The 72,089-nt window shown below is 34.6% G+C and overlaps 3 protein-coding genes across 3 annotated transcripts; 1 reads left to right on the top strand and 2 right to left on the bottom strand.

Annotated features, from left to right (window-relative positions):
• Positions 1-34,419: 34,419 nt before the first annotated feature.
• Positions 34,420-37,570, bottom strand: LOC149968700 (speckle-type POZ protein-like). The gene is made up of 2 exons (XM_090173256.1): positions 37,460-37,570; positions 34,420-35,470 (listed from the first exon to the last, which is right to left on the bottom strand). The coding sequence occupies exon 2, from the start codon at positions 35,439-35,441 to the stop codon at positions 34,452-34,454; it is 990 nt and encodes a 329-aa protein (XP_090029382.1). The 5' UTR covers positions 35,442-35,470; positions 37,460-37,570; the 3' UTR covers positions 34,420-34,451.
• Positions 37,571-40,956: 3,386 nt separating this feature from the next.
• Positions 40,957-41,952, top strand: LOC149968699 (speckle-type POZ protein-like). Its single transcript, XM_090168634.1, has one exon. It carries the CDS (start codon positions 40,957-40,959, stop codon positions 41,950-41,952), a length of 996 nt encoding a protein of 331 aa, XP_090024760.1.
• A 17,876-nt stretch (positions 41,953-59,828) lies between these two features.
• Positions 59,829-62,986, bottom strand: LOC149968698 (uncharacterized). The gene is made up of 2 exons (XM_090154973.1): positions 62,780-62,986; positions 59,829-60,230 (listed from the first exon to the last, which is right to left on the bottom strand). Exons 1-2 carry the CDS (start codon positions 62,897-62,899, stop codon positions 60,033-60,035), a joined length of 318 nt encoding a protein of 105 aa, XP_090011099.1. The 5' UTR covers positions 62,900-62,986; the 3' UTR covers positions 59,829-60,032.
• Between the last annotated feature and the right edge of the window lie 9,103 nt (positions 62,987-72,089).

Genomic DNA, 72,089 nt, shown 5'->3' with positions numbered 1-72,089 from the left:
AAGGCCGTAGATTTTTAACTTGGTCATAAAAAGGGGATGGGACACCCGGTCACACGCTTTGGAGAGATCTAGAGAGACGACGTCAACCTGACCTCTGGATAAGATAGTAGGCAGGACATCGTTGAGAAACGAGATGTGGTTTGTCTCAACTGAGCGCACTTTCCGGAATCCGTGTTGGTGCTCAGTGAAATTGGGTTTAAACCAATTGTAGAGGACTTCGTGCATTACCGAATCGAATATCTTCGCAAAGCAGCAGATTAGAGAGATCGGACGGTAGTTTTTAACGTCACCAGAAAACCCGGATTTAAAAATCGGGGAAATGATAACTGTCTTCCAGAGTGTGGGAAATACGCCTGAGGTAAGAGATAGGTTGAAGACATGGTGTAGGAGCGGTGCTAAAATATCAAGGCAACCTTTTATAATGAAAATTGGTATGTTATCAATGCCCGTAGAGCTGGTGAGTTTTGATTTTTTGATAGCGATGCGAATGACGGCTTCATTTAGAGTTACATGAGCAAGCGTGGTGGCTGCCGGTACCTGTCCGGGCTAGGTGGACGCTGGCGTAGGGCACTATGATGATAGGCCTCCGGTGGTATGGTCTTTGTTACTAGGTACACCGGGCTATAAATTCTGACACACTGTAGCTGGCGGTCAGTAGATAATAGAGTTTTTACCTCCTTCCGTAAAGAGTCGTAGGTCGCTTTGTCCAGAGCATGACCGCTGCGCTTGAATTTGCGATGGTAATAGGTTTTTCGTTTCAGAGCTAAGATTAGCGCACCAGAGTACCAAGGGGGAAAGTTAGAGTGACGCTTGGGCTAGGCTGTGGGGATGTTATCTTTCATTGCTCTCTGAACATTGGCTGTAAGGATGTCGACGCATTCGTAAACATCCCGTGAGCGGTATATAGGTGCCCAGTCCATAGAGGATAGATCTTGGTAGAGTTTAAGGTAATATCACCCCGCTTGTATCGGAAAGTTTCCGCTGATTGAGCCAGTGAGCGATTTGCAATTTCACCATGGTAGGTTATTAACAGCGGCGGGTGATAACTGTCTATAGCCACTAGTGGCACCGGTGCTTCCTCAGAGGTAACAAGAGTGGTAGTGGTTAAGATGAGGTCTAAAATATTGCCGTAAGGATTTCGGATATTATTAAGTTGAGCTAGATTACAGTCCGTACACAAATCTAATACGGCTTGCGCTTTGCTACGAACGTTAGGGTTGCAGCTTATAGTAGAGTGGGTGGACCAGTGAACACCCGGAACATTAAAGTCACCCAGAAAGATTACGTCGTCTTCAATAGTGGAGAGTTTTGAAGAGAGCGATGCGAGATTGCTGAGAGTTAATTTAACCTTCTTTCCCCAACACTTCCTGGGTTTGGGGGGGATACCCCGACGCTATTCTGACTACCCAGATGCCTACACCTCATGAAATATTATATCTTCACTTGGTTCCACCCTGTCCATAATTGCTATAATTTATTTAATTTTTATCATTTGAGAAAGTATAGTAGCCCAACGAATTATAGTCTTCTCTTCCCATATACCAACTTCTGTAGAATGGGCCCATCAACACCCCCCAATAAGTCATACTAACACCCAATTAAATTTAGTATTCAATTATGGCAACTTGAAATAAAATTCTCTTCCCAGACGCAGCTTCACCTATTATGGAACAAATAATCTTCTTCCATGACCATACTTTAATTATTTTAATCTTAATCACTATCTTAGTTTCATATATAATAATTAATTCATTAATTAATAAATTCTCAAATCGACTCTTACTAGAAGGTCAAGAAATTGAAACTTTCTGAACAATCATCCCCGCCTTCATACTTATTTTTATTGCTTTCCCATCGCTACAACTACTTTATATAATGGATGAAACAAACCACCCAAACATAACTATTAAGACTATGGGGCACCAATGATATTGGTCATACGAATATACAGATTTTAAAGACATTATTTTTGACTCTTATATAATCCAAACAAATGACCTTTTAAAAGATAATTTCCGACTACTAGAAGTAGATAATCGAATAGTGGTCCCAACTAACATTAATATTCGCCTTTTAATCTCAGCCACAGACGTAATCCATTCATGAGCAATGCCTTCAATAGGAATTAAAGCAGATGCTATCCCAGGGCGAATCAACCAGCTCCCTCTTTTATCCCTACGAAATGGAGTATTCTACGGCCAATGCTCAGAAATTTGTGGAGCAGAACACAGTTTCATGCCCATCATTCTAGAAAGTATCCCTACACAAAATTATATCAACTGAATTAATATAGGGGGATGGGCAGATACATAAATAATATCATTAAGTGGCTGAAAGTATAAGCATTGGTCTCTTAAACCATCCTATGGGTCCCCCCCTTAATGCAAAGGGTAGTTAACAAATAACAGTATTTTGTCAAAATACAATCGCAGTCGCCCCTTTTATTGCCACAAATAGCCCCCATAATATGAACTAGTCTTTTCTTTTACCCTCTTATTTTAATAAGATTAACTTTAATTATGCTAAGTTTTTACAAAAAATTCAATCCTAGAGCTATAAACAACCACCCAATCCAACAGAACAAAAACCTAAACTGACAGTGATAACTAATTTATTCTCCACTTTTGACCCATCTACTTCACAAAATTTCTCAATAAACTGAATTAGAGCCTTTAGCCCTATTTTCATTATACCCTTCTGATTTTGGCTATTACCAACGCGGAGTAATATTTTAATAAGTAAGGCTATAAGCTCCTTAACTAAGGAGCTTACAGCCCTACTTGGGAGAACTGCGACACAAGGGATACCCCTAATTATTATCGCACTAATATGGATAATTCTAATTAATAATTTAATAGGGCTATTTCCATTTATTTTCACCGCTACTAGTCACATAGTAATTACACTAAGCTTAGCCCTTCCAATCTGAGTCACATTTATACTATTCGGATGACTAAATAACACAAATAGGATATTTGCACATTTACTCCCCAACAACACCCCAATTGCTTTAATAACTTTCATAATTCTAATTGAAACAATTAGAAATACAATTCGACCTATTACTCTTGCTATCCGACTATCTGCTAATATAATTGCAGGGCACCTGCTTCTAACACTCCTTGGTAACCAGGGAGCAATTAGTTCTTTAACTAAAAGAAGACTTATTATTTCGACACAATTCTTACTCTTAACCCTAGAATGGGCAGTGGCTATAATCCAAGCTTACGTTTTTATCGTTTTAATCTCTTTATACTCAACAGAAATCCATTATGAAAAACTTTCACCCCTATCATATTGTGGATCAAAGCCCATGACCCTTAATAACGTCACTTAGTATCCTATTTATAACTTCAGGTATTATCAGATGAATCTACCTAAAAGTTAACTTTTTGCTATTAATTAGACTAATGATGTTATCTCTATCAGCCTACCAATGATGACGCGATATTACTCGAGAAGCAACATTCCAAGGTATACACTCCAATAAAGTTATAAAAGGACTCCAATGGGGTATAATCCTCTTTATTATTTCAGAAGTATTTTTCTTTATCTCATTCTTTTGAGCTTTTTTACATAGAAGATTAGCCCCTAATATCGAAGTAGGAATAATCTGGCCACCTCAAAGAATTCAACCTTTTAACCCACTCCAAATCCCATTACTTAACACAACAATCCTACTATCTTCGGGCATCTCAATTACATGAGCACACCATAGACTCCTACATAATAATTTTTCACAAGCTAAATCAGCCTTAGCAATTACTCTAGCCTTAGGAGTGTACTTCACACTTTTACAAGCGTGAGAGTACCTCGAAGCCCCTTTTACCATCGCAGATTCAATTTATGGCACCACATTTTTTGTCTCAACAGGATTTCATGGCTTACATGTAATTGTAGGCTCTACCCTTTTAATAGTCTCCTTTCTACGCCATAACAACTTTCATTTTTCAAGTCTTCATCATTTTGGGTTTGAAGCCTCAGCTTGATTATTGACATTTCGTAGACGTTGTCTGATTACTTCTATACTCAATAATCTACTGATGAGGTAGCTATCTACTTAGTATAATCAAAGTACAATTAGCTTCCAACTAAAAAGTTTAAATAAATTAGATAATCATTATTACACTAATTTTAATCACCCTAATAATTAGAATCTCATTTATATTACTCACCTCTAATTTAGCTTTTACCCCCCACACCGTCTTAGAGAAAATCTCTCCATTTGAGTGCGGATTCAACCCCTTATATAAAAACCGAATCCCGTTTTCCCTCCAATTCTTTTTGATTGCACTAATCTTCATCGTATTCGACATCGAAATTGTAATTATAATCCCCATCCCTATTAGAGACTTTATCTCAATAACAATAGTAACATCCGTTATTATTCTAATACTTATTTTGATACTAGGGCTATTACACGAATGACACCAAGGGGCACTTAATTGAGCTTAAGGTTAGTATTTAAAAAATAAAGTTTAATTTGCAATTAAAAATTGTGACCTTACCTAGCCTTACTCCCTTAATAGTAGTATAATATTACATTCAGTTTCGGCCTGAAAGAAGGAAAACCCTATTAATCTTAATAGAAACCAAATAGAGGTATCTTATTGTTAATAAGAAAATTGGGGATACTCCTATTAAAGAGACTAAATAAATAAAGCCGCTAACTTTAAAGATGTTAATTGATAACATAGTCTTTATTTTTATGGTGTAAAAAACACGTGGGATTTTCAGACCCAAACTACCTTTGGTTAAAAATACTTATAAAATTCTTACCCTAGTTGCTTCAAAACTATATTCTAATTAAACTATACAAGTAGTAAAAAAGACAACAAACTGTAATTAGTAAAATAAAACCTAACTGTGAGCCTAAAAAATTATACTGATAACTTTGCATTTTTACTCTTATCTTACCTAAAACTTTATAAACACCTACACCTCCTATTAGTTCATTTCAACCTAAGTCCCCTAGGACTATCATCCTGCCAATTTTATCCCCTAAAAGTATCCCAGGGTAAGAACTAACCCAACTTAAAAATCATATTCCCAATAAAAAATTTATTATCACATTAACAAATTTTACCAAAAAACTTCTATAAAAGACATTTAAGGCTACTAAAAATAACACCAAAAGAACACAAGTAAAAGTAAAAACTTTCCCCCAAAAAGATAAATAAACACCAGAGACATAATCCAAAGTAAGCCATTGAACTACCCCACCAAAAATTACACCTAAAAGTCTTATACCCCCAATAGAAAAATTTATAGTACTATCCTCCTTGTAAGCTAGTAAATATCTCCCCTGGTAAGCTCTTATACATAAATAGTAAACTAAACGAAATCTATAAATTACCGTCATAAAAATACCAAAAAAAAAGCCAAAAACAATAAAGAAATTTTTAGACCCTATAAGATATAACTCAATAATTAAATCTTTGGAGTAAAACCCACAGGAAAAAGGAACCCCACACAATCTTAAAAAACTTACTAGGAGCCCCAAGCCTACAAGAGGGGAACTCTGTATTAATCCTCCCAAACCCCGAATATCCTGATAACCAAATATACTATGAATAACAAAACCAGCGCATAAAAATAATAAGGCCTTAAAAATAGCATGAGTCAAAAGATGAAAATAGGCTATTTTTCAGAGGCCTAAAGAAAATGTAAACACTATCAATCCTAATTGACTCAAAGTAGATAAAGCAATAACTTTCCTAAAATCTATTTCCACACAAGCACCTATACCACCCATAATGAGAGTTAATAAAGAAATAACCATTAAAACCCCCTTTAACTCTAAACCTAAAAGACCCTCAGAACGAAAAAGTAAAAATACTCCTGCAGTCACTAGAGTAGAAGAATGCACTAAAGCAGAAACAGGAGTAGGAGCTGCTATAGCAGCTGGCAACCAACAAGAGAAAGGTAACTGTGCTCTCCTAGTTATAGCCCCTAAAATAATTAAAGCTCCAACTATACTTAAATTTCTACCCAAATCCTCTAGAGAAAACCAAATAAAATTTCATCTTCCTCTCGAGGCCAAAAAAGAAATACCTAATAAAATACCCACATCCCCAATACGATTCATTAAAACAGTGATTATACCAGAGTTATAAGCCTTAATATTGGGATAAAAAATTACTAAACAGTAAGAAATTAAACCAAGACCATCCCACCCTAGTAACAAAGATACTAAATTAGGACTTAAAACAAATAGACCCATACTCAAAACGAATAAAACGACCAAATAAGAAAATCGCCTAAAATTTAAGTCAGTCCCTATATAGCTTCTTCTATAAAAAAGTACAAATCTTCTAATAATCAACACCACAGAAAAAAAAATAAGCCTAGTCAATCAAACAAAAGTATAAAACTCATTCTAACACCCCCTTCATAAAGAGAATACTCTAAAACAAAACTTTGGCCTTTTATTAATAAATTCAGCCCAAAAAACAATACCCCTACGAAACATATTCTTAATAGTATAAATCAAAATTTAAAAATATTCACTACCTAAAAATTGTATATTATCTCCAACACCACAAATTGATATTTTTCTTAAACTATTTAAGGCTAAAAAAAATCTAACTTCAAAACAAAGAATAAAAGGGGGATAATATGTGCTAGAATGATAAAACTTTCTCGCAAATTAAAACAACTATAAAATCTATAACTACACAATAAAGGCCCATGTTGAACTAAAGAAAAAAAATATAAGGAGTATGCAGCACCTAAAAAAAATATTAGCCCTAAAGGAACTGCGTATAATCTTTCAACACCCAAAATCCCAAAAGATAAAATTAATTCCCCTACCAGATTCAAAAAGGGGGGAGCAGCCATATTTCTTGCACTTAAAAGGAACCAAAATAACCCCATAAAAGGGTTTACTAACAATATCCCACGAATTAATATAAGACTACGAGAATGGAGACGCTCATAAACCATATTAATTAAACTAAATAACCCAGAAGATGTAAACCCATGGGCAATCATCATAATAACCCCCCCATTATAGCCATATACTCTTATACTAAAAACACCACCTAAAAATATTATTATATGCCCGACAGAAGAATATGCTACAAGGGACTTTAAGTCCCCCTGTGATAAACAAATAACTCTAGACAAAACACCACCCACAACAGAAAAACTTACTACTAAATCTAATCAACTTTTACGACTATTCACAAAAAAAGGTAAAAATCGAATAAGTCCATAACCCCCTAATTTCAATATTACACCAGCTAATACTATAGAACCAAAAACAGGTGCTTCCACATGAGCTTTAGGAAGCCACAAATGCACCATATATACAGGCAACTTAACCAAAAAAGCAAAGAAAATTAGAGGGAACATAATTAAATCAAAGTCACAATTAATGTAGTACAAATAGCTATAGTCTAAACTCCCCACATCTAACCCAATTAATAAAATCCCAACTAACAACGGTAGAGAGCCAAAAATAGTATAAAATAGCATATAAAGACCAGCACCGACCCTCTCAGGTTGTGCACCATACCCAACAACAATAACTAAAAGAGGGACCAAAGACACTTCAAAAAAAATGTAAAAGAGCATTAAATTATTCACACTAAATCTTAAAAATAAAAAATTTATAAGAACAAAACTTAGGGAAAGAAACACACCGCTACCACCCCTTAACAATAAAGAATAAGAGCTCAATAAACTTACTACTATAACCGAAACCGTTAAAAACAAAAGAGCATACCCTAAACTATCTAAACCAAAAAATCTTCTAAAAGAACCCCATTCCCCCGAAGGGTACACAGAAACTATACACACCATTAAAAATAAAAGATAAGCTACAATAAGAGGAAACTCTAACAAACCCAGAAAGAAGGTCAAAAACAGGCTATATAAAAAAATCCTTAACACTGTAACAAATTCATTATACTAAATATCTCCCCCCCAAACCCTTTTACAAGGCTAATCAAAATACCCAAACCCAAACAGCCTTCACAAACAACAACAAAAAGATACAAAAAAAGGACTAAACTATCTAACAGTATGTAACCAACTCTATTAACGACTAGAAGATAACCACTTAATATTAGAAACTCTAATCTTAAAATTATGGATAACAGGTGGGAGCGGCTTAAAACTAAACTTATAAAACCCCCCAAAAAAACTAAGTAAACAAAAAAATTGAGATTTTCCATAATTCTGCTTTAGTAGTTTATTAAAAACACTGGTATTGTAAACCAAAATAGGAAATTAACCCTTTAGCTAAACTCAGAAAAATCTAAAATTACTTCAATCCCCAAAACTGATATTATGAATTAACTATTTTCTGGTTTTAATTACCCTCCTTATCACCTTTACCCTACTATTAATTACGTTTTCAAACCACCCTATTACACTAATTGTGGCATTAATTCTTATTACCGTAAGTTTAGCAATTAAGGCATTTTTTTTAACTAAAATAAGTCTTATCAGTTACATTATTATCTTAGTACTATTGGGGGGCTTAATTATTTTATTTTTATACATAGCTTCTCTTTCACCAAACGAACCTATCTCAACTACTCAAAACAAAAATCTATTGGTAGGAACACTTCTACTAACCCCCTCTATTTCACTATTCCATAATTCTCTCCCTTTAAATACAATCACAATAATTAAAATCAACTCCCTAATATTACAACTTGCATGAATAACAATTATCATAACATATCTTCTTATCACTCTAATTACAATCGTAAAAATCACAACACAAACAAGTGGCCCACTTCGCTCAATTTTCTAGAAAATCATTAACCATAAACAGAATATTAAAGAGAAGTACCTTAAACTTAAAGGGCTGCTTTGATAAAGCAGACATAATCTAGATTCTTCACTAATTTGAAAGACAGCACCTATACGTAAGACACATCCCATTCTAAAAATTTTAAATTCAGCATTAATCGATTTACCAGCCCCTTCTAACATTTCTTATTGATGAAATTTTGGGTCACTCCTTATCCTTTGTTTAACTATTCAAATAATCACAGGTATTTTCCTTGCCATGCACTACACCCCTGATACTAATATAGCTTTCAACTCCATCTCCCATATCATACGGGATGTTAACTATGGCTGACTTTTCCGTTTTTCTCACGCCAACGGCGCGAGAATATTTTTTGTATGTATTTATATCCATATTGCACGAGGGATTTACTATGCATCTTACAAGAACTTAACTACATGAGTAACAGGAGTTGTAATTCTTCTTCTACTAATAGCAACAGCATTTCTTGGTTATGTCCTACCATGAGGACAAATATCTTTTTGAGGAGCAACAGTTATCACAAACCTATTCTCAGCAATTCCTTATATTGGCCCCAATCTAGTAATCTGAATTTGAGGAGGATTTTCAATTGATAACGCCACACTAACACGATTTTTCACCTTACATTTTTTACTACCTTTTATCCTAACTGCACTAATTTTTATCCATATTGTTTTTCTCCACCAAAAAGGATCCAATAACCCATTAGGGTTAAATAGAAATTTAGATAAAATTCCTTTCCACCCTTATTTTTCAATTAAAGATATTTTAGGCTATACAATCACACTTTCAATTTTTATAATAATTATCCTTATTGACCCAAATTTCTTCAATGACCCTGAGAACTTTAACCAAGCTAATCCTCTTGTAACACCACCTCATATCCAACCTGAATGATATTTCTTATTTGCATATGCTATTTTACGTTCAATCCCAAATAAGTTAGGAGGTGTCCTTGCTCTAATCTCTTCAATCTTAATTTTATTAACGCTACCTCTAAGCAAAAGAAACTTTCAGGGGATTCAATTCTACCCATTTAACCAATTTATATTCTGAAGCTTTATTACCTTAATTATGCTCTTAACATGAATTGGTGCCTCCCCTATCGAGGAACCTTACCTCAATTTAGGACAAGTTTTTACAATCAGATACTTCACCTACTTCTTATTAAGACCACTAGCTATAATGATTCAAGATAATAGACTAAACTAGTCATTTAGCTAAATAAAGCAATTTGCTTTGAAAGCAAAATATAGGTAACCTAATGATTTATTTAATTCAAAACTAGATTTTAGAGCACCTATAAGCAAAAGAGATAAAGGGAGAATTAACATTCTTATTAATACTATTATATTAAGAGTCTATTGCTATACTTAATATTAATATAGATATTAAATTTAACGAATTAACAGATCTATCCTTCCAGTAAAGACTATATAATTATTCTCCATTTGACTTTTTACTATTTTATTTTTAAAGCTCATAAAATAGTAAAAGGTCAAATGGGGGCATTTTAATAATTTTGATAAATAATTATATCATTGATAAGTAAAGGGTCCATTTAAATTGCGCTGCCGCATGACAACACTGCTTAAGGTAGCCCTAAGTTAATATCTAAAGTGGGTACTATCAAACTGAAGTATACACTCTAGATTTCCCGTGGTCTGAATTTATCATAACGTTATATCGTTACTTATTATAATAATTTACTTTTAATTTTTTGAGATAGTATGCTTATGTTAAAATAATTCACAGTTTAATACAAAGAGAGAGGGGGGGGATACACAGTCAATTTTTCATCATATTCAATTTGTATTCTGAAGCTTTATTACCTTAATTATGCTCTTAACATGAATTGGTGCCTCCCCTATCGAGGAACCTTACCTCAATTTAGGACAAGTTTTTACAATCAGATACTTCACCTACTTCTTATTAAGACCACTAGCTATAATGATTCAAGATAATAGACTAAACTAGTCATTTAGCTAAATAAAGCAATTTGCTTTGAAAGCAAAATATAGGTAACCTAATTATTTATTTAATTCAAAACTAGATTTTAGAGCACCTATAAGCAAAAGAGATAAAGGGAGAATTAACATTCTTATTAATACTATTATATTAAGAGTCTATTGCTATACTTAATATTAATATAGATATTAAATTTAACGAATTAACAGATCTATCCTTCCAGTAAAGACTATATAATTATTCTCCATTTGACTTTTTACTATTTTATTTTTAAAGCTCATAAAATAGTAAAAGGTCAAATGGGGGCATTTTAATAATTTTGATAAATAATTATATCATTGATAAGTAAAGGGTCCATTTAAATTGCGCTGCCGCATGACAACACTGCTTAAGGTAGCCCTAAGTTAATTTCTAAAGTGGGTACTATCAAACTGAAGTATACACTCTAGATTTCCCGTGGTCTGAATTTATCATAACGTTATATCGTTACTTATTATAATAATTTACTTTTAATTTTTTGAGATAGTATGCTTATGTTAAAATAATTCACAGTTTAATACAAAGAGAGAGGGGGGGGGATACACAGTCAATTTTTCATCATATTCAATTTGTATTCTGAAGCTTTATTACCTTAATTATGCTCTTAACATGAATTGGTGCCTCCCCTATCGAGGAACCTTACCTCAATTTAGGACAAGTTTTTACAATCAGATACTTCACCTACTTCTTATTAAGACCACTAGCTATAATGATTCAAGATAATAGACTAAACTAGTCATTTAGCTAAATAAAGCAATTTGCTTTGAAAGCAAAATATAGGTAACCTAATGATTTATTTAATTAAAAACTAGATTTTAGAGCACCTATAAGCAAAAGAGATAAAGGGAGAATTAACATTCTTATTAATACTATTATATTAAGAGTCTATTGCTATACTTAATATTAATATAGATATTAAATTTAACGAATTAACAGATCTATCCTTCCAGTAAAGACTATATAATTATTCTCCATTTGACTTTTTACTATTTTATTTTTAAAGCTCATAAAATAGTAAAAGGTCAAATGGGGGCATTTTAATAATTTTGATAAATAATTATATCATTGATAAGTAAAGGGTCCATTTAAATTGCGCTGCCGCATGACAACACTGCTTAAGGTAGCCCTAAGTTAATTTCTAAAGTGGGTACTATCAAACTGAAGTATACACTCTAGATTTCCCGTGGTCTGAATTTATCATAACGTTATATCGTTACTTATTATAATAATTTACTTTTAATTTTTTGAGATAGTATGCTTATGTTAAAATAATTCACAGTTTAATACAAAGAGAGAGGGGGGGATACACAGTCAATTTTTCATCATATTCAATTTGTATTCTGAAGCTTTATTACCTTAATTATGCTCTTAACATGAATTGGTGCCTCCCCTATCGAGGAACCTTACCTCAATTTAGGACAAGTTTTTACAATCAGATACTTCACCTACTTCTTATTAAGACCACTAGCTATAATGATTCAAGATAATAGACTAAACTAGTCATTTAGCTAAATAAAGCAATTTGCTTTGAAAGCAAAATATAGGTAACCTAATGATTTATTTAATTCAAAACTAGATTTTAGAGCACCTATAAGCAAAAGAGATAAAGGGAGAATTAACATTCTTATTAATACTATTACCTGACCTAAGCCCTATTTAAATTCTAAATTTAACTCAATCTATCTGACAAAGTAATTAAAAACTTATACTAAGACTCCGTATAAAAACCCAAAATATCCCAAAACCAAAGGCAAAATACCCCTTCAAGCTAATATTATTAACTTGTCATAACGGTAACGAGGAAAAGAACCTCGCACTCACAAAAAGAAAAATATAACCACAAACAAAACTAAAAAAAAGTCTATATTAAAAAACAAGTAACAACTTAACAAACTTATGAAAATAATATTGCCATACTCTGCAATAAAAATTAAAGCAAAACCCCCAGAACCATATTCCACATTAAACCCTGAAACTAGTTCAGACTCACCCTCAGCAAAATCAAAGGGACTACGGTTAGTCTCAGCAAGACAAGATAAAAACCACACCCCTAATAAAACTAATAAAAGACCCGACTTTACTAAAGAAAAGCTCCAACTCTCCCCCAAATTAAAACTTCCCACCAACTGGACAATACCTAATAAAATTAAAGCCAAACTTACCTCATAAGAGATAGTTTGGGCCACAGCCCGATAACACCCTAACATTCTATAAATAGAATTGGAACTCCAACCAGCCCCCAAAAGGGAATAAACCCCTAAACTTGATAAAACTAAAAAATAAATTAAACCATACTGGTAAAAAAAAACAGTACCCCCTAAATTACATAAAGCTCAATAAGCTAAGGCTAAAAATAAACCTAACACCGGTCTTAAGTAAAAAATCATTTTATTACTATATAAGGGCCAAATCTGCTCTTTAGTTATTAACTTTAGACCATCCGAAAAAGGTTGTAAAAGACCCATATAACCCACCTTGTTAGGCCCCTTACGAATCTGAATATACCCTAGTACCTTACGCTCTAATAAAGTAAAAAAAGCAACACTTACGAGAAGACACACTAATATCAAAGTATAACTTAAAATTAACAAAATTGTTAAAAAAGACACTGTCTTATAAATGAAGCTTAAATTCAACGCACTAATCTGCCATATTAACCAAATAAATTTTCACTAATTAACATTATATAAATAATTCATAGATTCTGGTCCTTTCGTACTAAGAAACTTTTTAAAAACTATAGACAGAAACCAACCTGGCTTAAACCGGTTTGAACTCAAATCATGTAATTTTTTAATAGTCGAACAGACTAACTAGTAAAGCTTCTTCACCTTACAGTTTAATTAATTCAACATCGAGGTAACAAACATACTCTTCGATTAGAACTCCAAAAGTATATTATCCTGTTATCCCTAAAGTAACTTAGTCTTATTTCACCAAAAATGGATCTTCATTAATTTTAACTAAACTAAGTTTATTAGCTACCGCCCCAGTATAATTATCTTAGCTGTAAAACTAGAAAAAAATTTTATAACTAAAAAAATTAAGCTTTATAGGGTCTTATCGTCCCATAGAATAATTCTAGCATTTTTACTAAAAATTTAAATTCAAAATATTTAAAAAGATAGACATACCCTATTTATCCCTTCATACCAGATCCCAATTAAAAACCAAATGATTATGCTACCTTAGCACAGTCAGGCTACTGCGGCCCTTTAGTACAACCAGGGGGCAGAATTTACTTTAAATAACCATTCTTAAAGAAATGTTTTTGATAAACAGTTAAGGTAAATGATTGCCGAGTTCCTCTATTAAACTTAAATCCAAACTAATTCAACTAAAACTTAACCAAAAAATAACCAGCTCTTATCTCTACTAATTAAATCATTATGAACAATTTTTTAAAGCTACAATCTTCTCTTTATAACCCTTCAATTCTTTTCAAAAAAAATGTTATTAAACAACAAGCCACTATTAAACCTTACTAACTACCCCTAACAAAAAATATAAAAATCATATGCTAAGCTTAACCCTAACAAACTTTTTGCTATTCTTTGTAGCTGAATAACACCTACCTTTTTAATTTCTAAAGAAACCAGATAACCTAAAATTCGTATAGCATCTCACTACTAAATACTTATTCTATTAATTTTGTCACAATTAATACTTAAGTACCTAACTCATTCTAATTCGGGAAACTAAAATATATCTAAAATTTTAACCTACCCTGAGACAAAAGGTACAAAAAATTTTACTTTTAACTAAATCTTTCAACACCTTCACAGTTCACACTTATCTAACTTTTTCAAAAAAATTTAATATAGCAAAAAAAATAATTAGCTTATTCAACCAAATTTACTCTAATATCCAAACTAAAACATATTCATAAGAGCACTCCGTTATACAAAGAACTATTTAATGTAAATAAATCGCTTTAAAGCTCTACTCTAACCTCTAGATACAAGTTCCCTTACATCTACTTTGTTACGACTTATCTAATATTAAAATTAGAGTGACGGGCGATATGTGCATGTTCTAGAGCCTGATTCAACTCATCTTATTAATAAAAATTTACTAATAAATCCTTTTTCACATAAAAATTCAATTCACGATCCAAACCTTAAATAAAGTAACACATCTCTGCCCTAGCATAAACTACACCTTGATTTGAAGTGACAAAACCAAACTATCTATAACGAAAACTAACAATTTATTTAGCTAAGTAATCTAACAACAACGGTATATAAACTCAATTACTTAATAAAAACTAAGGTAAGATTTATCGAGGTACATCGATTACAGGACAAGTTCCTCTAGGAGGATAAAACACCGCCAAATTCTTTAATTTTAAAATTATTCCTTAAAACAATATAAGTTAGCATAAAAGGGTATCTAATCCTAGTCTTTACCCTAACTTTTCATCCAACAAACCATAAAATTTATTAAAAGATACTATTTCACTAGTTAACTCAAAATTTTTTTTTTAAATTATAGCCAAAATGTGCATAAACAAACTTTATATAAACCTTACGTATAACCGCAGCGGCTGGCACGCTTTTAGCTGGCTAATTAACTTTAATCTATATATAAAGAAATTAGATAAACATAAATAATATTTCTACCTTAAAAATCTATCAAAAAGCGTATAAAACTTTAAAGCGACTATAAAAGATTTTAGCTTAAATTAATCTATCCAATAACTTGAACAAAACAATAGCCTCTCAAAAGAATACCTAACTGAACCACCTAACAATAATAATAAAGTATAATAAAACCTAATTTTCCTTTTTCTTCTGGGTTTGGGGGTAAAAAGAAAAAGAAAAAATTAAGTTTAATAAAGACAACTTATCTCCTGTACCTTCAAAGAGCACCGTGCAGCAACACCAAAACTTAAAAGTAAGCTAACTAAGCTTTTAGGCCCATAACCTAACGATGAGAATAACTCCTTTTATAATCATAAAACCTGCCAACCTAATTTTCTTAATGATAGTTTTATTAGGGCCAATAATCTCCCTAAGAGCTTCCTCCTGATTCTTAGTCTGATTTGGCCTCGAAATAAACTTGATAGGCCTTATCCCCTTAATCATTAATAAAATAAATATTAGTAGCTCAGAAGCTGCTATAAAATATTTCTTTGTGCAAGGGGTAGCTTCCTCAATACTTATTATCAGATCCGTTCAAATGGAAATAAGTTTTTCATCCTCTTCCCTTACACTCTTAGCATTAATAACAAAAATAGGGGCAGCCCCGATACATTTCTGGGTCCCAACGCTATTAGAGAGCGTCAGCTGACTAAGCACATTTATCATCCTAACATGACAAAAATTAACCCCTTTACTTCTAGTAACTTTAACAATAACTAAAATAAATCTCTTATTTTATATTGTATTATCATTAATTTTTGGGGCCATGGGAGGATTCAACCAAACTTCCCCAAAAAAAATTGTGGGATTTTCGTCTATCTCCCATCTAGCGTGGCTTCTAGTGGCACTAGAGCTTAACTTAAAAGTTTTTATAATTTATTTTCTTGTCTACTCAAGCACCTTAGCTATTTTATCGAATATTTTAAATAAACATCATATTAATTCACTCAACAAAACCATATTTATATCCAAGGGGTCAAAACTACCCCTTTACTTACTGATATTAAGTTTGGGGGGATACTCCCAATAATTGGATTTTTCCCTAAGATCCTAGTCCTAATACTACTATTGGCAAATGCTAGATATCCCCTAATTCTCTTAATATTATTAAGTTCTATAATCAACTTATATTTTTATCTACGAATTACTTATACTGCCTTAGCTATATTTAATCAAAGACCCCCAAATATGCAAAAGAAACAAAACTGATTATCAACTTTATTCCTTTTATTAGGCCCTCTAATCATCCTAAGCTTTTAAAGCTTTAAGTTAAAAAAACTATAAACCTTCAAAGTTTACATTAATCAAAATTAAGTTTTAATAAGCTATATCTTAAAATTTGCAATTTTAAATTTTTTTTTAAACTATAAAACCATAGTAAAAGGAGTAACCCATCAATAAATTTACAATTTACCTCTTATTTTCAGACATTTTACCGCGATGATTATGCTCAACTAACCATAAGGATATTGGAACACTATATATAATTTTTGGGGTTTGAGCCGCTATAGTAGGCTCTGCCCTAAGTATCCTAATTCGAATTGAGTTAGGGAAACCAGGCTCAATAATAGAAAATGAACAAATTTACAACGTAATTGTAACCTCTCACGCTTTTGTTATAATTTTCTTTATAGTTATACCTATTATGATAGGAAGTTTCGGAAACTGGTTAGTCCCCCTAATGCTAGGAGCCCCAGATATAGCATTCCCCCGTTTAAACAATATAAGATTTTGGTTACTCCCTCCTTCTTTTCTCTTACTCTTAAGATCTACTATAGTAGAAAGTGGAGCCGGGACAGGATGGACAGTCTACCCCCCCCCCTATCAAGAAACTTAGCCCATAGAGGGCCTTCTGTTGATCTCACTATTTTTTCTTTGCATTTAGCAGGTGTCTCCTCAATTTTGGGGGCTGTAAATTTTATCACAACTGTTATTAACATACGAACCCCAGGAATAATTTTTGAACGAGTTCCTTTATTCGTCTGATCAATTAAAATTACAGCAATTCTTCTCCTACTTTCGCTACCAGTCCTCGCAGGGGCTATCACAATACTTTTAACAGATCGTAACTTTAATACTTCTTTTTTTGACCCCGCAGGAGGAGGGGACCCAATTTTGTACCAACACCTCTTCTGATTTTTTGGACATCCAGAAGTATATATCTTAATCCTTCCTGGGTTTGGGATAGTTTCCCACATCATTAGACACCAAACAGGGAAAAAAGAACCGTTTGGGACACTGGGGATAATATACGCAATGTTAGCTATTGGAATCTTAGGCTTTGTCGTGTGAGCCCACCACATATTCACTGTCGGGATAGATGTGGACACACGGGCATATTTCACTGCTGCCACAATGATCATTATAGGAAGAAGGGAAAAAGTCTATGGTGAAGTGATTTTCAGTAAGCCACGTTTCAGTTAGGCAGATAATGGGATGGTTATTGAAAATAATATTGCTGAAAAGTTCTAAAGATTTGGTGCGGAGACCCCTAACGTTTTGGAAGAAAAGTTCGTAGTTATGTTGGTTTGTGCTGGTCATTATTGGGGATAGTTGAGGTGGGCGTAGTTGATCCGTAGGGTGGCACTTGAGCGGAGGAATAAGTCAAAGTCTTGACCGCTGTAGTAGTGCCATTCTGCACCTTGTGGTTTTGAGTGCAAATCTCCGATTCATGACGCCTTTCGTCATACAGGTAGCCTATAAATTCGTTAATTAAACAGTCAACCGGCCAGGTGTTGATATCCAGCAGGACATGGTATTTCGACATGTCAGATGACACATAAAAAGAAGAATAGGAAGGAAAGCGGGTTCTCAGGCGAACGCATTCCACCGTCTTGAGGTCATTTTCCTTGATTAAGCATTCCTTAAATTCCTGCGACGTGACTGTTGGGTCGAGTCTGGTAACGTACACCGCTTTGCATTGGAGCCCTAAATTTTTATTTTAAACAATTCATCGGATTTTTTATAGCGAGACGAAGGGTTGCGTTGGCTCTCTCCGCGTGCGGGAGATAGTGGCGCGGCCTGGGATGTCCCGGCCTTGGTTGTTACGCCCCTGTTCGTAGTTGGTGGCTGCCTGGCGCACTCAGTGTAACCCTTGTTAGAGAGTTGGCTTTCTTGAGACGTGGATGCCTTTGTGGCATAGGTTTGACTAGGCTTTGATTTAGATCGGCTCTGTGCCAGGGAGACATAAAGTTGCTTCGGTAAGAGAGCAGTCTCGGTCGAAATTTGAGTATTATCGCGCTTGAGTAAAAGCTCATTTTGACGACAATTTTCGTTTTGGAGACAAGCCATGGCCGATTGCATCATGGATAATGTAGCGAGGATTTTGTAGAGGGTATCCTGCATTGACGCGAATACCGAACCCTCATCTCGAATTAAGCGGTGATTTTGATGGAATTCATTTGGGATATCCGTAGAGTGGATGGATCGACAGACTCAGGCTTGTCGGGTGTTGATGGTATGAAGTCCAGGCCATTAGCGTTGAGTGGAGACTCATTATTAGAGGAGGCGGATGACAGACCATCCCGTTTGCAATCATCGCGCAAGTAGTCAGCCTTGCACTTATGAGCTATATATTGATCGTTATCAATTTTAGTGCACTTAACGTGCACTTTTTTTAGAGCAGGATTTACATTGCAGGTTCTTTTGCTTTCCTATAAATGATTCTCCGCAACGTAGACATTTAACAGCAGAGCCGGCCATTATAGACCAGGCTGCCTAAGCACGAAAACACATGAAAAATATATACACCGACAAAAAAATAACGTTAGTCTAAAAATGTACATCCCAAAATTAATAATACACTACAATCTAGTTTAAAAAAAATATACGTTGTCGGCAGTCCCGCGACAGAATACAAAGTGTAGAATCCCTAGAAGTCGACATAACGTTGAGACGGCAAAAATTGAGAATACATGAATAGCCAATATAAAATGATAACAATAAGTAACGGATGACAATAGAAATACACGTGTTATAACGGAGGGCCGAGTTAAATGAAACACGTAACACACCACAAGAGAAATAAACATAAAAAGTATGGGTCAATCAAAAAAAACAACAACAGACATTATATAAAATAAGTAAAGTGGAACCACCGAGTCTGTGAATTTCTGACGGCGGACCGAACTAATAATAATGCGGTAAACAACCAGACAATTAAACACAGTTTACAATAAAATAAAGATTCATAATATAACGCGCACACAAAACCTAGCTGCACAGCACGTCGACCACACCTGAAATCCCAAAGCGCAAGTGTCAGTGAGAAAAAGCAAGGGCTGGACGGACACATCGTGAAATTAGACGCGTCTCACAAATAACCACGAAAGCAGGCGAGTCGTAAACCGAGAAACCGGTAAGTAAATTAAATGATTAAGCAGCGAATACGCAATGCCAAAGGGTCGACAGGAATATTAAAACAAAGCTGGAAAATTACAGCACCAGAAAAGCACAACCTAATAATTAGTGAAATAAGTAACTAAGCTAGAAAGATGAAGAACAGTCCCGGGAGTAACACGTGTGACTACTGTTGCATGGTTGCCTTATAATAACTAACATATTAAAAAATCGAAATTATCGAAGGTGACGTCATTCTAATTTTTGGGGTCTAGAGAACCCCCTAATATATTCTACAGTAATGATCTAAAACGAATTTCAGAGCAAAATTAAGATACAGGGAATGGTTTTTAATGTTAAAATTATAATTGAAATAAATAAGAGATTGATATTCAAATTAATTTATGATAAATACAAAACATTTAAATTGCACTTTATTAAAAAAGTGACCTCTATATGCAACATTACAAATTAAAAATATTTTTTTTTAAATAAACTAAACTAAGTGTTATACTTAAAATAAAAGTTTCTCATTGTTGATATTTTAAATTTTAGTTACTTGGGTCAGGAGAAATAACATATACAAAAATTAAAAAAATCGAAGGTGACGTCATTTCCGTTTTTGGGGTAAAATGAACCCCCCTAATGTCTTCTACAAAAATGATCGAAAACCAATTTCGATGCCAAATTAAGATACACTGAATGGTTTTTAATGTTCAATTATAATTGAAATAAATAATAGATACATATATAAATTCATTCATGATAAATACCAAGAATGTATTTATTTATACCTAGGGAGAATGTCTATGTCGAGACGGTTTTTAGCTTTTCTCTCAATCCGCCCGTTGGTCCCCCCAGTACGCTCCTCCGCTTAAAATAAAACGAATAGTCCCGGTATTTCATTGGCTGCTTAAAATTTACGTCACCTAACGCGATGGAAATCAAACGCCGGTGACGTTTTGTCTTTCCCCCCGCGCGAGACGGGGGAAAGGCTTTCAACGTGCCCGGCGATTGTCGCAACATAATCATTCTTCCTAATAATAAATAAATACATTCTTGTTAATACAAAACATTTAAATTGCACTGTATTGAAAAAGCGACTTCTATATGTAACATTACAAATTAAAAATATTTTTTTCAAAATAAAATAAACTAAGTGTTATACTTAAAATAAAAGTTTATCGTTTTTGATAATTTAAATATAAGTTACTTAAGTCAGGAGAACTAACATATGAAAAATTGAAAAAAAATCGAAGGTTACGTCATTTCCGATTGTTGGGGGTCAAATGAACCCCCCTAATACCTTAATATCTTCTTCAATAATAATCCGATTTAAATTGCATTGCCAGATTCGGATTGTTTGTCGAATTTGTTATGAAGTGACTAATTTTTATTTTATTGGGCAATTTCACTGCGAGTTATGGTCAAATATTTGAATTTTTGGGGCCGCGAAGCCTTCGCTGTGTGTAAATTTCAATAAATCATAAATCGCCCATTTTTACAGCTAGAGGGCTTAAATTTGGGGAATTGTCATAATTTAAAGCCTACATTTACACAAAAAATTCATGTAAAAATCGGTGAGGTAGTGCCTCCCAACCTCTCGATTTCACATGGAATGACCCTAATGCATCTAAAACTCCAACGATTATTAAAATTCGAACAGTGGACAAGCGTTTTAAAGTATGAAAACGTTGATAAAGCTATGTCTGAATTTCTTAATACTCTTAATTTTTATATTGATTTAGGTAAAATAAAGAATCAAAATATAAACCGTTCTAGAAAAAATAAGCCTGTAAAGCCATGGATTTAAAAAAACCTGATAAACTGTATTAGAACACGTGATCGATTGCGCAAGTGTTTGATTAACGAGCCTTTTAACCCTATATTAAAAAACGAGTATCTTATCTATCGAAATAAATTAGCAACCATTATAGGTGAAGCTAAAAATTTTTACTATCGGAAAAAAAATTGAAAAGGCCGAAAATAATACGGGGAAAATTTGGAAAACAATTAATGAAATTATAGGTAAAAATTATAATACTCATATGATTAATGGTATAAAACTTAAGATTGATAATGAGGTTATCGATTCAACCGTTGAACCGAATATAGTCGCCACGAAATTAAATAAATATTTTTCAACAGTTGGTCTAAAAATGGCCGAAAATATTGATAAAATTGATGTTAAGGGTTTCAATACGGATATCTATAGTGACCCCGATAAAAATAGTAATTCTATGTTTTTAGAACCCGTAACTGAAATCGAAATACGTAATCAAATCATTAATTTAAAAAAATCGTCTACTTCCGATGAGTTTAATCGGACTGCCTAAAAAATATAGAGGCTTTTATTTGCAAGTTCTCTCCCCACTGGTTTAAGGGGGTTTCTCCCGAGATCTTCGGTTTCCCCTTCCATAAAAACTTGTTGAGGTTAACGGTAATAGTTAGTGTAGGGAGCTGTTGGCTCGTACGCGTGGCATGCAGGGCTTGCCACCACCCTCCTACGCATTGTAACCCGGCCACCTGAATTAAAGGCTTCAAAAGTCGCTTGATGACTTAGGCCTACGGTGGTGCCTTGGGTATTAGCCTAGCTGATTATTATGCCATCGACATATATAGTAAATCGAAGTTTTGAGTCAGGTATATTTCCAGATGTTCTGAAAAACGCTACAATAATACCAATTTATAAAGCTGGTGACAAAACATTAGCAAAAAATTATAGACCAATTTCTCTCTTGAGTAACTTCTCAAAGATATTTGAAAAATGCATGAAAGTTCGACTCTGTAAATTTATCAATAAAAACAACATTATATCAACGAACCAATACGGATTTCAAGAAGGGAAGAGTACAAACGACGCCAATTATGACTTTACGACGTACTGAACAGAAAACCTGGATATTAACAAAAGAGTGATTGCAGTATTTTTAGACCTAGCAAAGGCGTTCGATACGATAAGTCACAAACTTTTATTTGAAAAATGAAGAAATATTGGTGTTCGTGGTATTGTCGCGGATTGGTTTGTCTCTTATACAGTGTTTCTTTCAGGCATCTCTCCGGGGGGCGAAGTGCTACAAATACGGCTTTGAGCTCGTTAAACCATTTGCAGAATATAATTATAAAAATCTGTTTATTTAAGCTGATGCGTTATTCTACTGCTTTGCTTTACGATGAATTCGAGGTTTTTAACGTTCGACAGATTTATACTGTAGCAGTATTTATTAAGTTTTTTAAAAATAAGGCCATTTCTAATTTAATGTATTCACATGTACAAAATACCAGATCGCTAAAAGCATTCCAATTTAAAATTCCCAAACTATATAAGACTAAAAGTCAAAAGCATGCCATGTATTATGGTCCGCTAATATTTAACCAACTTAATCCAATCTTAAAAAATTTAAAAGAGAAGTTAAAAAATGGGCGGCTGAAAAATATGATATGATAAATAACATGCTCTAGGCCTAGAAGATATGTTGTATGATATTTTTGATTTTGTAAATTGTGCGGGGCTCTAAAAAATTACTAAAAATTACCAATTGTGCCCTCTACGTACAAGCTTTGCTTTAGTAGAAGGGCATGAGTACTAAAAACAAAATGGAATTGTAAAAAAAAATTGTAAATACAAGTACACAAAAAAAAAATACTGTTTTATGGAATATACCATAAAATGGATTTGGTATTTCCCAGGTAGTTCAATATATAAAACAAAAGATGAGGGGGAATTTGATATTTGACTTAAGGTGGAAAATCACGTTTGAATTTTAACCGAAAGCGAAACGCTACTAACGTCATCTATTATCCTTAAATCGACTATTTATTCACCCACCTGCTCTTTGTTAATTTGTATTTGGTTTGGCCACATTGAATGAACTCACCAACGTTGAAAGCCCCATTCCATTCTCTTTTAAATATTATTTTTCCTTTTTAAAAGTAAAAGTTATATTTTTCTTAAGATAAAACAATTAGCAGAATTGCAATGGGAGCTCCCATATTTATTGATAAACAGGGAAATCTCCCCGAGCTTCGTCGGCGAGCTAAGCTGAAAGTGAAAATGCAAGTTGAAAGTCAGCGTGGCGCGGCATAGTAAGAAAATCATGCTTTTGTGATAAAAGCATGGCACTTCCAGCTAAGCTTACTTACATGGGGTAAGTCTATTTTTTTAGAGGAGGACTTTAAAATTGTTGTTCTGACGGCGGTCATCTTGGATCCCGTCGGACGAGAGTGGGTACTTGTTTAAATGGCTATAACTCAGCCAATTGTTTGTCGATGTCGATCGTTATTTAATCAAATAAAGCTTAGAACCCCAGCTGACTAAGTATATGGCTTAATGTATATTTAACTCTAATTTAAAAATATACAATTAAGTTTATTAAAAAAAAATTGTTTTTTATATGTTTTTAATTTGATTTCATATTTTCCAGAAAATGATTACTCCATTCAAAACGTGACCCTTCACGCTTTCAATTAAGATATTAATCATTAAAATCGGGTAATTAATATTAACTATATGCGCTAGTTTACGAAACGGTCCGAAGAATAAATTGGCCATTTTAAGTTTAGTGTCTTGTTCAAGCGTTTACTGTACGACTTAAGAGTTCAAAAGTATTATAATTTAATTTAAGTAAGTAAATAATTCAACGATACAGTGTCACAACCAGTCAATGCGTGAAATGGCGGTAAAGCGGAAGATTTTTCTGGACCCATAGAAGTAGATATTTCTTGTACCGGGATGTAACGAAAACTTTTTCCGGTTCCAAATGCAAAGCTCTTCTAACTTAAGAGTTGGAAAAACCGCAATTGCGAGAACTACAATATGGGTAACAACTGTTCGTATTTGAATATTCCGATGACCTTTTTCACTGGCATCGGCGGCTTGAAGAATAACGTGAGTGTCAGATTCTTCGTGGTTACACGGTTCTGATAGTGTTAATCTTGTTGAACTGGAACGGAAAGAACACTGGCACCAATAGTGCACCACAAGTTCTTTGTCATCCATATTGAACTTTTTCCTGGCGAACTTCGACAAATATTGTAAATGTTCGGTTTTGTTTTCATTCACCCTTAGAAACGTTTGCCAATTTCTTGGTATTGGGAAAGAAACCGTATCACGTGCCCGTACTCCTGAACCACGTTTCTCCCTAACTGAACCTTTAAGACTATAAGGTAAACTCATGTCACATACGATACCCAAACGACTAGCACTCCGTGCTTGGTCTTTTAGATGTGGTGTCAAAAATGACATTTGCATACTCCTGGAAAGTTTTTGAAGTTCCTGGTGGTAACATCTGCGCGATTACAGGTCCGTCTAATATTATGCACGAGCTTTGGGGACGCGCAGCTCCCGAGGTAAAGTGATCCTCCAAACAGGGTAAGACATCGGACTTTGTTCCTTGTCGTAAGATTCGATTATAAGATAATGATGCTTGATTTTCGTGGCTAAAGACCTCAAGATTGGCATACGATGTATAAACGCGAGAAAAGCCCCAAATCACTTTTTATTATAAAGAGTTTAGATTTCCTCTTTCCGTGACCCTTAGAAATTGCAGTGGATAATAAATTTAATTTGTTGCGAGGTAGAACGTCGTCAATGGGTTTAGTTCTATCAATAAGTCGACCTTTGACGAACGATTGAAACTATTCCTGACCTAATCGCCCAATTTTGCGTACACTCTCTACTACCAAAGTCTGTGCAATAGTTTTGGTTTCTACTACAATTAAGTTGAAACTGTCTTACTCCAAAGGGTTTCCAAATTCTTCAAACGCATCGATCAAAGATCTTACATCTGTTTCAAAAGACTCTTGAACACTTAATGTTTGTTCGTGATGTTTAAATGTTTCGACGAGGCTCGCTTTTGTTTGTGAATCTTCATACTCGTTTATTACGCGAGACACTTCTGGACCGGCTATCATCCGTCTTCGGAACGCTGATGGGTTTTCGGTTAATCCAACCCCCCCCCCCCCCCCCCCGCCACCTCCTTTTATTTGAGCGTTCATTTGACCATGAGCGTGATCGATTGAAATGATAGAAAATGGACAGTTGGTTTTCTTAACCTTAAACATTCCATTGTTGAAGGCCAACGCTGTACTTGAATGGTTTATCGACAGTTCGGACATATCCCTTAGGTGAATTTGAAATCCAGCGTGCGTAGTTTGTGCGGTCGAGTGCAAAAAACCATGGAGTCCGTTATGTAAGGATATCGAGATACATTGATGTATTTGTTTTTTACCTATTTAAGATTGTGTTCCCCTAGTGAATATTAATATAAATTAATATCTCTAGGTCTCTATTGAGTGTTTTTTTTATAATATTGTAAGATTCAGTGGCGGCGAAACGGGTCGGCACAGTGCACAACCCGCTCTCTGAAGAAGCCATTTCTGCATGCCACGGCGGTAAAGTCTAAACTTTTAAAAAAGGTCGGATAACCTTCTGAAATTATCCCTATTGAAACAATCACTGACCATTCCCAAGCGCCCCAATATGGCGGTGTGTCCTTCCTTCCTTTCCCTGATCAATGGTGCATCAGTGAGCGTGGTTACAAGGTTTTTTAATCCATGGTGGAATGGTCCTCTCCAGGGGTGCCAGCTGGGCTGATTTCAAAGCATTTTGGGGAGGGGGAAAGCTTAGGCGGGAGGTAAATTTTTTGACTTGTTGTTGTGGTTTGTACCAAAAAGTGGCTGCGGTCGGAGGCAAAATAATACCGTAAAATGTGTTACACTCTTAGAAATCGCAGTTTCGAAACAGTTCTATTTGAAACTAGCCAGTTTTAAATAGAACAATTTATGTTCTATCTTGGCAATCACTGTTACCGTGGTCGAAAATAGTTCTACATAGAACTTGAGATTCAAACCCGGCTGACTTGTATGACACTATTGAACCACCGTAGATTACTCCATAGAGGGGGGAAAATCTGGAATACGAAGCTATGGAATTTAAGGAAACAGAAACATTGGGTCGGCTGGGATTCGAACCCGGGTAATTGTTTATAGCTAAGTTTATATTTTAATACAACACTGTTTTATTTATTGTTTCAAACAAACAATCTTTAATAATTAAATTACTTTAATAAATTGTATATCGATACTTAGTATTTTTGGGTGGCCTTGAAATTTTATTTTAATTAACGTACAAAATTTACTTTTCGTTGAAACCGATGGCGCTCTAACACGGTATTATTTCAATTTACCTTTAGAAAGCTTATAAAGAAGAATTTTAATTCAAGGAATACCTCCGCGTGTACTTCCATACCAGAGGGAATGAGAACAAGGCGGCCAGGGCCTTACCTCTCCTCGGAGGGGATTTAGTTTATTCCTCACGCGTTTTCTCACACCACTATAACGACGCTTAATCTTTCCCCAGGGAGAATTCAATAAGTTGTAGAGTGTATTATACCAGAATTACCAGAGAAAATGAAATATCAATTATCCCACTATTAAAAAATAGTCAGTTAAACTTGTTACCTTTGCGTCATTTTTGGATCTGCAGGCCGAAGTCTTTAAACATTTTACTAAAGATATGTGAAAAGATGAATATTATAAAATAATGCAATATATTATTTAATTCAATAACACTGGTATCAATCATATGTACAAAGAAAGACCTAAGTTGAGCTAATTCAATTATGTTAATTGTTTAGCTTCTGGGAGACCATAAATAATTAATCAACAAAAGGAGGACATGAATTCAATACGCTATAATTACATAAATATCAAAAGAAAAATAATAGTTACTGGTGTAATATATTTATGAAAAAATAATGAAATCAGAAAATAATTACAACTACAGACAGTGTTTTACTTCTAATTACTACACTACACAACTAGCTAAGTTCACTGACGTCGTGAGTACCATATGTCCTAAGTTAATATTCGCCTTAACTGGCACTATTCATCCATCCTCCCGCTATGAAGAGCCTCCTAAATTTACATAAATTAGATATTAGAAATAACTTTATACAGAAAAATAGAAAAAACGTCTGCACCACTGGGGGCTTAGAAAAGAATAATAGGCCATTCCCATAGTATAGAAAAGCCACATAGTGGTCAGAAATATTAAGCAAAATAGACAACCAACATATTATTATTATATTTTACTGTTAACCGCTTTCCAATTTATGGGGGGGGTGGTTAGGTTTAATTATCATTTTAGTTTATCAAGCTTACAATATAAATTATCATTATTCATTGAAATATCAATAATAATTCACAATGTTCACTAATTTAAGTGTATTATATTTTTTTTCGAATTGTGAGTGTACGTGAACAATATTCGACGTTTGGAACGAACCGAGTGCTGAGGGTTACGGTAAACGTCCAAATGTCAGGGTTTCCACCAAATGTTCACGGTATACATATGATAATCAGTTTGATAGTTGTGGGCGCGAATTGAACGTGAGCCCTCCTGCATGACACGCGAGTGTTGTATCACAGAACCACCGATACATGTTACGCTTCATTAAAAATTATAAACTCAGCTTAGCGGAAGAGTATATTAATACTTTTTAAAGTCTACATTTTTTACGTAAGAAATTTTAAAGGTCAAATATTGTTTTAGCGCAGTCAGCAGAGATAAGATGGTTAAAGGGTAGAAACAGTGGGTTTTCTTATCGACTTAGATATAGTTGTATTAATGTGGCGGCGTTGGCTTAACTTTTATTGATATACGAGCTGTCGTTTAGTCAAGTGGTTTTCTGTGCTTTGTTAATAATAAGGTTTTTGCTTCTTGTTAATACATTTGGTGTGGATATTTGGATATCTACGATTCCTAATGCTGTCATTGATTTCCTGGGTGTGCGAGTCATTATATGATATTGGAAATTGGATGGCATTGGTCTTTTTCATGCAGTATGTGTCACAACATCAACAGGAAGTCTAATAGTCGTCCACTACCAGATGTCGAATATAGCTATTCTACGGTATCTTCATCAAGGGCGAGTGTTGAAATAAAATGAGCGTTAAAGATGCGGCAAGTATTTCGTAAGCGAGAAAAATACAAATACCCTCTGTAGTTATTTATTTCAATAAAATTTGCTTCGTATTATATTTAACCGATAAACTTGTACTGTAAATAGGGGTAAATTAAATTGTGCATTGTTTTAGTACGTCTAAATCACTGTTTTAACTACTTAATTTATAATATTCGGAATAAATTAAACCGGGATTACGTTTTTGTAAATAACTTTGATTTGCGGAGATATATCTTTAAGGATCATCTCGAGAAACTTATAGCACTAAGAACGATACTTCCGAGGATAAGTATATTTTGGCTTGCCAACTTGTTTATCTTTTAATTTTTTAGGCGTATTTACTTCTTCCGCGAAATTGATCATCTTAGTTGGAAATTTTAAATTGTATACGTCGTGTCTTGTAGCTTACCCGGTTTGACTTAAAATGTGTGAAATAGTTGTATTAATGCGGTGGCGTTGGCTTGACGGTTATTGATATAGGAGCGGTCGTTTAGTCTACAATATTCAGTCAAAGTGATTTTTTTGTGCTTTGTTAATGGTAAGTAGTGATTCCCTTCTTGCTAATACATTTTCTATTGGATTGAATTTGCTTGATTTCTACGTATTTGAATTAATTTGTTGCTTGATTGCGTTATTATATTTATTATTTTAGTTATATGTATTGGTTATTTTTGCTCTGAAGCCTGATTGATTGGGTTATTATACATTTTTCTATTCGTTAGTCACAGGGCCGGCGTTAGGGGGGCAAAAGTAACCCGGGCCCGGGCCTTCTAAAGGGGCCCACCGGAACTGGTGCCTAACTAAAATTTTCTGACTATTAGACGACACCTCTTGGTGGCTTCATTTTCAACTAGGAATTTTTATAACATTTTTCATAATAGCTCACAAGTCATGCGTGAATGTTTCAAAACTTGAAATGTTATCTATAAAAGAACTAATATGTCTTACTTGCAGTATGCTTCCACGGAACGTAACCTAAAAAATGATCAGAAATCTCCAACGCCAGCGGGCTTACTGAAGATGAGAACTCTTTCGAAAGTACAAATAATTACGCTTTGGTCAAATAATTATTAATTATTGAATCGGAGCGTAAAATTCAATTTTTTAATATAAATTATCGCTTCGATTTTCATGGAAATAAGCTGGTAGTATATCTGCAAGCGAAAAGAGTATTTTAGGGTAAAATTTATCCAATGGGCACTGTACCCAGAGCCTACGAAGTTTTGAAGGGGTTCAGTTAAAAAAAGGCCCGCTCGATAAGGCCTACAAAGGTGTTAAAACAGCACTGTCTGAAGGCTCTGTGCGATACCCTCAATTATAGGGACTTTATAATAGGCATATTAACTCACTTGTAGTACTTAAATACATTTAGGTATTTGTATCAAAATATAAATCTACATTAAATGTTTAATTATTACTTTTAAATTCGAACTAACTGTACTGGAATTATACCTGGCAAAATATGCCACTAAAATAAAACCACATTAAATTTAAAAAAGGCGCATAAATAATATTAAAATGCAAATTCAGAAGGAATAATAAGAGATGGCGCTACCGTATGATATTCGGCTTTGACCCTCAGACGTAAGAGGCACATCATTTTATAACATTCATCTCTCCGTTGAGGAATTCAAGTTACATATTCAGTACTAATTTACTATAGTGTATAAATTTGGCCGTTCATATTTTATTAATAAACCATTAATCTTTTGGGTGAAATAAATTCAAGGCCATCAATGTATTTATCTTTACTTACGGATTATGACTGTATTTTTAAAGGGAATATAACCCTAGGAATTTGGTGTGGAACACCAACGTTTGCAGCTCTGGCCGCTCATGCCTTTGGCTTTACTAATGTTTGGCGTCACTGTAGAGGGAAATTTAAAAAATTGAAGAGGTCTTCCATAAAGACTGCTTTGCAGGTTATATTCCCTTTAAACGATTTTAATAATGGTTCCGCAGATCGTGTCAACATAGCCATTCCCCCCAGTGGAACCACTAGGCCCATTTGGGAGGGGGACTAGAGCCCCAGCAAATACCATATTAGCTCCCCCAAAACTTTCAAAATAGCCCTCCCAAAAAATGACTCGTAGCCACCCCAAAACGTAGCTCAAACTTGGACGAATAATTACTGGACTCGAAACCTAAGAGAAATCACCGGTTCCACAATTTGCATCGCCAATCAGCGCTCCTACCGAGATAATCGCGAAATATTTCTATCCAAATACAAAACACGTGCGTAAAAATGTCAGACGACCTACATTCCGTCGTCGGCTCTGCTGTTTTAAATAGAAGTGTGGCTTTTGGAATTTTATTAGGCTTTCGATTATTCAAAAATAATTGTATTGGTATAAAAATGAAAGGGTAATGATTTAATTAATTTAAATAGGAAGTTCGCTTTAATGATTTTGCATGTATAGTTCGTGTGAAGGTTAAAATAGATAATAAATTTAAAAATCTCTAGTCAAATGGAAATAATGGTGTAGGCTTTGACGACGTGCTAAGAACGCTAGGCCTAAGCTCATCCGCTAATATTGCGCACGTGTTTATTATTTGAATAGAAATCGTTCCAATACTTGACACTACGGCGCTACAAGCGGCGCTGCCGTATAAGCATCAAGCGCGAGATTTGGTTTCGAGTCCTGTAATTATTTGTCCAAGGTTCAAAACCCTTAAATAATCTTTGGATATATTTGCGAAAACTTTATTTTAAAAAATACCGCCTGTTCTATTCAGATGACAATTACTCTAATCATATTAGCCAGACAATAATGCAGACGACAGCGTATATCAGAAAAACTTCATATCCAATAGATATTCAACAGACTGCAAATTAGCGTGTATTTCATATTTTTCGATAAAGCAAGAAACATGACGTCGATATGGTATTAGAACAAAACTACAAGGTTAAGTTAAAAAGCCTTAAGGATCGATTCTAATGCTTAATATTTCACCTACTTATTCGTTGTGATATAGTTATTATACCATAGCCTCCTTTATTTATCAATGATTACAGAGACTATATAAATAAGATTATTAAATAAAAGCTATTTCACTCCATAATCGTAAGTTCATCAATTTCTTGAGATCGAAATTCTTCGGTTACACTCAGAAATATTTGAAATTTCATTCTTATGTTACCTGGTAATTTACAAACTAGATCTATTAATTAAAAATAACATAATGGAAGACCATAAGTAAACAATTTTATATATAATATTTGCTTTAAATAGCTTGCTAGACTATCCCCTCCAAAAACAAATTCTAACGACGCCACTGATTATCGCGTAAGTGTATCAATAAAAATATTCTTTATATTTTTCATCCTTTGTCAAATTTAAATTAGGATAATTGGAGTCCAGGAAATTGGGCTTTAGATGTCGAACTAATATTTTATTTGGGCTGACTTGTGCGTGAATCGTTCGAATACTAACTCAAACTAGGATCACGATTTTCCAAACGCATGAGCACCCGCCCCGAGACCCTAGGAATGGTACCTCCCCCCCCCCCCTCCAACTACCTTCTGCCGCCACTGACCAAATTCGTTTTATTTTCAGTGGGCACTGTGCGCGAGACCTAACCTAAGAAGATTTAGGGTTTAAAATATTTCACGTAGAAAATCTTATAATTTGTAATTTGCGAGTACAATATTTTACTTGGAATTTGTGTTTAAAATATTTTACTTGGAATTTGTGTTTAAAATATTTTACTTGGAATTTGTGTTTAAAATATTTTACTTGGAATTTGTGTTTAAAATATTATACTTGGAATTTGTGTTTAAAATATTATACTTGGAATTTGTGTTTAAAATATTTTACTTGGAATTTGTGTTTAAAATATTTTACTTGGAGTTTGTGTTTAAAATATTTTACTTGGAATTTGTGTTTAAAATATTTTACTTGGAGTTTGTGTTTAAAATATTTTACTTGGAATTTGTAAAAAAAAATTTACTTGGAATTTGTGAAAACAATATTTTACTTGGAATTTGTGAAAACAAAATTTTAATTGGAATGTGTGTATACATTTATTAATTATTTGCGAATACAATATTTTATTTAGAATTTGTGAATAAAATATTTAATCGAAATTTGTGAAAACAATATTTTACTTGCAATTTGTGCTTAAAATTTTCAGATCCTGTTCCCGAGAAATTTTAAGCACAAATTGCAAGTAAAATTTCTCGGGAACAGGATCTGAAAATTCTTTAGTTGGACCAGAACCCTGGATAAAGTGCTTCGAACAAACATAATGGTGGCGACTGGGAATTTAAAACAATGGTGTATAACTTTCTAAAGATTAAATTACCAGACTGTCACCGAGAAGATTACATAATATTAATATTAAAATACCCAAAAGCTACGTCACTGTTTTTTTGGGATTCTGGTTTTCGGAGTGCCATCTCCCCTCTAGTTCCCAAACCATTGACCGGACCCGCACGCTCATTTTATCTCTAGATTTACAATTCGATTTCTTTATTTCAACATGTAATCATTGAACATTCAACTGCCCCGCCATCTCGTGAGTCGAAAAATTAATAACCATAATTTTCGGTCTCCAAAATAGGTCCCTCCATCTGTTTACCAAAACCTGAACTATTCTCTCTGCGGCGGGGATACTTTTAAATAATACAACAATAATCGTAACTCATCTTAAGTTAAGTGCCGAAAAATATATCTCAAATAATCTAATTAGTCTTTCTCGACTGCTAGCTTTATTGTTTTCAAGCCTTTATTAACGAACTAAACTGAAAACTAAAAACAAAGAATATTAGAGATGAAGTAATTGTATATAATACAATATTAATAATTTAGATGGCGTTTAATATTCTATATTAATTATGTCGAAAACATTGAATACCGATTTTCCCAGAGCCAACGTTTACCAAAATATGATTGTCTTTCAGATTTTGGGGAAAAAAAAAAATCTGGCATCACGAAATATATCGCAATAGTTGGTATTTTCCAAAATTATATAACGCGCGCAGGTGTATTTCGAAATTCAACCGTAAACGGGACATATTTGAAATTCGTGCTTGTATCTTTCCGCCAAATGTACTAGATATTTTGCCTTTCTTGACCCGCAACTGAGTATATTAATATATACTACGGGTTTAGTTTATATTTATTTAAGTAAGTTAGTAGGTCTTGCCTTGCCGGGAGTAGTGGCATACTCCTGTAATACCAAGCGTCTGGGAGGCAGAGTTTGTGGATGGCCGTGTGAGGACGACTACCAATCCGATTTTGACAAGGTAGGTTTTTTTTCCGGTGGAGTAGGAGAGGGTTCCGGGTTAACTCCTACCCTTCGGCGTACCCTGGACCGCCTTATCCATAAGACAGCGGAGTCAAAGTTCCTAAAGCCTACGATTCCAAATAAAAAAGGCCTACGAAGGTCCGAAAAGACGGAAAAAGAGATTTTTGCCAAAGCCCTACTGAAGCATTAAAATGGCCCTGGATGTACCCTATTTTCATAAAACGAAACGAACGAATAATGCATACATGCATTTAAATATATTCAAAAACTATGTTTTAGAAGATTATATTGTTTGTATTGGTATTAACAGAAAACGCAACAACGCAAATAATTTTTTATTCTTTATTGTAAATTTTCACACACACAGGTAATTATGTCAAATGAGATAGCACACAAAAAATACGTGTACCGAACATTCTACTCGTAACATACAATGGAAAGGAATAAAATAATATTTTTTTAGGAATCGGCAATATGCCTAGCCGCGGCTTTTTTCAATTCTTGGGCATCGTGTTGCTTCGCGAAAGTTAGCAAGTCCAGGGCGTTATCGTCGTTTATTTGACCAATCAAGGTTTGCTCGCTGATTCGCTTCAGGCCTTGGATCCCTTGCATTTCTCCGATCTGAAACATTTTGCGAGCGGTGTCGCCGAGACCGGTCGGTGGTGTGCCCAAATAAATGTACTTGAGCAACGACTTCAACTCCCGCCCATTCATGTCCTGACTGAAGTCCACTAGGCCTTCCTCGTTCTCCTTCAGGGGGTGTTGAAACATGGCTTTGAAGTAGGGAGATCTGACGGAGAGAATGCACTTGTGGGCGTCGAACACTTGACCATCCGAGGCCTTCAACTTGACATCGGGACATATATTCTCCTCGTAGACCATCTTCACTATCTCTTCTCCTAAATTCGACGAGATATTTCCAACAGATTCCGTCTGAATTCTAACTGTCGAAACCGGCGTTTTCAATTCTAAGTGAGCTCTGACGTTGCATTCCAAAGTGAGATTTCCGCTTGGCAACCATGTATGCGCATTTTTTTGAAGAACTTGACGACTGATAAATGTTTTCCACCCACGACTGTTTTCAAAATCGGTGAAAATGAAATATTCGGAGGCCGCGGTGAACTGGGTCTTCGCTTTGTTGTTACGCGCGTCAATCAGTGATATATCGAAACTCACCTTCGTATTCTTCGCGTCTTCTGGAAATTTATCTATTTTTAGAAATGCGCCGACATTTTCCTTGTTTTCTTCAGTCTCACCCCGCGGATAGATTTTCAGAGAAAATTCCACCCCGAAATCTGTTCCCTTGGTACAAGTGAAAGGTGGACTGCGAAGGGAACTCCCAATCTTCACTGGATAATCGAAAAAGTTATCGATCGTCCAAACCGCTCTAAAATGATTCGCTTCATTCGTTGTGTGAAAAAAGCATCCATGTTCGATGTTGGAAGCCATATTGATCAGATTCCCGGAACTAGGAAACGGTTAGGAGGCATTAATAAAATGGAAGTACGCGAAAAATTTATGAACTCTAGTCTACGGTCAGATTACAAAATGGCACAGAAAACCTTCCGTTTATTCAACGCTTTTTCTTGTCCCCCCCCCCTTCTTAACAGCTCGTTTACAGTATTGCAATGAATGATAAAATACGCGAATAAGTAGATTAGTCCATAATAAAAAGGGGATAAAAAAGCTTAACCCTAAACAAATTTGAAGCAATTCAAAAACTTACAAATAACTCATACGGTCTTTGAGCAAACATAATAATAATCAACTGGGCTAATACCCAAGGCACAACCTTAGGCCAAAGTCATCTAACGACTTATAATGCCTTTAAAAACTTATAAAGACGCGAACCATATAGATCTTGGAGTAAAAAACTAAATTTAATAAATTAAATAAAATATCCAGAAATTCCAACGGTAGACCGTTTTCGTCCTATTTGGGACTCTTCAGTACCATGTGGGAAATCTGGCTTGCGACTACTACACCTGTTGCAAACGTATGTCAATAAAACTTCTGTGGTCGAATCCTCAGACCCTTTGCCTAAACATGAAAATTTTCGAAACGCGTTGCGTAGCAACGGAAAGCCGAATAGGTTTAGGGTGATGGAGAATATAATATACGAAATGTTAAGTAAAAAGGAACCACCTATGGACTGCATTGCAATGGATGATAAAATACGCGAATAAGTAGATTAGTCCATAATAAAACGTGGATAATAATAATAATCAGCTAGGCTAATACCCAAGGCACCAAATTAGGCTCAAATCATTTAGCGACTTATAATGCATTTTAACAGGAGGCCGGGTTACAATGCGTAGGAGGGTGGCGGCAAGCCCTGCATGTCACGTGAGCCAACAGCTCCCTACACTCACTATTACCGTTAACCTCTACAAGTTTTTATGGAAGGGGAAACCGAAGAGCTCGGTGGAAAACCCCTTAAACCAGTGGGGAGATAACTTGCACACTCTACGCAGAAGGAGTTGTTCCGAGTTTTCAACCAGTGCCACAAGCTGTGATCGAACCCGGCTCCTCTTTCTGCGAGGCGAAAGTGCTAACCGCTCCGCCACCCCACTTAAAAAGGCTTAACCCTAAACAAATAATATTGCATAGAGACGAAAATATTTTATGTTAACAGTTTTTTTTTTGTTTAAACATATTTCTTATCTCTTCGTCCAAAATTACTTTAAGAGATAAGAATATTTCCGCTATATAAAGCCCAAAAATTATTTTATTTAGTACCGTCGGTCTAGAGTCAGTCAGTGTTGCCGTTTGCTATGTAACTTTATTTTTATATTGAAATAGCCGGGAAGCCCAGTAAGTAAATGTTATTCAAGAGTAATCCGACCGCAACCAAATACATTGCGTTAATAGAAATGTTTCTCATTATCTTCAAATTGCATTACATAAACGGGGTAGAATAAATGAAAGCAAATAAATAATTAGGTTGCATATTTTTATCACGCTTGAACCCGGCCATGTTTAAAGGCATTAAATGTTGCTAGCCTAATTGATTATTGTTAAAAAAAAGTAAAAGTTGAGTAAAATTTTCAAAGAAAATGGTTGTAAATCCCCGCAAATTATAAGCTCTCTTAATGCTAAACATTTCTAATGAATATCTTTTTATAAGCATTTTCCCGATTACTAAGGCAAACTTTTAAAACTTAATTGACCGAGTGAAAACATTGGTTTCGGGAAATAAAACCCACGTAATTGACGTTTGACAGTTAATTGTCATGTCAAATTCTACTCTAATTACAGGGATGGCTGGCTTAAACCACACTGGTTTAAACCAAGGTTTAAATGATGAGTTTGTAATACAAAAATTTTAAGTTTTAACTCTTTACATTAAAAATAAACCTCTTTAGTGATGCATAATTACCTATACCCTAAGTAAAACAAACCATTAAACATATTAATTTAATTGTTAGTTACCTATAAACAGTTAGACCTCGCTAGTGAATTTAGAGATTCACTCTCACTCTTCTTGAAGTGTTTTGCCTCGTGTATGATTCCAAGAAAGTGCCCCTAGCCATCAAATACAAATTTTGGTTCTAGAAGAACTATATTCCCAACTCAACGATACCATGGATGAAGGAACATGGCCTGTAATACATACAGCCATAAGGATTGTAATCTTAATAGGAAATTTGGAAGACTGGTTACACTAGCGCCACCTACCCGCCAGCGCACCGTACTACAAAAATAAATACGAATATTATTTTTACTTCCGGCGGTATCCGCGGGATAGACTTTTAAAAATGGAGGGATTTAGTAAATCGACGAAGTGGAATAAACAACATTGCGCAGTCCACAACTGTAGAAATTCGAGGGTTAATAACCCTGATCTTTCATTTTTTCGTTTTCCTAAGGATTCTTTAAGGTAAATATTACTGTTTACGGTTTTAAATCATGTATTATGCACTTTATAGAAATATATCAGCTAAGCCTTTGTCACTATAATTATTTACATGTAACCTTGGATTAATAATAAGCTGGGGTCGTTTTATGTTCGAGTCACTTTGAACCACATTCTTTTTTCGATATCAATATGAGGTTAGCTTAGAATCTGTTTCAATATAATTTTCCTAGATTGATGTAAATATTTTTAAAGGAACAAACTGTTGCAAAATGCTGAACCTTCAATTTTTAATCTTGAGCCTGAAATTGACCTGTTTGAGGATGTTGATCAGTTGATTACCTTCCACTTGCTCATAAAAATTTTTTAACTAATGTTGCTGGGTACATGGGGAAAAAAATGATTGAGATGCATCCAAATTGTGAAAACTGTAAAATATCAATGGTGAAAGAAACCACTAAAATGGAAAGTGACAACGAGATGCTTCTCATTTTAAGGGCTTATGTTAATGATTCTGAGAAAGAATGTGGAAATCTAAAAATGCCAACTACAGAATTTGCAGATGCAATCATGAAATTTGATAGATATTTTGAGCAGCTCTTTAATAGAACAGTGTACAAAACAAACTTGATGGCAAAACTGGACTATAAACTAAAAGAAATCCCAATGCCAAATTTAATGTGTGAAGAGACCAAAACAAAAGCCCGACATTTTTTTTATAAAATGCTCCATTCATCGTTCACTCGTTTCATATAATGAAGAGCACGCTGCAACAAAAGCTGCTATGAGAAAAAATGACTGCAAGTCTGACAGTAACGAGAGAAGGAATAGAAAACTGGCTAAAGTTTTACATTTGTAAGCAGTGGTATTAGTTTCTATTTAAAAACCACACAGTATTTTGAATTTTCAAATGTTTAAATTTATCATTCTTGTATTACATATTTTTAAGAATATAAATATTTCTATTAATTAAATTTTGCTTTCTAACATATAATTTAATAATCAGCTAGGCTAATACCCAAGGCACCACCTTAGGCCTAAGTCACCAAGCGACTTTTAAAGCCATTAATTCAGGTACTAATTAAAGTTTCCAGTAATTATAATCATATAACAAAGCATTTCTTAATCTATGATATAATGCAGCTCTAGGTAAATTTAAGGATATTTGGATTCTGAAATTGGAACACCAAGGCTTAGTTGTATTAGTTGAATAAAACTAGTAAAAACCATTTAACAACGAAATTAGTAATAATTACATTAAAAGATGTTTAGGGAAACTATGAAATGTAATTCTAAGTAATTATTAATCGAATTTTTACGATTCCGAAGGAATTATTTCTTTTGAGCGATTCGTAAATCCCTCCATTTTAAAAACTCCGTCAGACGCCAGATCCGCCATGAAAAAAAAAATAATATTCGTATTTATTTTTGTAGTACGGTGCGCTGGCGGGTAGGTGGCGCTAGTGTAACCAGTCTTCCAAATTTCCTATTAAGATGCCAATCCTTATGGCTGTATGTATTACAGGCCATGTTCCTTCATCCATGACGATACCACCGTCAATTCGGCGAAATCATTTTTCCCAAATCATATTTGTACGATGCAGTAGAACCCACGAAATTCAACTAATTACATATAGTGGGACACACGTAACTAACCAACAAAGACCATATCAATAATAATCAGCTAGGCTAATACCCAAGGCACCAAATTAGGCTCAAGTCATTTAGCGACTTATAATGCCTTTTAACAGGAGGCCGGGTTACAATGCGTAATAGCTGGCGCTAACTTTATCTTAAAACTACTATGTTCCTAACGTATTTAACGAAAAAAGTTAGATTTTAATAATCAAAATGAGGTTATAAAAATATCAAATATACAAACAATAAAAAGTAAAATAAATATGTTTCGGAACTTATTTTCAATAACAATACTAGTATAAGTAGAGTTTTATTGAACACTGAAGTAGATTTTGGCTTTTATGAAAATCGTTGTAAAATGAGTTCTATTGTATGTTCCCGAATAACGAAACTGGTCCACCAGACGGTTGACGAGGTATAACGCGACAAAATTAGGACTATCGGAATAGTTTTCGTGATTTTGCCGTTAATGTCAATTTCACTAATTGACGTATTAATACAAAAACATTTTAGGGGAATAGTAATCCACTAGACTAATACCCTTAGACTTAAGTCATTAAGCGACTTCTAATGCATTGATACAGGAGGCCGGGTTACAATGCGTAGGAGGGTGGCGGCAAGCCCTGCATGCCACGCGAGCCAACAGCTCCCTACACTAACTATTACCGTTAACCTCAACAAGTTTTTATGGAAGGGGAAACCAAAGTTAATTTTAAAATCTCACATTTTTGTTACATACGTTAGAAACATAGTAGTTTTATGATATAGCTAGTGTTTTGTTGGTTAATTACATCTACGACACTTTATAATATTGGTTTCATTACTGTCTCGTAAAAAATATTTTGGGCGAAATAATTTTGGCGAATTGACGGTGGCTTGTAGTGCAGACATACCTATGTGTGTAGAGCCTGCACCATCTACAAGTTTCCCTACACGTTTTCGAGCTATTTCATGGCGCTGGCTTAACCTGTCTAATAAAAACTAGTTCTTAATTAGGCATTTTCATCAACGCACGAAAATGACATTCGCGTTTACGTAATTTTGATTTTTTACTGAATTTTTTTTATTATTAGGACGAAATACAATATTTTACGCGGAGTGTGCTTTAAAGCCCAGTTCACATTATACAATTAATTGTAAGCAAGAAAATTGTAAAGTGTGAACAGTCAAATTGTAACAATTGTTCCCACTTTTTCTGTTCACACTATACAATTTTCGTGCTTACAATTATTTGGATACATTTAAGTGGACCGATTAATTGTATAGTGTGAACTGGGCTTAAGATTCAACAAGAGAAAATTTGAAGGGTATTTAACAATTTTAGGTTACCTAGTATAGAAATAGGCAATATAATTTTTTTGGGAACACTGTTTGTAACGGGTCACTCGCTCTACTTTTTCTTTGAAATTCTGTCGCTGAATTTAGCTGTCTTCGATTGTTATCGCGCTTAGTCACGAGAATCGAAACAATATGGCTTCGAATATAGAACACGGATATTTCGTTCGCACAACGAACCAAGCGAATCATTTTAGATTAGTTTGGACGATTGAGAATTTTCTCGATTATCCGGCGAAGATCGGGAGTAGCATTGGCAGTCCGCCGTTCACTTGTACCTCGGGCACATACAACGGGGTGGAATGCCAATTGGATATCTATCCGCTGGGTAACACAGGAGAAAACAAGGACTTTGTCGGCGTATACGTAAAAGTCTATAAGTTACCAGAAGATGTGAACGAAATAAAGGTGAGTTTTGATATATCACTGATTGACTCGCGTAACAAGAAAGCGTATACCGCCTCTTCTCGGGCCTCGCAAAATTTACTTTTCAATGATGTAAAAAGAGGCCGTGGTTGGAAGGAATTCATCAGTCGAGAAGAACTTCGAATGAATGCGCATGCATGGTTGCCGGGCGGTCATCTCACTTTGGAATGCAACGTCACAGCTCACTTCGAATTAGATTTCCCGGTTTCAACAGTCAGAATTGAGACTCAAACTGGCAGAAGAATATCGGCGGATACAGCAGCGGAAGTATTGAAGATGGTCTACGAGGAGAAGATCTGCCCAGACGTCCGGTTGAAGGCCTCGGATGGCCGTTGGTTTGACGCCAACAAGTGCATTCTTTCTGCCAGATCTCCGTATTTTAAGGCCATGTTCCAACACCCGATGAAGGAGAATCAGGAGGGCCTGGTTGACCTCAGTAATGACTTGAATGGACCAGAGGTGGAGGCGTTGCTCCATTACATTTACTTGGACACTCCACCGGAAAATATCGGCGACACCGCCACCAAAATGTTTCTGATTGGAGAAATGCACGGGATCCAAGGCCTGAAGCGGATCAGTGAGCAAACCTTGATTGGTCAACTCAACAACGACAACGCCCTGGACATGCTGTTGTTTGCAAATCAATACGGCGCCAAAGAATTGAAAATAGGCGCGGCTAGACGTATGGCCGACTTGGACCAATAAAATATCTGTGTTTTTGGTTTGAATTTCATTTATTTTCATTGTTTTTTAATTTCATTATTTTTGTAGCTAATTAGTAGGCTATTGATTGTATTTTGAATCGGATGGTAATAAAATTTGAAGTGCACTGTGTCACTCCTTTGGATAAACATTGAATTTGATAAACTTTAGTATGGTTAAGTGTAATATTTTTGTATTTTATGAAAAGTAACTAATTGGCGATTAGCCTGAGCCTGCTCAGTTGAACAGAAGGAAAATAAAATCATCGGGCGTGAGCCCTCGCTCAATTGACCAACCAAGTGAGAAAATTCTGAACATTCATTTTTGGAAGTTGCTCACAATATTTGCCCACCTCTGTTAATTGTACGCTCTTTCACGTTTTCAGTTTCGATGTTACGTTGCTCAACGAAGGCATCTTATTGGCTATAAGAGTCATTGATCAACGGTATAGTGAGGTCACCAAACCACGAATTTACACGAATCTTAAATTCACAGTCAATAAACACTATTGATTGATAGATAAATATATAGTTCTACTTATAAAAATGCAAAAACACAATATTAAGAAAATTTCCCATAATTTTTCTAAATTATTTATATACATTGGAAATTTAGTTAACCTTTTGCTTACACTGAGGTAAGCTCAGTAAAACGCCTTTTTGCAAAATTGGCCATGCCCAGAAAATCTGTACAATCAGATTTTACGTCACCTGGGTAACGGTTCCACTAAAAATTTTTTATTATTAAAATAATATCTTCTCCATTGATCCTACCGACATCTAGTGGCCCAGCACTTCAAATACTGCAGTTTTCCTAAAATAACGTCGAAAAAGACCTACACAGAAGTGTACAATCCTATCAATGTGTACTATTCGCGACCTAAGTCAGTCTAGGTGGCTCCACGTTCTTCCACGGATATAGCATCTACTATTGTCAAATTGGAGACATGCGTAACTCTGGGCGTCGTAATAACTATGTGTTACCATGAAGGTAACACACAAATGTGTAAAATATTTTCTAGCTTCTATTTCATACATACATAACCGCCTAATACGCGTCGTTGCATTCCATAAAAAGTCCTTCGCCTTGGTTTCCACTAGCGCGCGTAACTTCAACTTTGGGACGTACAAACGTTTTGACGCGCGTAAAGAAAAATGCATTATGACGCACGCTAGGGTAAACGAAGCTTTACGTTACTAGCTACCAAACGCTAACAACGTCTGCTAATGCGCTACCCATCTAGTTTTAGACTGCAACCAAGAGAGGCCGTACCAATATCTTTAGGTCGCGAACGAAATAGTAAACCTAAACTAATGAAGACAAGCTGGAAATATATCTCTCTTTGCTGGCAGTTCAACAATTTTAACAATATAAAATTAAGCCCTAATACAGGCTTAAGACACACATACGTTTCAAACCTTACAAGCTCCTTTGCCTGAAAGGCAGTGTTTAGTAGCGGTTTGACTCGGGACTTAAACAAGATGTAACGTTTTGCACCCCCTTGGTGTTATGAGCAGTGGTGCAGTCGGGCCAGGGCGCGGCCCCGGTGCTTTTTTTTCGTTTTCCCAGGGCGCACTGCCTCTTTATTTCATCTTGCTAGGGGGCACCTTGCTTCTATTTCGTAAATCATTGACACTGCGACCTGCATACTAGTTCGTATAAAATGTGTGTTTATTCATAATATTGATTTTTAGTACCTTTTATCCATTTAATATTTAATCTTCGCGTTTCCTACTTTACTGGAAGCCTTCATATCAACCCCGTCACTCTAGTGTGTTTAAGCACGGCTAACTCTGATCTCGCGATATATAATATTTTTAGACAACCAACGAGCCAGCCCTCTACCGCATAAATTTCATTCCCCCAAAACCGGTTTTTTCATCACCTTCCCCATAGACTGTAAGGTAATGGCGGTCGATTGGGAAGGCGCGTTAAAGAGCCTATAGTGGCAAACCCATTCGTTGAAGTTTCTATGTTAAGCTACGAGCAAAATATATCTGTATGAGTTGAGCGCCCCTAGCGGTATATTATTTTTAGAATAGTTTTTGCAATGAAGTCGATATAAAAAACTATATGAGTTTAGCGCCACGCTAGTTAAAGCAGGAAAATCCTTGCTCACGGAATTACGACGAATGCGTTGACTGCTATAGCACGAGATCAAAGTTGGCCGTGTTTTAAGCGTCCGGTTACCATAACAGTAACAGTTGTTTCTAATTTCAATTGTTATATTTAGAAAACACGATTATGGTTTTTTGGCATAGAAATCTCGTATTTAGAATGCTGCAGTCTATGGCTGGGCCTGTCGCCTGTTCGTGAGGGGTCGTTCAGCCACTGAGAGGCGATAGAGCGACTACGCTACGCCTGACGCGTCATCTCTCGGCGGATAAATATGAAAGCAGACGATGCTTTCGATAGCCAAGATCGGGAAATTCTCATGGGTTTTTTCGATTTTGAGATCCTAATCGTTTTGGAAAAATAAAGCAATTATAACTGTAAATATACCAAGTTTATTATTTTTTTAAATATATATAAATAAGGAACATTTGGAGCCATTGGGAAGAATATACAGGGTGTTTCCAAAGCTTATGCAAAAATTTTAAGGAGTTGTAGGGGGTTAGTTGAGAAGTATGACTGTTTTTTCCCATTTCCCTACGATGAGTTAAAAGAGCACCAGGGAGCTTCAAAGTGTGGCCTACTAGTCCCTGAAAGTAGGCTGAAAATATATAACTATTTGCAAATCTACAAATCGTTTATTAAGTGGTAGGTGGCTTTGTCTTCAATTAGGAATTTTTAGGGAATTGTTCAATTTTTAATCTCGCGGTTGGCCTAAGCTGGTAGTATATCTGGAAGATAAAAGAATACTTTCAAGAAAAAATTTTAAAATGAAGTTGGAGCTACTATCCAATCAATGTTTTCTCTTTCAACCGAATAATTTCATTTTTCCAACCCAATTGGCTAAAAAATTTGAAAGACCCATTCAATTTAAAATTTAATTAAAATTCGCACATTTGAGCTACTTTCCGTCGAATGGGACTAAAAATTTAATTAAAATTCGCACATTTGAGCTACTTTCCGTCGAATGGGACTAAAAATTTAATTAAAATTCGCACATTTGAGCTACTTTCCGTCGAATGGGACTAAAAATTTAATTAAAATTCGCACATTTGAGCTACTTTCCGTCGAATGGGACTAAAAATTTAATTAAAATTCGCACATTTGAGCTACTTTCCGTCGAATGGGACTAAAAATTTAATTAAAATTCGCACATTTGAGCTACTTTCCGTCGAATGGGACTAAAAATTTAATTAAAATTCGCACATTTGAGCTATTTTCCGTCGAATGGGACTAAAAATTTAATTAAAATTCGCACATTTGAGCTACTTTCCGTCGAATGGGACTAAAAATTTAATTAAAATTCGCACATTTGAGCTACTTTCCGTCGAATGGGACTAAAAATTTAATTAAAATTCGCACATTTGAGCTACTTTCCGTCGAATGGGACTAAAAATTTAATTAAAATTCGCACATTTGAGCTACTTTCCGTCGAATGGGACTAAAAATTTAATTAAAATTCGCACATTTGAGCTACTTTCCGTCGAATGGGACTAAAAATTTAATTAAAATTCGCACATTTGAGCTACTTTCCGTCGAATGGGACTAAAAATTTAATTAAAATTCGCACATTTGAGCTATTTTCCGTCGAATGGGACTAAAAATTTAATTAAAATTCGCACATTTGAGCTACTTTCCGTCGAATGGGACTAAAAATTTAATTAAAATTCGCACATTTGAGCTACTTTCCGTCGAATGGGACTAAAAATTTAATTAAAATTCGCACATTTGAGCTACTTTCCGTCGAATGGGACTAAAAATTTAATTAAAATTCGCACATTTGAGCTACTTTCCGTCGAATGGGACTAAAAATTTAATTAAAATTCGCACATTTGAGCTACTTTCCGTCGAATGGGACTAAAAATTTAATTAAAATTCGCACATTTGAGCTACTTTCCGTCGAATGGGACTAAAAATTTAATTAAAATTCGCAAATTTGAGCTACTTTCCGTCGAATGGGACGAACGCAAAATCGCCGTCGGCCGAATGGGACTGAAGCATCCAATCGCGATCCCAATAATTTCTTATCGCCGGTGCAATACAGTCTACTGGAGGGCCTATAGGGACCTAATGATAGGCTTATGTTCTCAATTGTAGTACTTAAACGTTTTTGTAATGGTTTCAAAATATTAGTCGTTTTTAAATATTTAAATATCACTTTTAAATTCCAACTAACTGTACTTTAATCAAGCCTGTTGAAATAAACCTCTAAAATTTTAAAAAGGTGTTATAAATATATCAAAAATACAAATCAAGAGGAAATAATAAGAGATGGCGCTACCGTATGGTTATCCACATTGTCCTTCGGAGTCCAGACGTAAGAGACAAATCGTTTTATATATCTTCATTGAAAGTTTAAAATGAACTATTTCGAAAGAGATGGCGCCTGTTTCTAAATATTCAATTAGTACTAAATTGACAATAGCACATACATTTTTCCCTTTTATATTTTATAAATATACCGTGAATTAATTTCAATCGGGGATGATAAGGGCATTATTTGTCGATGATAAGGGTGTCGTAAATTAGGCTCTAAATATGTCCAAGCAGGGAAACCGAGATTCCGGGGGCTGACAATGGGTGTAAAATCAAGGAGGACCCATTAAGGGACAAATATGATTTCGAAATATAATTTAAAATATCGATATTTTGAGCGTAAATCTAACGAAAGTTTCTTATCAGCGCTGAAACTTGAAATAAAGAAAATTACTATTGGAAATAAAGCGCAGGGCCAGACTGACTAGTAGCTGGCCCCACCGGCTATGCAATCGCGCTGGCCCCATTTTCCATTAATGCCAAATTTTTCCTCTTCGGCCCCAATTTGAGTTGGCCCCGATCTGACCGGCGATCGCCGGTTAGCCACCCGGGCCAGTCCAGGCCTGATAAAGCGTATACTATAAGATTAGGTCTAAAAAGTCACGGGGGAAATTTGTTTGTACTAAATTGTAAAGAAAGAGATGAAAAATCTAAATGTATGCAATTTACCAATTTAGTAAATAAATTTTAGAATGATTGTTAATTGTTTAAGTATTAATTGTTAAAATGCATTGAAGGTGTCATATCATAGGGTTCCAGTTCCATTGGAAATAACCCTTTACGCACACTAAGGCTGAATGTAATTAGAAGACGGGATTACCTGTATAAATCGTAGAAAAATATTTGTGTTTGCTCGAAATATTTGAAAGAATCAGATTTCTTATCTTCGCGAGATAATGGCTGTACCTTCTAATTTTTCTTGGAATGCAATCGAAGCTGAAACAAGTATACTAAACAAACAAACCCAAGGTCATACAAACGAACCAATTCAACCAGATGAGATATTGTGTAATATTAGGGCCATTTTAACTGGAGATATAGCCAAGTGGCAATATCTTCAATTTAACATAGCTTGGAAATGGTTTATGCCAATGAAGTGGAAGAAGGGTAGTTAATCTACAACAAGCTCTAGAAAAGATTACGAGAAAGAAAAAGGGCTTAAGAAAACTGAACTGCTCTTACATGAAGTGGTGTTCGTACGGGGTCAAAATTAAGTCGAGGTCAGGATCGGGGTTAAGCTATCCCCGAAAAAAATAAGTCGGGGTCGGTGTCGAGGGTTTTCGGGGTCGGGGTGGGGGGAAAATGTCGGGGTTTTTCGGGGTCCCCGTACGAACACTATCATGAAGAAGTAAAGAAGAGTGAGCTGTTAGAAAAAAAATAAAACCAAGTCTCAATAATATTAAGGACGCCATTACTATTTATACAGGCCTTCCAAATGACAACAGGGTCATGGCTCTCTATGAATTTCTGGATCCCGGTGAGTATGGTGAGAAGATGGTAAATTGGAAAAGTGCAAATGTCAACGATCGCGATATTTCAAAGTAGTTCAAACTAGACCTCTAGTTGGTCGACCATGTGTTTTAAAGCTTCTTGATCAATTCTTTATGGTGCTTACGCTTTTGAGAATTGGTTTGTTTGTTCAAAACCTTGCTGACCGTTTTGGTATTTCGAAGATTTCTGTGAGTTAGGCAAATCAGTAATTAAGTCCGAAGAAAGATTTTCACTAGTTTTATAATCGAAAACTTACTCCAGTTATGAATCAAGTAATACGTACAAAAGTTTGATACGCATCTGCCCAAATGGATATGTTACATTTGAACACCGGCTCTATAGCGGATAAGGAGATAACACAGAGAAGTCTATTTCTATAGTTAGACCTCAGCAGCCAAGACATTATTCAGGACATGTTAAGAGAAATTAATTTAATATTCAATCATAGACGAAGAAGGGGTTCACCCGTTCTTCGTCTATGATTCAATATACCACCATTTCTAAAAGACAATGAGCAATTTTCAAAAGAAGAATTGGAAGAAACGCTGACGATCGCTGCTTTGAGGAAACATGTAGAACGTAGAATTCCCTGTACTAATTAGTCAAGCACCTGTATTAAATCAGCTTTGGACTGTAGCTGCTATATTGACTAATTTCCAAAATCCAATAATTAAAAAGAACAACAATAATAATTTGAGTTCAAATGAATTTCCTGAGCGGAACTTCTCTAATTTTGATGAACTAAAATGGCCAATAGAAGAGTTGAATTTATCATTGATTATTAAAACAATCATAGGTGATTATGTACAATGTCACTAGTTTAAAGAAGTATATAATAAATTTATTTTGAAACATTTAAGGTTATTGAGTGTTAGCAGAAGTATATAAATGAAACAAGAAGTGTACTACTTAGCTTAATTATTAGCCTTCCCCGTGCATTCCATGAAATTTTGGAAGCAGACGTTAGGCAGACGACGATAAAAATAGAGGTCACCAATGATAAAAGATTTTAGAAAAAGTAGTGTTCCTAGGTCAGTAAACACGTATAATGTCGTCACCCGGTTTTTAAAAAATTTGTAATAATTTTAAAAGTTGCGTTACTTAATTTTAATCACGATTTATATTTTAAAGGTTTTTATTGTTACTGTGTTTTATTTTGAATTGAATTTAACCCGGTTTTTAATTCGAAGTAATCTCTAAGCCTTGGTGGTACCGTGGTAGTTTATAACCGGTTGAAACTAGTTGTTAGTTATCATGAAAATTACGTCATAATTAATTCTGCCATTAAGACTTGACGATTTAAAATGCCACGTAAAAACAGTCCAGCACAAATAACCGTTACATACCTTTTTCCAAGTTCTTACATATCTCCAAGGCCTACTACGACTTTTCTAAATTCCGGGGTCTGCTAAAAAAAAATCATCCATCGACCAATCACCTTTCGTCGAGGATTTTTTTTTGGCTCATCGCCACTACTTTTCTTATGTACCTCGTAAATTGGCTGATGAAGTCATGTGATCGTTGTAGCCGCGTTACCGAACTATTTCCATCAGCGCGAAAGGGGGAAGGCAAATGAAATTTCATGGCTCACGAAAATTCTAAGTAGTACACTTCTTGTTACATTTATATACTTCTGGTGTTAGAAACAATATTTTCCAAAAAAAAGTTTAAATTTTAATAAAACGAAGTAACGGGACATTTATTGTTTAGTTACATCAATAACGAGAATATATTTTATAAAAATTCTAACATATACATTGCTTTTCTTTTTAATCGGTAAGATAGGTTCAAGTCACGACATCTATTTAAGGTCGGCGTTCAGACTCTTAATAGTTCCAAAGATAAGACTTATTGAGTGTTCAAGTGGTCCAAAATGTTTTGTCGCCATACCGACTTTAAAAGCGGCCAACAACGTACTTACGCGTAATTCTCTAAAAAATGTTTAAGACTTTTAGAGTCGGCAAGTGGTCCAAAATGTTAGGTCACCATACCGACTTTAATAGCGACCGAAACCGTACATACGAGGAATTATCTCAAAAACGTTTAGGACTTTTACAGTCGGTATTTGGACCAGGACCCAAAAGCGACATTTCGACCAAAGGCCGACCCTAAATCGACTCTTTGTGCTACAGGGGTAAATCAAAACCAAAATAACTTAAAACTAAATTAAAACCGAACTAACTTAATACTAAATTAAAATTGAGAAATAATATAATATAATATAATATTAAATTCAGTTTGCGCGTGCGATTATGTACGGTTTTTTAAAACTATTAAATATAAGCCGAGCCTTAAGTGTTATTGAAAATTTTGATTTAACAAGTTTAACTTCAGAATTTCTCACAAAACTAAAATTTCTGCCAATTTTCAGACGTACGATACTTTGATTTTCTAGACCTGGCAACGCTGTAACTAGTGATTTTAGGTTCAACAAAAAGAGTATCAAGAAATAAATCTAGTCGCAAAAAAAAACTTTCGGCTGCCTCATGGCACAACCTAGTAACGCCCATTTGGAATATTCTGAGTTAGTAGTAAATTCCAGTACATAGGTGAATGGTTCTCCTACTGGATAAATTTCCATTCGTCAAAACAATTAGTGTATGAGTTACGGGTGGTATTCAAGAGTCATTTAGACTAGAAGTTAGGGGGAGGGTTGACTATGCTGACGATGACGTCACGTGATTACTTATTACGCCTAGAAATACCACTTATGTTACCATAAGAAATAAAAATACTCAAAATTAGGAAACTGAAAATCTCAAATTTCATAAAATGGTGTTTACATTGTTTACTAGGTTTGACACGGGATAGTCGAAATTGTACCTGTAAAACAGTTCACCAAGTTTACTCATTAGTAGAGCTCAATTAGAGATTCACCAATATTGCTCACTATTAAGCAGTTGATTATAGAGAGGTTAATAAAATGGCTGGAAAACATGTAGAGGGAACTTGAAAAGGGTGCAGGCTGTACGCACAAAGGTACGTCTAATATCCTTTAAGTTCCCCCGTTCACGTTTTCGGGTGTAGGCTTAACCTCTCTATTGAAGATTGCGATTAAAAAAAAATCATCCCGTCCACCGCCATCCTACTACATTCGTTCGGTACTTCCCAATTTATTAATGCTTACTTTGATTTGTAGTACATATCTAAGATAAGTTAAAAGGAACCACCTTTGGACTGCATTGTAAAGGATGATACAATTAGCGAATAAGTAGATTAGTCCATTAGGAAAAGGGATAAAAAAGCTAAACCCTAAACAAATGTGAAAAAATTAAAAAAGTTACAAATAACTCGTTGGAATTTCAGGTTTTTGTATTTAATTTAATTTAGTTTTTCACTCGAAGATCTATTTGGTCCGAGTTTCGCGTATTTATGTTTGCTCAAAGACCAATTGGTACAAGCTATTTGTAAGTTTAAAAAAAATTGTTTAGGGTTTAGCTTTTTCAGTGCCGTAATTAGGCATTGGCGGGGTGTTACAACAAGCTAGTAATCGAGTGCTTTCTACGACATAACCCAAAGGTGGAAACTGTACAGATTACCTGTGCAGGTCTGCAGATAACTGCAACCTGCACAGGTTAGGTCAACTCGGATCACGTTAGTGTTAGTAGATGCCTATTATTAGCCCATTGTTAATACTCATATTTATTTAAAGAGTCTGGCAAAGCTAGCAGACGACACTGGCAACAACATTGGCATATAGATAAGACCAAATATAATTTATACTCGTACCCTAGATTCGAATACTGAGAGCTTTCCCATTGACGGTTTTGTTACGAAGCGTTTACCCTTTTCCGGCACGTGACCTTCGATCACGCGCTGCCGCGTTATATAGCACGGCAGCGCGTGATCGAAGTTGGCCGTGGTTGCGGTAAGGCGCAAACCATGGAGCGATTTTTTTCTGAGTTCCGGCGGGAAGTGGGTAAACGCTATTGGCAACGCGCGAGAGAGTGATTTCGAATCTAGGGTACGAGTTTAAATTATCTTTGATAAGACAGTATTATTTGATCTTTTTCCTTTTTTTATTATAAATAAACAGTTTTAAAAATTATTTCAGTTAGTATTTATTGTAAGAGCTAGAACCCATTATAAAATAAAGAATAAACGAACATGGTGTCAGATATTATAAGCCTAACTTTAAAAAGAGAGATCTGAGTCTTCACTCTTCAGGCTTGTTTTTTCCATGTCACACACTTCCAAAACAGAAGTCTCCAACCAAGACGACGTCTCCTCTGACGATTCTCAAAGCATAGGAAGTTCCTCAAAGATCATGGTCAGTTTCAAACCACCTTTACCCTTAAGTCTGAAAGGTGCAGCGTTTTTATACGAAAATCTTAAATGATAAATTAATCTAACAACGTATCGTATCGGTTGGGATAACGAGTACGGTTTGGAAATTATTTCTAACCCTTGCTCAAAGATATTAATTCACTAAGGCGGGGAAAGATGGCGACACAATGCGAGTCGTGGTCTTATCGTGGGGTGAATTTTGGTATTGTGCAATATATTTTTAATTTTTTTAGTGCCTCCACAAGTAGAAGGGAAGTTTTAGTAGAAAAACTCGGAATAACTCTTAAGGGTCATTGTGAAACAAACATAGATAAAATAAACAAAACCGTTCAGAGCAAACGTGTTTCTCTTAATTAAACTTCAAAGATGTTAAGAGGTCTTACAAACACCTTTTAAACAATGCGTGATGAAGACATAGATTCCGTGATAGATTATGGGAGACAAACAACTGATGCAATGGGTATTGAACATAATTTTCCGTATAGAACGAGGAAAAAGACAAAGGTTTTGAGCTCTGACTTGACAAAAGACGATGGTTACTTTTTCACACCAGAACAAAACTTAAGAAAGAAATCAACGCTGTTTATAATAGATTGATGATGGAAATGACGGAACGATATGAAACATTTGCATTCATCTCATCCGATTTTATTTTTTTATCCGGAAAATCCTTAAAAAATGAATCTGTAAGTTTCCTCAAAAAATGTGCTGCCAATTTTGGTATTAAATATTCAAAGGATATAAATGCTGAGGAATTATTAACGGAAATTTAATGTTTAAAAGCACAAGCTACGGAAATATTTGAAGATCTAGATGCAGCTACCGAAATGGACTTGTTAAGATATATTACCAAATATTCACTTAAAGACGCTTATCCAAATATTCATATGGCGCTCAGGATATTCTTGACCTTACCAGTTACCATATCGTCGTGCGCGCCGTTTTAGTAAACTAAAACTAAAAAGATTTATCTCCGATTTAGTATGGGTCAAGAACGACTGACTAAACTTGCAATTCTTTCAATTGAACAGAAGATAGCCGAAAATTTAGACTTCGATGATATAATAAATGACTTTGCCTCGTTAAAAGGAAGAAAAGTTCTGTTATAAGCGTTTTATTTAAAAAGAAATTCGATGTAATATTAAAACAGAATTACACTTATTTCGGTCTTCAATCGGTTTATATTCTTCCTATAGTAAAATTGATATTGTTATTTGACTTGCGCAATTTCATATTACAGACACTTTATGATGCATTTAGGAAAACATTAGAAGTATTTGATGGCTATTATGCCTAATATTTATATCTATTACCGGCGTAGAGACAAATCGTTTTTACACTTGACAAAGAATCTTGTAATATTCCAAACGTTGTGTCGACGCCGTTAATGGGCAGGCCCGAACTTACGTCGTTAGTACAAAAAGTCGCACCCCCGGTTATATCTTAATATAATTTATAAATAATAAATAAAGGGGCACCATCAGGGGCGCACAGCCTTATCCGCCCATAAGGGCACACCGGGCAGCTGCTGGTCAAGGACCTCGGGGGTCGAAATGGCCCTTGGCTACAGAGAGGGCGCCAAGTCTTCAATTTGCCAAGGGCACCAGAACACCTAGTTACGGCTCTGAGCTTTTTTTATCACTTTTCATTATTGACTAATCTACTTATTCGCTAATTTAATATCGAAGATAGCCTACATTACTTGAGTGGATTCCAAGTAGAGAAACGTTGTCGGTGGAAGAAAATTGGCGGGAGGGAAGTACTTTTCCAAAGACAACAATCTTTCCACCTTCGTGGAGGAGTGGTTAGCATTTCCGCCTCGCAGCAAAAGGAGCCGGGTTCGATCCCAACTTGAGCATTGGGTGATTACTCGAAACCACTCCATCTGCGTTAGGTTATCAAGTTATCTCCCCACTGGTTTAAGGGGTTTATCCACAAGTTCTTCGGTTTCCCCTTTCTATAAAAACTTGTTCAGGTTAACGGTAATAGTAAGTGTCGGGAGCTGTCAGCTCGCATGGCATCCAGGGCTTGCCCTCACCCTCCTACGCATTGTAACCCGACCACCTGATATAAGGGCATAAAAAGTCGCTAGCTAGCTTGGGCTTGATGTGGTGCCTAGCTGATTACAGTTGCGTCACTAGGGTGTATTAGGTGGTGCTCTAGCCTCCTGAAATATTTCTGATGCGCCACATAAAATTTCCGAAAAGTGCCTCCTAAAATTTCTGATTTTTCCAAATCACTTGGCGAAAAGTGTCCTTGATTTTTGTGGAAAAATGATTCCTAGAAAAAGGTCATCAAAAACCCATTGACGTCGCCCCATCTCCCTCAATGAGACGCCCCTGACCAGGGCTAATGGCTTAAGCGAATCAAATTTTGAAATCCTGGCGATGCCACTGGCTGATTATTATTATTATCAAAAAGAGAGAAAATATCTTTTCTTTTGCAACAGTTATGAAGTTAACGGTAATACTAAGTGTTGGCTCGCGTGGCATAAAGGACTTGTCACCACAATCCTACGCATTCTACCCGACCACCTGCATTAAAGACAAAGGTCACTAGGGTGGTGCCTTGGGTATTAGCCTAGCTGATTATTATTATTTATTATTAGACTAGTCGCCATATCCAGCGGAAGGTTCATCCAAACCGGGATGACAGGTCAGTGGCGTAGAGAAGGGGGGGGGTGGTTTCCGGGTCCAGACCGCCTTGTCTCGATTCCCTCTTAACATTCACGTACTCCGACCCCCCCCCCCCCCCCCTTGAAGAATTTCTGGCTACGCCACTGTTCCAGGTCGATGGAATTATCCCACATCTAGGGAAATGTGAGTCTCGAAATTTCGCGAAATCTCGAGAAAATCGAGATGGCGATGATTTTAAAGCGAAACAATTACAACTATCCGACCAAATTGATGTATTGAAATTAGCAACTGGCTTAGGCTGATTCGGCGCCCACCGCAATTTTCCTTTTCAATTTTTATTTAATTGTGATCGGCCAATGTCAAGTCCCTCAAGTCATAATAAATTCGTATTTTAATTCTGACGAGTAAAGCTAAATTTTGGCTGTCCGTCTGGTTTTTATACCCCCATTTTTACCCCCACTAGTCAGTGACTATTAAAATAAATTAAGATAGGAGGCTCACTAGTCAGGCTGACTATTAAAAAAAAATCTCATGTCCAACCCTGATTATAGCTTTGCTGACTTGTTCAAGAATCTTTTGTGTACAACGAATTATTAGAAAAAGGTATCTAATCTTTTTTCTTGAAAATCATTAGCAAATATGCAAAAATAATTCTGTTGGATTTTAGAAAAATCGAAAAAAAAAAAACACAAAGCCAAGGAAAAAACCGAAAATTCCAATGAAAAAAATCTAAAACCAACTAAATCAACTGAGAAAATTAATTACAAATTTTAATTTTATTTTTAAGTTGTTGATGGAAGCAAGTGCGGCTGGTAGCAGGGTTGTAAATAGATGGTTCAATCACTGAGCTGTTTCCCGTAGAAGAATGTGGCTAAAGAAAAAGTAGTCCATAGATGGCGCGCAAAACTCTGTGTAGCCCCTTCAGATATATATGGGCTTCACAACAATACAACAAAGTACTGAGATAAAGCTTAAAACACATGAGATAGTGGAATATTTAATTTAAACGTCACCGGCGTTTGATTTCCATCGCGTTAGGTGACGTAACTTTTAAGCAGCCAATGAAATACCTGGACTATTCGTTTTATTTTAAGCGGAGGAGCGTACTGGGGGGACCAACGGGCGGATTGAGAGAAAAGCTAAAAACCGTCTCGACATAGACATTCTCCCTAGGTATAAATAAATACATTCTCGGTATTTATCATGAATGAATTTAAATATGTATCTATTATTTATTTCAATTATAATTGAACATTAAAAACCATTCAGTGTATCTTAATTTGGCATCGCTTGATGACTTATTAGCCTAGCTGATTATTATTATTATTATTATTATTACTGTCAAAATTAAATGATTAACGAATTCATTGCTGATTCAGTGCAACAATTAATTATTTAAGTACAGTGGAGCAGTTGACCGACTTAACAGCCGTAATCTGCTCTGTAAGCAGACGTTGGTAGTGACGTCCTTAGCTAGCTCTACACAGTGACGGCAGCGCCATTTGTGGCAAATATGGTCTTTAGCGATGTAAAAAACAGAAGTGATTGAACCATCTATTTACAACCCTGCTGGTAGATATTGATATTCCTTATAAACCCTTTGTCGGGTTGCAAGACAAGTAAAATAAGGAAGATGTACTATTTTCGAGGTTAGTTTTGGGAAATGAGTCGCCATCTATCGTCGGAGGCAGAAGAAATTTGAAATTGTGGACAGAGATAATTTTGGTGAAAAGATTGCGTTTCACCAAACATTATCTTGACCTATAATTTAAGAACTATAATACGGCACTTCAGTTTGCATTGGTGCGCCATCTGCAGCAGTTCTTCAGAAGCAGATTTTGTTTAAATCACATTGAAAAGGGATAAAACCGTACTGTTAAAACACTCCTCTTTTCAAATAATAGATAACGCGCAAGTTCCGCAAGATGCCAAGGTAAAGTTGCGATACTTAAGGACTTACTGAAGTGTTGTTTAGTTAATGTTTGTAAAATTGTGGATATCCACTGTTTTATTTGTAATACATAGCTTGTCAACATGCTTAACAATGTCCTTTAGTGACCCTAATATTACTTGAACTTATTCATAGTCTTCGAGCTTAGGAAATATAGCGCCATCTGCCTTAATATCCGTCAACTAAATGTGAAGAAATAGCGGACGACTTTTGAATTCCTCTGTTTTTCAGTTGAGCTTTAGGCTGTTGTGCAGAAATAAATTTGAACGAGCAGACAGCTTTCATATATTCACTTAAAAATTCGGTCGGTAGGCGGCGATACTTAGAGCCACAATTTAAACTACGCCGGAACTTTTAATCAGAACCTGCCACAAGCCACCGGGCCCCCCTTTCAATCAATTTCTGGGTGGGCCACTTCCAGGGAACGAAAATTGATTATCCCTACGCTACATCCTTTCTTTGATCGAAATATCAAAATATGTAAATCTATCCATAATGTAATTTTTGGCAACAATTGGCCTCTAAAAACACTGCAACGAAGGTACAAGATTAATTTTAACGGATAAGATGGGATACTTTGCCGGGAGTAGTGGCTCACTCCTGTAATCCCAAGCGTCCGGGAGGCAGAGTTCGAGGATGGCCGTGTGAGTACGACCACCAATCCCCCACGTATCCAGTGGCGGACTGGCCATAGAGTGAACCTGTCCGATGGCTGGTGGGCCCCACGGACCGTTCATGAAGTGGGCCCCTCAAACATGATAGCGTTATAGTTGTTAAAGCTGGGGCCCTTTGTTTTCTGGCAGCCCAAAATATTAGACCCAGTCCGCCACTTCACGTATCCCCCCGTTGTCGTGGCCGTTACACTTTATCTCGCCCTGATTAATCAGATGGACGAGAGGACTGAACTGTCCCATACATAAAAAAACTTCGTATATAGATAGGAAACTTCATGTTGTAGAATTTTGGTACCCGAATAACATTATTTGGTGAAATTCGCACTACTCGAAGTCCGTACTAGAATCTAGGTGTAACGCAATCCCAATTGCAAAGGCTTCAGCGAGCTATATGTATTAAAAGTACTTTTTCTTGAACTTAGAGCAAATTTCAAAAAATAGCACTAAGAAATAGCATTCAGTAAAGATTTCAAGTTTGTTTTAAACGCTATTTCTGGTATATTTGAAGACATTTACCTTGCAAAAAACGTTTATTCCCAAAACTCCGACCTCGAATTTCTCAATACGTTCTACGCTCTTGGGAACACAGCCAACTGGCGCAGTCACTAGATGTCAGGGCAATCTCGTGAGAGTCAGTTTGCCCCATTGAAGTTTCCTATCTATATACGAAGTTACTTTATCTATGGTCCCACGCGTTACAATCGAATAACAAAAAAGAACAGCTTTGAAAGAAGTATCAGCTTCTGCTTACAGTAAACATTTGAATTTCAAACATTTTCGAATATGATGCATTTTTATTATGAGATTAGCAACTGCGGCATCACATTTAATAAGTCTTCCGGGTCCATCTGATTTAACCGAATATGATGGTTTGGTGCGGCACGTCTCTGCTCGAAGCGCTCTTGGTCTCACCGACAAACATCTGCAAATAATCAGGATCGAAGAGTTACGCCACTGCTTCAAGAAGTTGCCTTTTAAATAACGGTGCAGATTCGTCCGATCTGATTTAGTTGTCTACCTCGCGAACTTCGTTAGCATGATTTAAAATACCGGTTTACAAAGGGTTTGGGCACAGTGATCTCGCCCTTAGTTATGAATTTGGACTCTTATTTTAAAGAAATGGTCGTCTCCGTCTAAGGCACTATTATAACCTTGAACGGAAGTTGCTTATATTACAATTGAACTAGCTTCTATTCATACTTTCATGATGGCAAATAATATTAGAGTATACCTAATATCATTTAAGGTTTAAAAGTTGTGGTAAGTTCAATATGTCGAATAGTATAAGTAAAAATAATGATTAACTTCGTTAAATTTGCATATTTAAAAAGATCAATGTTTATTTACAATGATGTGTCTAACCGGTTTCGAAACGCTTCGCATTTCTTCTCTGAGGATTAAATGCGAAGCGTTTCGAAACCGGTTAGACACATCATTGTAAATAAACATTGATCTTTTTAAATATGCAAATTTAACGAAGTTAATCATTATTTTTACTTATACTATTCGACATATTGAACTTACCACAAGTAAAAATAATGATTAACTTCGTTAAATTTGCATATTTAAAAAGATCAATGTTTATTTACAATGATGTGTCTAACCGGTTTCGAAACGCTTCGCATTTCTTCTCTGAGGATTAAATGCGAAGCGTTTCGAAACCGGTTAGACACATCATTGTAAATAAACATTGATCTTTTTAAATATGCAAATTTAACGAAGTTAATCATTATTTTTACTTATACTAATATCATTTGTGAAATTATTCGGAACATGGTACGTTGGTTACTTTAGATATTCCGTCATTTATTACGCATCGCCACCGGTAGATGGCAAACTTCGTGCAGACGATAGTATCTCTTAGAACCAAGTTTTAAATTGTAGAAATCAAAATGCAATCGTGTTTAGCAGCCTTCTTTTCCAGTTTAGTAAAATTCTCATTTTGGTCATAAGGGTGTGATGTAATCAAACGGTTAACCAAGATAACCGCGTAATATGACGATATGTGGAAAAACATTAGATTATAAACACTAAAAGTAGATCTGTTTAAGCTTATAGGCATTGTAAAAATTTCACGTATTTGGGATGTAGCTGAAGAAGACCTATTTAACTGCAATTTTATCGACCTATTTTAAAGAAAATACTATAGTGACAGTAGTTACTTTTTTTAAATACATTCAGCACAAGTGACCGTATTTTAAGACAATTTGAAGTACAAATAGAACATTTACTGCGTAATCTTTATTGTGAAGAAATCGGGTAAACAGCGAATATTGCACGGCCTTTTTATCTTCGGAAAACGGAAATATAAATTAGACCCTAAAAGAAATTCAAATAAAAAAAGGAGATGATTTAACGCAAACTGGAGGACACCGGAAACGCCAAAGATAACAAGTACTCACAAACGAGAGATAACTTCAGAAAATATTTATTTCCGATTATAAAAATGACAAGTTTCGGACGTATTTTCGACAAAATACAAAAGTGGAAACAAACGGTACAAGTGACAGTTACCAAAATGTTCGGATAAAATCATTAAAAACCACGTGTCGAAGATTGGCTTAGTTCTTATTTATACACGAAACGGTTGGGGCTCGGGAGTTGTCGTTTCGCCGTTTAACCTTGAACGACCTCTTTGACCTTTTCGTAAGCGTCCTTGCTGCCCTCTTTGGCCTTCTCGAAGCCCTTCTGGGCACCTTCGGAGACGCTCTTGCCGACGTCGGATAGTTTGTCACCGGCCGTTTTCAGCCCAGACTTGATGTCCTTGCCCATGTCTTCGAATCCGTCTTTGGCTTTTTCACCAAATTTCTTCGCCTACAAAAGTTGTTTTCTATTAGTAACTGCTACTTAGAAGAACGACTAAATCCTACGGTCCCATTTCCCTGTGCTTAAATAGGGTGGGGGGGGGAGAGAAATATTCCGTTACAGATGTGCGTGCTTCAAGAGATTTTTAAAGTAGCAATGAAATAATGAGTTGTAATAAGTAGTACGATAGCGCCTCTTAGCGGCAATTCGGTTTCCTTAAACTATGGTTTAACATCAAGATGCATAAATGGTAAAATTTAACACATGTTCGGAAACGGAGAAATAGCAAAAAAACTCAATTATTAAAAACGGAAAATCCTGTTTTTCTACAGAAACAATTTATTAATAGCAGATAGTCACGTAGAAAAAAACACAATCACTATTTTATGGAAGGATTCTGCGATAGCATTAGCCAAAACGTGAAAATGTTGATTTGGCTTAAAAAGAACTGGTTAGTACTAACAATTGGTAAAAGCAACATTTTGGAAATTATCTTGAGATTTAGAATTTTAAAATTCCCGTTACTAGACTGATGGAGTACTCAGTCAGGCCAAATAAGAAAGAATGCTTTATAAGTTTTAATTTAAATTTATCTTAATATTGGGTCGTAAAGGAACCGGAATTTCTTATATAACTTATTTTTCTTGTCTTATAATAATTAGATCTGAACTAAATCGACCATTTTAATTAAGTGACCGCACCTTCTTAAATCACAATCTATAAACGTTGAAATTTCTAACGGAAGTTTTATAATTACGTTCTATACGGAGTTTCAGCTACTTAATATAATTTCCGTGTAGAGTGTCTTCACTTTACAAATAGCTCACAAATACGGAATATTTATTATGAACTTTTGATAATAAGCATTTTCAATCTAAAAATATTATCCCAAGTTGAACAACTTACAAGGCTAACCCGGATAGATAAACTATCTATATAAGATAAATTTGAAAAATATTTTGTTTACTACGGTTGAATAAATTGAGATGAAATTTAAGATATAAAATAATTATAAATTATAAATCACTAGAATAAAATGATCTCTGGAGTTCTACATTACCAGAAATTCTTCCCTCGAGTTCATTGGGTCAAGAGCGGTTGATAAAAAGAAATCGCAGCAAGATCGTTAAGCTTTGATTTGGGAGTGCTAATGTTTTCGACGAATAATTATCGTTCAAGAAACTTTGAACCTAATATTCAAAACTTTACTTAAGATTAAGTGGCTAGTAGCCTTTGTCATAAAGTTTATATTTACTAATTATAAGTGTCAGTTGAAATAACTGATAGTCGGGTGACGTAGAAAAGACTACATAACCAAAGCTATAAGGCCCTCTAGTGGTAGAATTACGAGTCTAAGGGATAATTTGAACTTTCTATAGTTACGGTGAACCGATGAATTTGACATTTGAATTAGCAGAAGAATTTTCTTAGTTGCTACTCTCTTCAAAATATAAAACTTTAATGAACCTTTCAACAGGGCTATTGAACCAAGTCCGAAGGCCCCCGAAAAATGTGTGGTCAGTGAAGATATATCTCTCAGTTAACAGTAAAATAGAAGGCACATCAACAGAGACTACCGCTTAGTTTCACTAGGATGCGAGTGTGAACTTGGCTACCCAGACCGTTTAGTATTTTTCAGATTAAGATATTTTAATTACACAATCTTGTTTAATTTTAAAACGGGCCGCTAGTGACTAGGCAGTTAAATTGGGAAACACTTTAGGTTGTACTGTTCGCTTCAATGAGCAGCGGCCGGTGACAAATATTTCAATGTCATAGCAATTTTCATTGAATCGTGTTCTTGTGTACTGCTGTATCGTTTTTCTAGCGAGGTGAATCACTATTTCACACTACAATACAACCATTATGCGTTTTCACTAAAAAGGTCGGTCTATGTATTATATTAAGTGTAGCGTAGTACAAATTGTTGGGGTCAAAAAAGATCTTTAAGTCTTATTACTTTTGGGAATTCTTTCCCCTCCCCCCCCCCCTCCCAAGGGGAGTTTTAAACAAATAAAAGAACTAAATCTTAATACCAATCATAAAATTATAAAATCTTTAAATAAAAACATTTTTAAATTTTATTAAATCAACAACGCTACGTTACTTTTAAAAAGGAACGTTTACGCATCAGTTTCGTTCATTATCAAACAGTTTACCTTAAAATAATATTTTATAAAATTAACTCTTTACGGCATATTTACAAACTGCGACGTCCAAAACAACATTAACAATATTTGCGTTAACTTAAAACCATTTCGAATTTTGGATTATTTATTTCATAAATTTAACTGGTTTCAAAGATTTATTAAAAAATGTTCATCAATTATGTAAAACCATATTTAAAGTTAGAACTCCACAAATTTCATTCATATTATTAATTAACTTTCAACATATAATTAATATAAAATTTAAAAAAAAACCGTACTTATAAGTGTCCCATAAAAGTTCGGGCTAAAAATACTCTGGGGCCGGTAAGTGGGTTAAATAATACGGAAGCTTAACAAGTTTTCTTGAAATAATAATAGCTTTTAAAAGAGAAGAAAAACTGGTCTTACCTGCGTCTTGAATTTGGACCACCAACTTCCTTCGTCGTCATCGGCGGACACTAGCACGGCGGTCAAACAGAAAATGACCAGGCTGAAGATCAAAATGTGACTAATTTTGCCCACTGACATTTTAATTTGAGAAGAAATAACAACGATAAAAATTACGGGGAAGGAGAATGAGCAGTCGACCGCTCGCTTGTTCGCTGTCAGAGCTTGTGCTTCGGGAGAGCGAGAAGCACTCGGTTAAATATAATTTACAAAAAACGGAGGGGGGGGGGGTCATTGTCGACGCGAAAACTCTTTTCGTGGAATAAAAAAACGAGTTCTCTATTTCTCATTGGGACCGTTATCAATGGCGCTAACAGGGCTGCCAGGCGGAAGTGACTTCCAGCCCAAATGGACATCAAATAGCCGAAAGCATCGCCAGCCGTTTAAAAATTGTATTTTTAAAAATAGCTAAATAGTTTTATTATTATATTATAAATAATATAAAAATATTATAATTTTGTTACAATTTATAGCCCAAATAGTTCGATAATTTAATAACCATTAACATAAAGATATAATAATTATGTTACAAATTATCACCAAGAAATTGTTGTTATTATATAAAAATAATGCACAATAAAAATAAATTTAAATGCACTTTTTACTATTGTACAGTATTTTAAATTTTTTTTACATATTATGATACATATTTATGGATATAATATGCTATGCTATTAATAAAATTTAAATTAAATAAATTAAAATTAAATTAAATTAAATTAATATAAATAAATAATATAAAAATATATAAATGCTTATAATTAGAAATAATAAATATAAAAATATATAAATGATTACAATTAGAAACAATAAATATATAAATATATAAATGATTACAATTAGAAACAATAAATATATAAATATATAAATGATTACTTTTAGAAATAATAAACATATTTATAAATAGAAATAAATATTTATTTATAATTAAAAAACTAATTCGAAAATAAACATATATTTATAATTAGTAATAATAAACATATATTTATAATTAGTAATAATAAAAATATATTTATAATTAGTAATAATAAACATATATTTATAATTAGTAATAATAAAAATATATTTATAATTAGTAATAATAAACATTTTTATATTTCGGAAAATAAACATATTTATAATTAGTTATAATAAATATTTCTTTATAATTCAAAAAATAAACATATTTATAATTAGTAATAATAAATATTTCTTTATAATTAAAAAAAATAAATATTTATAATTAGTTATAATAAATATATCTTTATAATTCGAAAAATAAACATATTTATAATTAGAAACTAATTTAAATTATTATAATTATAAAAATAAACATTTATTACTATGATTATAAAAATAAACAAATTTTTATAATTAGAAATAATAAACGCATGATTGAAACTTTAAATAATATGTATAAATAATGCTAATGAATAATTTTTACTATATGATAATAAGAAATATTTTCGAAAATAATAAAATATTTCGATTTTTAAAAATAGTTTAATTTTCTATTGATAAATAAAAAGATAGTAAGATAACACTATCACGGTAACTAATTTCTGTAATCTAAAAAAACGATTAACGTTTTATTATGAAGCCCAATCGGGTGGTTTTCCCGCCCAACTGGTAACACTGCGCGGATGGCTCAGAGCTTGAACAATCTCTGTTGTTGAGTCGTCAGCTCGTTCTCCAATGAAACAGGGGCCTCTCGGGTGACGTCGCGATGCGTCATTGTTGATTATCCGACTAGAATTCGATTGAGGAAATATTTGATTTAGAAGAATTAAGAAGCGATTGAGGCTGTGTTTGCATTCCGTGACTGCGTGCTTTGACGAAAATGGAAAGTGACCGTGTCATTTCCGAGATAGATTGCGCTTGTTATCAGAAGTATATAAGTCAACGAAAGTTTTCCTCAATAGGATAAGTGTTTGTCAGAGTTGTAGACATAGTAAAAGGTCCCTGATTTGAATAATTTTTTGAAACTAATAAGATCTATCGTAACCCGGCCAAAAATTTAAGTTTCCATCTGTCTCAGATATTTAATAGGTGGGGATGGAATATATAGACCAATTTCACTGTATTTTATGTCGATATTTTTGACGTTCTTAATTTTGTTATATCAGTAGCATCATAACAGTTTTAGAATATAATAATAATGTCCTCAATGTATTTTGAAAAAGGCAACTGAAACTTTCGAAGGTGCATGTTTCAAGCGAATAACATACACGCTATATCAATGTTACCCTGGCAAGTAACATAATAAAAATAGTTAGTTTTATAAAATATTTACGCTTGCCAACTTGTTCGAGATGGGTCCAGCTACGTCACGAAAACGTCATTTTCTAGGGGAGTGGTGGAAATTGTTTTGGCCTAGAGAAACACGTGTTAGCAGCCTCTAGTGGCTCGAGCTGGAGAGCTTCCCGTCGTATCTGATAGCCAAAATATTATTTAAAAGAAAGTTAGTCGACTATTAATTAGAATTTTACCACTTAAAATAATGTTCAAAAAGTTAAACTAAAAGATTTAACTTCATTATTTACCTTAAATTATCATACACCATACAGAGAACGTCTGCAGCGAAAGAAAAATAAAAATACCCGCTTAGAAAGTTCTTAAGAATTTCGTCAAATTTCGCCAGGCTTTCTAAATTTTATGGTAAACGCCCCAATGGCGTCGTTCTTGCCCCCTTTTTCTTGCCCCCCCCCCGATGTTATAAAAAGAACCATTATTATGATATTTCTTATGGTTTTAATGCTAATATTCCACACTGGCACTAGGGGTCGCTGTTCTGAACTAATCCTAGATTGCGCAATAACTCCGAAATGTATTTATTTATTATTTTTAGTAATTGCAAAAGAGACATAAGATTCAAAAATGTATATTTTTCACTGAGAGCTTGTCGTGAAATAGAAAGAGAGTTTAGGAGAGTGAGTAAAGAATACCTCAACCGAATTTAAACTTTTTCTTACTCCAGCGCCACCAAGTGTGGGGTTTTAGAATATACATCTACGCGTGAAAGAAAGAAAGAGATAATTTGGTGCCATGACAAATCAACCCATAGACGTACAAGATATTTAGTTGACTGTGAAGTCGATGGTGAGACACACTTTTGGGTCTTATGTCGCTGCTTTTGGTAATTTTCATACTTATTGGTATTATGACTTGCTAAAGGGGTCCTCATTTAGGATGTTAATTTATATAGGAAAATTAAACGTTTTCTGTCGAATTTTTAGTCTTTGGTTCTAGACGGGTTAAAACACACGTAATTTCGTTCGTACTACCAATTGGGGACCCTTATGCTCTGCTGACAGACTCTGTTGTACAAATAGCTACCCTAGAACCATCAATATTTAGTAATAAGTACTAATTATTTTTTAAATAAAATTGCATTTAAATGAATTTACATTTATATACTATCTTGTTTCAAATTTTGAAAATTAAAATATAAGGTAAGAATAAGACTAACTAATTTTTGATTTTTAATAATCGTTTAATTTAAAATTAACATATTACAGAAAGAGGAATTTTATTTTGTTAAACTCTTTATTATTAAAAGTCCATAAAAATGATTGTCATATGATTACAATTTTACATTGCAAATAAATTTTCTTATAAAATGACTATTTGATATTTATGATACTGAACAAGTTCGGTTCATAGACAATCGTTAAGTTTGATGGCGATAAATTCGTTTAGATCTCAAATTCGAAAATATGTACTTTCAGAATAGACAATTTTGCTTTACGACTTAATAATTCATCATTATTTTGACAAAGTAGACGTCATTTTAACGGTTGAAAGCCTTCCAATATTAAATAATCGTTGGATGATCCATCAAATAGTCTTAATCAATTATTCAAAATAACGGTGGAAATATCCGCCGATAAGTTTAGGAAAGTATTGGGTATCGAGAAACAGAACTGCCAGGCAAAAAAGAGAGCCGTGTAGTCAGATTCAAATTATTTTGTGTGAAATTCACCGAAAATGGCCAAATTGGGTTTTCCCACCCAAATGTGAAGGAAGTAAATTAATATTTTGTGGCGTTGCACGTTGTATCGACTAGGACTATAGGCTGTCAATGGCAGTACCGGATTTACTGAATGTGAAGCCCTAGGCAGATTCTCTCCCCTCTGGTTTAAGAGGTTTTCCCTCGAGCTCTTCGGTTTCCCCCTTCCTTAAAAAAACTTGTCGAGGTTTAAGGTAATAGTTAGAGTAGGGATCTGTTGGCTCACGTGGCAAGAAGGGCATACCACCACCCTCCTACGCATAGTAAACCGGTCACCTGAATTGATGGCTTTAAAAGTCGCTTGATGACTTAGACCTCAGGTGGTTCCAAGGGTATTAGCCTAGCTGATTATTATTATTATTATTATTATTATTATTATTTTGGTGGGGCCTGTGTAAGGAAAGCGTAAAAACACAAAGCTCGCGTGTCCCGTGGCTGAGCTTATGTCACGATAATACTGATTTTTCAAATAATTAAGCAAGAAGCCTGATAGTTTTTATTTTAAACAGAATTAGGGAAATATCCATTGATTTCATCAATGGTCGTCACCTTCTTTTGGTGGGGGCCCATAGGCCAGTGCCTAGTTATCCTAGTCCTTAATACGGCACTGCTCAACGGAAATTTCCGTCACTTCACTTAACAATTCCAAATCGTGGAGAGTGGCTAGTCCTTAATCTTGCAATGATTTATTGGTCACTAACGAAACATCCCATCATTTCAAAAAATTAGCGTCGGGAGAAAAGAAAGTGTCATACTTATAAGTGTTACGTTACTTATGCCTCAGAGCGATCACCTTATCTAACGGAGGAGGGAAAAAGCTTTCGATAGTGCTGACAAGTATCTTTTATTTCGTAAGTAGTTGGAAGATTATCGGGTGCAAACTTTCTATTTGACGTATAATAAATAAACCGATCAAATTTCCTTTTTCGATATTTCTCGCTTGCCTGTAATTTGACAATTCTGTCTAAATAAGGTTCGACTAATTGATGAGATTATTTACTCAAATCGACATTGACACGTCGGGCGAAACTAATTCATTGAATCGCGAGTCCGTCTGCGCCTTGAGAAATGTTGCGAGATTCACAATGACTGGATAATCATTAATTTTCCCGTCTTTAATTGATTTCTTCTGGGAACATAGATTCCGGAAAATGTACGTCTGCGAAAACAGTATTTGTTGGCCAGGAAAATATAAAGTCCATCTGAAGTCATGTTAGATTAGAGTTAGAATTAAAATATAAATAAATTAATAAATTTAACGATTCTTAGTGGCAGCGCCGTGCAGAGGGGGGGGGGGCAAATCGAAGGGGCCCGCGAGTAAGTTTGCCCCGGGCCTCAAGATACCTCTGCACGGCCCTGCTTAGTGGTACTAAAAGTAACTTAATAATTTAATACTAATTTTCTGAGCCAGTTCCGACGTCGATAAGCAACCAAACTGAGCAGTAAATTATCATCCTTGGCCATATTTTGACGCTAGGGGTTTCTGTGCAGAATTAAACCTTAATAGCGTTTTAATTTTAAAATTAGTTATATGACAATTTTTAATAATTGTCATACTTATTGATGTTAATTTACATTTTTTATCTAAAACATTTAAAATGTACTTTAAAGGATTTAAATAAAAAACAATTATTTATTGTAACAAAAAATAATATGTACATGTTCGATATAAATATATTCTTTGATTGCAGACATTATTTCTTAGTGACGTAATGGAAAACGATATTCGTCAAACAACAAGCAAAAACAACATTTTTTTTGGAAATCTTTAGAAGTATTTATGGTGTTAATTTATGCCAAAAATATTATTATATTTTAAAAAAGTGTGAGTAAATTTGATATGAAACTACAATGTTGATTGATCGTGAAAGAAGATCAAGTTTTACTTCCGTAAACCTTTAACTGTTTAATTTAAAATTGGATGATCAAATACATTAAAATTAAAATAAAATTGTTCAGAAAAAAACAATTAAAACGAAATGAGATTAGTTTCGCCAAAAAAAGTAGAATGTGCCCAAGAAATTAAGATTAAAACGACTAATTAAAAAATGAAAACGGTTAAAGATTACTACTAATTTACGAAACGCAAATTATTTATAACGATAATTTTAGAACCATCGACACATTTGTGAAACATCAAAACAATGAACAATGTTTACTGGCGAGATAGCACTTGTACGAGCTCAATTTTTTTTAAACATATATTTGTAAACATGTCATGGGCTTGGCAATAATTGGAAAACTGATTTTCGCCGGTATGTATTTATCTACGGTACGGGGGTATATAAATCCATTAGTCTATGTCATACCTTGTGGATCAAAGGCCGTTCCAAAAGGTGAAAAAAGGAAAAGAGGTTGGCCTACAAATTGTAAAAAAGCGTTGTTAATTTAACAAGACCTTTTTTAATCAACATTTTTTTATATTTAAATTTAAAAATGATTGTCTCTATCAAATTTTATATTATTATTTATAAATTAATCATTTTGTTATTATTTTCTTTTGGCTATTTTTTTGTAGTCAATAAAGGTGTAAAATCCTATTATTCACCAGAAAGATGAGTAATATTCAAAACAAGAAATTAAATAACAAATTTAATTTAAATAAACATTTATTGACTTGATCCCAGAGTGTCTTTAGTTCCATTTACCAGTGTTTACCAAATTACCATTACATAACGGTGGTAGTATCAACAACAACCATTTAAAAATGAAATCAACATTTATGGACTTAATATTCGTGGCCACATGTGTCTTTATTTCACATAATATGATTTAAGATTCACCAATATTTACCATTATTTACCAAATTTGTATAATAAGTCGCTAGACGACTTGGGCCAAAGGTGGTGCCTTGGGTATTAGGCTAGCTGAATATTATTAAAACAATGGTATTTCAACTATCAAAATCGCATTGCTTGCGAATGGTAATATCAACAACAAATATTTACAAAACGAAATCCATATTTATTGACTTCGATATTGCGCTCATAGTGTCTTGATTTCATTACCATTATTTACAAAAATACCTTAATTTATACGGGGTAAAAGTAATTTTACAGAAAGTGGTATTTCTGCAATACTTAATACCAACCACCGAAATCAAGGAATACTCTAAAATTGAATAACTGGGCATGGTCATTGACTCACCTTCGTTTTTCAAGTATGTGGTTTTCCGTTAGAATTGTTTTTTCAAAATGTCGTCATTGACCAAATTCTCGATCGCTACAATTGAAAATAAACAATGAACATTCTTCAATGAACATAAAATGGAATTATTTAAGCTCAACAATTTAATTCATTTTATCCAAAGAATGTCCAGGAAACAAACGCTTACAATTTGGGCGCTTTTTTTAATTAAAAATATTTTTAATTACAATTTTTATTCAACTTAAAATAAGACTCGCTCCCTTCCGCGAACGAGGTTAAGCAATTAACGCCATGCTGAAGTTTCAGACGCAAACTTCCTTATTAGTCGATATCACTGGCAAGTTCACTTGACGAAACGTCACCGAAGTCTATAATGAGAGGGTGCTTTAAATTGCCTTGGACGCAATTTTAACGATAATCCGCGCTGACTCTGCGCGGGAAAAGGAATAAATTACAAAGGTTCGAAAAACAAAGAGAAAAAAATAGTCGTTTCGAGTGAATGCGTGGCCAATTGGCGCTAACCTTGAGAGATGATTGCCTCGTTTTCCGAACGCGTACACCAGCGAGAGTCAAGAGTCAACAGTACGGTCAAAGCCTGCTAAGTACGCGCAGAAGTTCATCACTACACTTAAATAGTTTATCATATAAGAATAATAATAGTCGGGGATTTTTAATAACTTGTAAAAAGGCAGCGACTACGATAAAAGTTATGAAAAGTCGGAATTTTTACAATTTGTGAAAAATTCTGGGAATAAATTATATTTTTTTAAAAGTCAGGCAATTGAATATAATTTCTCAAAATTCAGGGAATTTAATTTATTTTTCAAAATTTATTGAATTGAATATAGTTTTTCAAAATTCAGGGAATTGAATTGAATTTTTCAAAAGTCAGGGAATTGAATATATTTTTCAAAAGTCAGGGAATTGAATATATTTTTCAAAATTCAGGGAATTGATTATAATTTTTAAAATTCTGGGAATTTAATTTATTTTTTCAAAAGTCTGGGAACTGAATCTAATTTTTAAAAATTATGGGAATTGAATATAATTTTAAAAAATTCAGGGAATTGAATTGAATTTTTAAAAATTCAGGGATTTGAATATAATTTTTAAAAATTCAGGGAATTAAATATTTTTTTCAAAATTGAGGGAATTGAATAAAATTGAATATATATAAAAAAGTCAATTCAAAGAATTTGCAAAATGTCACTCAATACAATAAACTTAATAAAAATTCAGATAATTCAAATAATTTGTAAAAAAATCAGTCAATTTGACAATGGTTCCACAGTAAATTTTGTTATTAGGATTTAGTTCCTTTTAAGTTCTGTGTGTTTTTTAAACATTGCCATAAAAAGTTATTACTAGAACAATTTCAAGAAAATGTATTAATTATATAAATGGGGTCAAGGGAAAGAGTGAAAAGTCAAGGAAAATCTCTTAAAAGAGTGAAGGAAACAGGGAAAGTCACTAAAAGGGAAAGGAACACAGGGAAAAGTTCAGGAAAACTCTAGAAGGAGTCATAGAAACAGGAAAATGTCTGAGATTTTGAATCTGTATATATTTTGGAAACCATGTGTAAAAGAAATCTATTTATCGATGGCGTAAAAGTGAAAGATGTACCTTCTCCGGTTCGAGGCAGTTTCACAATAGGCATGAATTTCACGACTAAAATTTTACCGCATGAGTCACTACATCGACGACGTAAAATGTAAATTATTAATACTTGATATAAATATAAAGTATAATTTACTTATAAATCTTATTTTCCCTCATCCATTATTTTAGAACAATTTTGTACAAACCATAATCGGTAACACTGTTATCTAAGTTGTGTAGTAAGAAAAGTATCATTTATTTTATTATTTTCTAAATCAACAGCCAGAAGGCCAATATTTTTTTCAAAATAGCTACCTAATATCGCTGCTAGGTGAGCGACCATGGCGGATATAGTGAGCGAGAATGGTGGGTATAGTGAGCGACCATGACCTGATATAGTGAGCAACCATGGCGAATATAGTGAGTGACAATGGCGGATATAGTGAGCGAAAATGGCAAATATAGTGAGTGACAATGGCGGATAAAGTGAGCAACCATGGCGGATATAGTGAGGGCAATTGCGGATATAGTGAGCAA

The sequence above is a fragment of the Leiobunum rupestre genome, chromosome 1 (genome assembly GCF_980474605.1).
Source record: "Leiobunum rupestre chromosome 1, qqLeiRupe1.1.hap1, whole genome shotgun sequence".
Classification (NCBI taxonomy): Eukaryota; Metazoa; Arthropoda; class Arachnida; order Opiliones; family Sclerosomatidae; genus Leiobunum; species Leiobunum rupestre.
The sequence above is the reverse complement of the archived record's forward strand: the minus strand, read 5'-3'. Positions and strand labels throughout refer to the sequence as shown.

Bases quoted from the DNA above. Each gene is read 5' to 3' on its own strand.
- LOC149968699 (XM_090168634.1), top strand. From the start codon at position 40,957: ATGGCTTCGAATATAGAACACGGATATTTCGTTCGCACAACGAACCAA.
- LOC149968698 (XM_090154973.1), bottom strand. From the start codon at position 62,899: ATGTCAGTGGGCAAAATTAGTCACATTTTGATCTTCAGCCTGGTCATT. The intron at 60,231-62,779 runs GTAAGACCAGTT...CAACTTTTGTAG, and splicing joins GGTCCAAATTCAAGACGCAG to GCGAAGAAATTTGGTGAAAA.
- LOC149968700 (XM_090173256.1), bottom strand. From the start codon at position 35,441: ATGGCTTCCAACATCGAACATGGATGCTTTTTTCACACAACGAATGAA.